This window comes from Schistocerca gregaria, unplaced genomic scaffold (genome assembly GCF_023897955.1).
Source record: "Schistocerca gregaria isolate iqSchGreg1 unplaced genomic scaffold, iqSchGreg1.2 ptg000351l, whole genome shotgun sequence".
Lineage (NCBI taxonomy): Eukaryota > Metazoa > Arthropoda > Insecta > Orthoptera > Acrididae > Schistocerca > Schistocerca gregaria.
The window spans coordinates 2,883,125-2,955,213 of NW_026061811.1; the positions used below are offsets into that span (position 1 = coordinate 2,883,125).

The 72,089-nt window shown below is 43.1% G+C and overlaps 1 non-coding gene across 1 annotated transcript; it reads left to right on the forward strand.

Annotated features, from left to right (window-relative positions):
* Window positions 1-56,107: 56,107 nt before the first annotated feature.
* On the forward strand, window positions 56,108-56,182 carry Trnat-ugu (transfer RNA threonine (anticodon UGU)). The gene has a single exon. It is a non-coding gene; the product is annotated as a tRNA-Thr (tRNA).
* Window positions 56,183-72,089: the final 15,907 nt, after the last annotated feature.

Consider the following 72,089-nt stretch of genomic DNA (forward strand, 5'->3'; position numbering starts at 1 on the left):
ATGTAGTAAAAACCTGAGAAATCCGTCCGTTTTCGTCATTTGTTATCGAATCGACTTAAAGCCAGATCGTCACATTGGCCGCTCTTCTCTCTGAAACGGTTGTACTTATCGTCTGCAAAGCTATGTCGCGTGCTGCGGTATGCGCAGACACTAAAAGCACCATAGTATAAAACAGATGAAGCTTCTATGTTGATGTAATAGCCAGTAAGAAGTAGTACAACTGAAGTTTTAGGTATCGATTATTGACTTTTTAGCTGGCTTTGGTGTCTTGGACATGAGCTAGGACCTTAAGATTCTGCATGAAAGGAGGACTATCAGCCGAGTTGCACGGGAGAATGTGAAAAGTGTTCATATGTAGTAAAAACCTGAGAAATCCATCCGTTTTCGTCATTTGTTATCGAATCGACTTATGGCCAGATCGTCACATTGGCCGCTCTTCTCTCTGAAACGGTTGTACTTATCGTCTGCAAAGCTATGTCGCGTGCTGCGGTATGTGGAGACAATAAAATCACCATAGTAGAACACAGATGAAGTTTTAAGTCGATGTAATAGCCAGTAAGAAGTAGTACAATTCAAGTTTTAGGTATCGATTATTCACTTTTTAGCTGGCTTTGGTGCCTTGGACATGAGCTATGACCTTAAGATTCTGCATGAAAGGAGGACTAGCAGCCGAGTTGCACGGGAGAATATGAAAAGTGTTCATATGTAGTAAAAACCTGAGAAATCCGTCCGTTTTCGTCATTTGTTATCGAATCGACTTAAAGCCAGATCGTCACATTGGCCGCTCTTCTCTCTGAAACGGTTGTACTTATCGTCTGCAAAGCTATGTCGCGTGCTGCGGTATGCGCAGACACTAGAAGCACCATGGTAGAACACAGATGAAGCTTCTAAGTTGATGTAATAGCCAGTAAGAAGTAGTACAACTGAAGTTTTAGGTATCGATTATTGACTTTTTAGCTGGCTTTGGTGTCTTGGACATGAGCTAGGACCTTAAGATTCTGCATGAAAGGAGGACTAGCAGCCGAGTTGCACGGGAGAATGTGAAAAGTGTTCATATGTAGTAAAAACCTGAGAAATGCGTCCGTTTTCGTCATTTCTTATCGAATCGACTTAAAGCCAGATCGTCACATTGGCCCCTCTTTTCTCTGAAACGGTTGTACTTATCGTCTGCAAAGCTATGTCGCGTGCTGCGGTGTGCGGAGACACTAAAAGCACCATAGTAGAACACAGATGAAGCTTCTAAGTTGATGTAATAGCCAGTAAGAGGTAGTACAATTCAAGTTTTAGGTATCGATTATTGACTTTTTAGCTGGCTTTGGTGCCTTGGACATGAGCTAGGACCTTAAGATTCTGCATAGAAGGAGGTCTAGCAGCCGCGTTGCACGGGAGAATGTGAAATGTGTTCATATGTAGTAGAAACCTGAGAAATCCGTTCGTTTTCGTCATTTGTTATCGAATCGACATAAAGCCCGATCGTCACATTGCCCGCTCTTCTCTCTGAAACGGTTGTACTTATCGTTTGCAAAGCTATGTCGTATGCTGCGGTATGCGGAGACACTAGAACCACCACAGTAGAACACCGATGAAGCTTCTAAGTTGATGTAATACCCAGTAAGAAGTAGTACAATTCAAGTTTTAGGTATTGATTATTGACTTTTTAGCTGGCTTTGGTGCCTTGGACATGAGCTGGGACCTTAAGAATCTGCATGAAAGGAGGACTAGCAGCCGAGTTGCACGAGAGAATGTAAAAAGTGTTCATATGTAGTAAAAACCTGAGAAATCCGTCCGTTTTCGTCATTTGTTATCGAATCGACTTAAAGCCAGATCGTAACATTAACCGCTCTTCTCTCTGAAACGGTTGTACTTCTCGTCTGCAAAGCTATTTCGCGTGCTGCGGTACGCGGAGACTCTAAAAGCACCATAGTAGAACACAGATGAAGCTTCTAAGTTGACGTAATAGCCAGTAAGAAGTAGTACAATTCAAGTTTTAGGTATCGATTATTGACTGTTTAGCTGGCTTTGGTGCCTTGTACATAATCTAGGACCTTAAGATTCTCCATGAAAGGAGGACTAGCTGCCGAGTTGCACGCGAGAATGTGAAACGTGTTCATATGTAGTAAAAACCTGAGAAATCCGTCAGTTTTCGTCATTTGTTATCGAATCGACTTAAAGCCAGATCGTCACTTGGCCGCTCTTATCCCTGAAACGGTTGTACTTATCGTCTGCAAAGCTATGTCGCGTGCTGCGGTGTGCGGAGACACTAAAAGCACCATAGTAGAACACAGATGAAGCTTCTAAGTTGATGTAATAGCCAGTAAGAAGTAGTACAATTCAAGTTTTAGGTATTGATTATTGACTTTTTAGCTGGCTTTGGTGCCTTGGACATGAGCTAGGACCTTAAGATTCTGCATAGAAGGAGGACTAGCAGCCGCGTTGCACGGGAGAATGTGAAATGTGTTCATATGTAGTAGAAACCTGAGAAATCCGTTCGTTTTCGTCATTTGTTATCGAATCGACTTAAAGCCCGATCGTCACATTGGCCGCTCTTCTCTCTGAAATGGTTGTACTTATCGTTTGCAAAGCTGTGTCGTATGCTGCGGTATGCGGAGACACTAAAACCACCACAGTAGAACACAGATGAAGCTTCTAAGTTGATGTAATAGCCAGTAAGAAGTAGTACAATTCAAGTTTTAGGTATTGATTATTGACTTTTTAGCTGGCTTTGGTGCCTTGGACATGCGCTAGGACCTTACGAATCTGCATGAAAGGAGGACTAGCAGCCGAGTTGCACGGGAGAATGTAAAAAGTGTTAATATGTAGTAAAAACCTGAGAAATCCGTCCGTTTTCGTCATTTGTTATCGAATCGACTTAAAGCCAGATCGTCACACTGGCCGCTCTTCTCTCTGAAACGGTTGTACTTATCGTCTGCAAAGCTATGTCGCGTGCTGCGGTATGCGGAGACACGAATAGCACCATAGTAGAACACAGTTGAAGCTTTTAAGTAAATGTAATAGCAAGTAAGGAGTAGTAAAATTCAAGTTTTAGGTACTGATTATTGACTTTTTAGCTGGCTTTGGTGACTTGGACATGAGCTAGGACCTTAAGATTCTGCATGAAAGGAGGACTAGCAGCCGAGTTGCACGGGACAATGTGAAAAGTGTTCATATGTAGTAAAAACCTGAGAAATCCGTCCGTTTTCGTCATTTGTTATCGAATCGACTTAAAGCCCGATCGTCACAATGGCCGCTCTTCCCTCTGAAACGGTTGCACTTATCGTCTGCAAAGCTATGTCGCGTGCTGCGGTATGCGGAGACACTAAAAGCACCATAGTAGAACACAGAAGAAGCTTCTAAGTTGAAGTAATAGCCAGTAAGAAGTAGTACAATTCAAGTTTTAGTTATCGATTATTCCCTTTTGGCCGGCTTTGGTGGCTTGGACATGACCTAGGACCTTAAGATTCTGCATGAAAGGAGAACTAGCAGCCGAGTTGCACGGGAGAATGTGAAAAGTGTTCATATGTAGTTAAAACCTGAGAAATCCGTCCGTTTTCGTCATTTGTTATCGAATCGACTTAAAGCCAGATCGTCACATTGGCCGCTCTTCTCTCTGAAACGGTTGTACTTATCGTCTGCAAAGCTATGTCGCGTGCTGCGGTATGCGGATACTGTAAAAGCACCATAGTAGAACACAGATGAAGCTTCTAAGTTGATGTAATAGCCAGTAAGAAGTAGTACAATTCAAGTTTTATGTATTGATTATTGACTTCTTAGCTGGCTTTGGTGCCTTGGACATGAGCTAGGACCTTAAGATTCTGCATGAAATGAGGACTAGCAGCCGAGTTGCACGGGAGAATGTGAAAAGTGTTCACATGTAGTAAAAACCTGAGAAATCCGTCCGTTTTCGTCATTTGTTATCGATCCGACTTAAAGCCAGATCGTCACTTGGCTGCTCTTCTCTCTGAAACGGATCTACTTATCGTCTGCAAAGCTATGTCGCATGCTGCGGTATGCGGCGACACTAAAAGCACCATAGTAGAACACAGATGAAGCATCTAAGTTGATGTAATAGCCAGTAAGGAGTAGTACAATTCAAGTTTTAGGTACTGATTATTTACTTTTTAGCTATCTTTGGTGCCTTGGACATGAGCTAGGAAGTTAAGATTTGCATGAAAGGAGGACTAGCAGCCTAGCTGCACGGGAGAGTGTGAAAAGTGTTCATATGTAGTAAAAACCTGAGAAAGCTGTCCGTTTTCTTCATTTGTTATCGAATCGACTTAAAGCCAGATCGTCACATTGGCCCCTCTTTTCTCTGAAACGGTTGTACTTATCGTCTGCAAAGCTATGTCGCGTGCTGCGGTGTGCGGAGACACTAAAAGCACCATAGTAGAACACAGATGAAGCTTCTAAGTTGATGTAATAGCCAGTAAGAAGTAGTACAATTCAAGTTTTAGGTATCAGTTATTGATTTTTTAGCTGGCTTTGGTGCCTTGGACATGAGCTAGGACCTTAAGATTCTGCATAGAAGGAGGACTAGCAGCCGCGTTGCACGGGAGAATGTGAAACGTGTTCATATGTAGTAGAAACCTGAGAAATCCGTCCGTTTTCGTCATTTGTTATCGAATCTACTTAAAGCCCGATCGTCACATTGGCCGCTCTTCTCTCTGAAACGGTTGTACTTATCGTTTGCAAAGCTATGTCGTATGCTGCGGTATGTGGAGACACTAAAAGCACCATAGTAGAACACAGATGAAGCTTCTAAGTTGATGTAATAGCCAGTAAGAAGTAGTACAATTCAAGTTTTAGGTACTGATTATTTACTTTTTAGCTTACTTTGGTGCCTTGGACATGAGCTAGGACCTTAAGTTTCTGCATGAAAGGAGGACTAGCAGCCGAGTTACACGGGAGAATGTGAAAAATGTTCATATGTAGTAAAAACCTGAGAAATCCGTCCGTTTTCTTCATTTGTTATCGAATCGACTTAAAGCCAGATCGTCACATTGGCCGCTCTTCTCTCTGAATCGGTTGTACATATCGTCTGCAAAGCTATGTCGCGTGCTGCGGTGTGCGGAGACACTAAAAGCACCATAGTAGAACACCGATGAAGCTTCTAAGTTGTTGTGATAGCCAGTAAGAAGCAGTACAATTCAAGTTTTAATTATCGATTACTGACTTTTTAGACGGCTTTGGTGCCTTGGAAATGAGCTAGGAAGTTAAGATTTTGCATGAGGGAGTTCTAGCAGCCGTCTTTGACGGGGGAACGTGAAATGTGTTCATATGTAGTGTAAACCTGAGAAATCGCCCCGTTTTCGTCATTTGCTATCGAATCGACTAAATGCCAGATCGTCATATTGCCCGCTCTTCTCTCTGAAACGGTTACATTTATCGTGTGCAACGCTATGTCGCGTGCTGCGGTATGCGGAGACACTAAACGCACCATAACAGAACACAAAAGAAGCTTCTAAATTGGTGTGATAGCCAGTCCGATGCAGTACATTTCAAGTTTCAGTTATCGATTATTGACTTTTTAAACGGCTTTGGCGCCTTGGACATGAGCTAGGACCTTAAGATTTTGCATAAAGGTAGGTCTAGTAGCCGCGTTGCACTGTGGAATGTGAAAACTGTTCATACGTTGTGAAAACCTGAGAAATCCGCCCGTTTTCGTCATTTGCTATCGAATCGACTTAATGCCAGATCGTCATATTGGCCGGTATTCTCTCTGAAGCGGTTACATTTATCTTGTGCAAAGCTATAAAAGCTATGTCGCGTGCTGCGGTATGCGGAGACACGAAAAGCTCCATAATAGAACACAGAATAAGCTTCTAGGTTGATGTGATAGCCAGTACGAAGCAGTACAATTCAAGATTTAGTTATCGATTTTTGACTTTTTAGACGATATTTGTGCCTTGGACATGCGCTGAGACCTTAAGACCTTGCATGAAAGCAGTCTAGCTGCCACGTTGGACGGGGGAATGTGAAAAGTGTTCAAATGTAGTGAAATCCTTTGGAAATCCACTCGTTTTCGTCATTTGCTATCGAATCGACTTAATGCCAGATCGTCATATTGGCCTCTCTTCTCTCTTAAACGGTTACATTTATCCTGTGCAAAGCTATGTCGCGTGCTGCGGTATGCGGAGACACTAAACGCACCATAACAGAACACAAAACAAGCTTCTAAATTGGTGTGATGGCCAGTCCGAAGCAGTACATTTCAAGTTTCAGTTATCGATTATTGACTTTTTAAACGGCTTTGGTGCCTTGGACATGAGCTAGGACCTTAAGATTTTGCATAAAGGTAGGTCTAGTAGCCGCGTTGCACTGTGGAATGTGAAAACTGTTCATACGTTGTGAAAACCTGAGAAATCCGCCCGTTTTCGTCATTTGCTATCGAATCGACTTAATGCCAGATCGTCATATTGGCCGGTATTCTCTCTGAAACGGTTACATTTATCGTGTGCAAAGCAATGCCGCTGCTGTGGTATGCGGAGACACTAAAAGCTCCATAATAGAACACAGAATAAGCTTCTAAGTTGAAGTGATAGAAAGTACTCAGCAGTACAATTCAAGTTTTAGGTATCCATTATTACCTTTTTAGACGGCTTCGGTGCCTTGGACATGATCCAGGACCTTAAGATTTTGCATGAAGGGAGGTCTAGCAGCCGCGTTGCACGGGGGAATGTGAAAAGTGTTCATATGTTGTAAAAACCTGAGAAATTCGCCCGTTTTCGTTATTTGCTATGGAATAGACTTTAGCCAGATCGTCATATTGGGCGCTTCTTTCTCTGAAACGGTTACATTTATCGTGTGCAAAGCTTTGTCGCGTGCTGCGGTATGTGGAGACACTAAAAGCACGATAATAGAAAACATAAGAAGCTTCTAAGATGGTGTGATAGCCAAAACGAAGCAGTACAATTCAATTTTTAGCTATCGATTGTTGACTTTTTAGACGGCTTTGGTGCCTTGGACATGAGCTTGCACGTTAAGATTTTGCATGAGGGAGTTCTAGCACCGGTCTTTCACGGGGGAATGTGAAATGTGTTCATATGTAGTGAAAACCTGAGAAATCCCCCCGTTTTGGTCATTTGCTATCGAATCGACTTCATGCCATATCGTCATATTGGACGCTCTTCTCTCGGAAACGATTATTTTTTTCTTGTGCAAAGCTATGTCGCGTGCTGTGGTTGCGGAGGCACTAGAAGCACCATAATATAACACAAAAGAAGCTTCTAGGTTGATGTGATAGCCAGTACGAAGCAGTACAATTCAAGATTTAGTTATCGATTATTGACTTTTTAGACGATATTTGTGCCTTGGACATGCGCTGGGACCTTAAGACCTTGCATGAAAGCAGTCTAGCTGCCGCGTTGGACGGGGGAATGTGAAAAGTGTTCAAATGTAGTGAAATCCTGAGAAATCCGTTCGTTTTCGTCATTTGCTATCGAATCGACTTAATGCCAGATCGTCATATTGGCCGCTCTTCTCTCGGAACTATTATTTTTTTCGTGTTCAAAGCTATGTCGCGTGCTGTGGTATGTGGAGACACTAGAAGCACCATAATAGAACACAGAAGAAGCTTCTAGGTTGATGTGATAGCCAGTACGAAGCAGTACAATTCAAGATTTAGTTATCGATTTTTGACTTTTTAGACGATATTGGTGCCTTGGACATGCGCTGGGACCTTACGACCTTGCATGAAAGTAGTCTAGCTGCCGCGTTGGACGGGGGAATGTGAAAAGTGTTCAAATGTAGTGAAATCCTGAGAAATCCGTTCGTTTTCGTCATTTGCTATCGAATCGACTTAATGCCAGATCGTCATATTGGCCGCTCTTCTCTCTTAAACGGTTACATTTATCGTGTGCAAAGCTATGTCGCGTGCTGCGGTATGCGGAGACACTAAAGGCATCATAATAGAACACAGAAGAAGCTTCTAAGTTGATGTCATAGCCAGTACGAAGCAGTACAATTCAAGTTTTATTTATCGATTATTGAATTTTTAGACGATTTTGTGCCTTGGACATGGGCTAGGACCTTGTGACCTTGCATGAAGGGAGGTCTAGCATCCGCGTTGCACGGGGGAATGTGAAAAGTGTTCATATGTAGTGAAAACCTGAGAAATCCCCCCGCTTTCGTCATTTGCTATCGAATCGACTAAATGCCAGATCGTCATATTGCCCGCTCTTCTCTCTGAAACGGTTACATTTATCGTGTGCAACGCTATGTCGCGTGCTGCGGTATGCGGAGACACTAAAATCACCATAACAGAACTCAAAATAAGCTTCTAAATTGGTGTGATAGCCAGTCCGCAGCAGTACATTTCAAGTTTCAGTTATCGATTATTGACTTTTTAAACGGCTTTGGTGCCTTGGACATGAGCTAGGACCTTAAGATTTTGCATAAAGGTAGGTCTAGTAGACGCGTTGCACTGGGGAATGTGAAAAGTGTTCATACGTTGTGAAAACCTGAGAAATCCGCCCGTTTTCGTCATTTGCTATCGAATCAAATTAATGACAGATCGTCATATTGGCCGGTATTCTCTCTGAAACGGTTACATTTATCGTGTGCAAAGCAATGTCGCTGCTGTGGTATGCGGAGACACTAAAAGCAACATAATAGAACACAGAAGAAGCTTCTAAGTTGATGAGATAGTCAGTCCTAAGCAGTACAATTGAAGTTTTAGTTATCGATTATTGACTTTTCAGACGATTTTGGTGACTTGGTCATGAGCTAGGACCTTACGACCTTGCATGACGGGGGGTTTAGCAACGGCGTTGGACGGGGGAATGTGAAAAGTGTTCATATGTAGTGTAAACGTGAGAAATCCGCCCTTTTTCGTCATTTGCTATCGAATCGACTTAATGCCAGATCGTCATATTGGCAGCTCTTCACTCTGAAACGGTTACATTTATCGTGTGAAAAGCTATGTCGCGTGATGTGGTATGCGGAGACACTAGAAGCACCATAATAGAACACAGAAAAAGCTTCTAGGTTGATGTGATAGCCAGTAAGAAGCAGTAGAATTCAAGTTTTAGTTATCGATTATTGACTTTTTAGATGGCTTTGGTGCCTTGGACATGAGCTGGGACCATAAGACTTTGCATGAAGGAGTTATAGCAGCCGCGTTGCACGGGGGAATGTGAAATGTGTTCATATGTAGTGAATACCTGAGAAATCCGCCCGTTTTCCTCATTTGCTATCGAATCGACTTAATGCCAGATCGTCATATTGCACGCTCTTCGCTTTGAAACGGTTACATTTATCGTCTGCAAAGCAATGTCGCGTGCTGCGGTATGCGGAGACACTAAAAGCACCATAATAGAACACAGAAGAAGCATCTAAGTTGATGTGATAGCTAGTATGAAGCAGTACAAATTAAGTTTTAGATATCGATTATTGAATTTTTAGACGGTTTTGGTGCCTTGGACATGAGCTAGGACATTACGATTTTGCATGAATGGAGGTCTAGCATCCGCGTTCCACGGGTGAATGTGAAATGTGTTCATATGTAGTGAAATTCTGAGAAATACGCCCGTTTTCGTCATTTGCTATCGAATCGACTTAATTCCAGATCGTCATATTGGCCGGAATTCTCTCTGAAACGGTTACATTTGTCGTGTGCAAAGCTATGTCGCGTGCTGCGGAATGCGGAGACACTACAAGCACCATAGTAGAAAACAGAAGAAGCTTCTAAGTTGACGTAATAGCCAGTAAGAAGCCGTAAAATAATTCTTTTAGCTATCGATTATTGACATTTTAGTCGGCTTTGGTGCACTGGACATGAGCTAGGATATTAAGATTTTGCATGAGGGAGTTCTAGCAGCCGAGTTGCACGGGGGAATGTGCAAAGTGTTCATATGTAGTAAAAACCGAGAAATCCGCCGATTACGTCATTTGCTATCGAATCGACTTTTGTCAGATCGTCATATTGGCCGCTCTTCCCTCTGAAACGGTTACATTTATCGTGTGAAAAGTATGTCGCGTGCTGCGGTATGCGTAGACAATAAAAGCACCATAATAGAACAGAGAAGATGTTTCTAAGTTGGTGTGATAGCCAAAGCGAAGCAGTACAAATCTAGTTTAAGTCATCGATTATTCACTTTTTAGACGGCTTTGGTGCTTTGGACATGAGCTAGGACCTTACGATTTTGCATGAAGGGAGGTCTTACAGCCGCGTTGCACGGGGGAATGTGAAAAGTGTCCATATGTAGTGAAAACCTGAAATATCCGCCCGTTTTCGTCATTTGTTATCGAATCGACATAATGCCAGATCGCTATATTGGCCGCTCTTCTCTCTGAAACGGTTACATTTATCGTGTGCAAAGCTCTGTCGCGTGCTGCGGAATGCCTGGACCTTAAAAGCACCATGGTAGAACACAGAAGAAGCTTCTAACTTGATGTGATAGCTAGTACGAAACAGCAATTCAACTTTTAGTTATCGATTATTGATTTTTTAGACGGCTTTGGTGCCTTGGACATGAGCTAGAACATTACGATTTTGCATGAAGGGAGGTGTAGGGACCGCGTTGCACGGGGTAATGTGAAAAGTGTTCATATGTAGTGAAACTCTGACAAATCCGCCCGTTTTCGTCATTTGCTATCGAATCGACTTAGTGCCAGATCGACATATTACCCGCAATTATCTCTGAATCCGTTACATTTATGGTGTGCAAAGCTATGTTGCGTGCTGCGGTATGCGTAGATACTAAAAGCACCATAATAGAACACAGAGGAAGCTTCTATGTTGATGTGATAGCCAGTACGAAGCGGTACAATTCAGGTTTTAGTTATCGATTATTGACTTCTTAGACGGCTTTGGTGCCTTGGACATAAGCTAGGACCTTAAGATTTTGCATGAAGGGGGGTCTAGCAGCCGCGTTGCATGGGGGAATGTGAAAAGTGTTTATATGTAGTGAAAACTTGAGAAATCCGCCCGTTTTCCTCATTTGCTATCGAATCGACTTGATGCCAGATCATCATATTGCCCGCTGTTCTCTCTGAAACCGTTATATTTATCGTGTGCAAAGCTACGTTGCGTGCTCCGGTATGCGTAGACCCTAAAAGCACCATAATAGAACACAGAATAAGCTTCTAAGTTGATGTGATAACCAGTACGAAGCAGTACAATTCAAGTTTTTGTTATCGATTATTGACTTTTTAGACGGCTTTGGTGCCTAGGACATGAGCTAGGACCTTAAGATTTTGCATGAGGGAGTTCTAGCAGCCGCGTTCCACGGGGGAAAGTGCAAAGTGTTCATATTTAGTGAAAACCTGAGAAAACCGCCAATTTCGTCATTTGCTATCGAATCGACTTTTGCCAGATCGTTATATTGGCCACTCTTCTCTCTGAAACGGTTACATGTATCGTGTTCAAAGCTATGTCGCGTACTGCGGTATGCGTAGACACTAAAAGCACCACAATAGAACACAGAAGAAGTTTCTAAGTTGGTGTGATACCCAAAACGAAGCAGTACAATTCTAGATTAAGTTATCGATTATTGATTTTTTAGACGGCTTTGGTGCCTTGCACATGAGCTAGGACCTTAAGATTTTGCATGAAGGGAGGTCTAGCAGCCGCGTTGGACGGGGGAATGTGAAAAGTGTTCATATGTAGTGAAAACCGGAGAAATCCGCTCGTTTTCGTCATTTGCTATCGATTCGACTTTTGCCAGATCGTCATATTGGCCGCTCTTCTCAATGAAACGGTTACAATTATCGTGTGCAAAGCTATGTCGCGTGCTGAGGTATGCGGAGACAATAAAAGCACCATAATAGGACACAGAAGAAGCTTCAAAGATGATGTGATAGCCTGTACTAAGCATTACAATTTTTGTTTTAGTTATCGATTATTGACCTTTTACACGGCTTTGGTGCCTTTGACATGAGCTAGGATCTTAAGATATTGCATGAAGGGAGGTCTAGGAGCTGTGTTGCACTGGGGAATGGGAAAAGTGTTCATATGTAGTGAAAAAATGAGAAATCCGCCCGTTTGCGTCATTTGCTATCGAATCAGGTTAATGCAAGATCGTCATATAGCCCGCTTTTCTCTCTGAAACCGTTACATTTATCGTGTGCAAAGATATGTCGCGTGCTGCGGTATGCGGAGACACTAAAAGCACCATAATAGAATACAGAAGAAGCTTCTAAGTTCATGTAATAGCTAGTACGAAGCAGTACAATTCATATTTAGTTATCGATTATTGATTTTATAGACGGCTTTGTTGCGTTGGGCATGAACTAGGACCTTCAGATTTTGCATGAAGGGAGCTCTAGTAGCCGCGTTGCTCGGGGGAATGTGCAAAAGTGTTCATATGTAGTGAAAACCTGAGAAACCCGCCCGTTTTCGTCATTTGCTATCGAATCGACTTATGCCAGATCGTCAGATTAGACGCTCTTCTCTCTGATACGGTTAAATTTATCGTCTGCAAAGCTATGGCGCGTGCTGCGTATGCGGAGATACTAAAAGCACCATAGTAGAACACAGATGAAGCTTCTCTGTTGGTGTAATCAGCGAGAAAGAACCAGTAATAAGTTGTACAATTCAAATTTTAGTTATCATTTATTGACTTATTAGCCTGCTTTGGTACCTTGGACATGAGCTAGGGCCTTAAGATTTTGCATGAAACGCGGTCTGGACGCCACGTTGCACGGGATGATGTGAAAAGTGTCCATTTGTAGTAAAAACCTGACAAATCCGACCGTTTTCTTCATTTGCTGTCGAATCGACTTATTGGCAGATCGTCACATCGGCCGCTTTACGCTCTGAGACGGTTAAATTTATAGTCTGCAAACTTATGTCGCCTGCTGCGGTTTGCGGAGACACTAAAAGCACCACAGTAGAAGACAGAAGAAGGTGTTAAGAAGATGTATTCGGCCAGTAAGAAGCAGTACAATTCAAGTTTTAGTTATAGATTACTGACTTATTAGCCGGCTTTGGTGCCTTGGACATGATCGAGGACCTCAAGCTTTTGCATCAAACGAGGTCTGAACGTCACGTTGCACGGGGAAATGTGAAACGTGTTAATATATATTAAAAACCTAAGAAAACCTTTCGCATTTATTTAAGTTCCTTTAGTACAATAAGAATCTGTTAAAAAACTGACTACAATAATCATAATCTTGCTGTACAAGGGAAGTAGCTACTATTATTAACAGTATTTATCAACAGCAAATAAAACAAAAGGTAAAACAGAAAGATTATCAAACGTCTAATGGCACAGTAACGAAACTGAAAACAGTTCGCGACAATTTCTTCTGAAATTATTTCACCAGGAAACAACAAGAACACCGATTGAAGACTACTAAAGTTCCAAAATAAACCACTATACACAAACAACTAATTAGTACTTAGCTTTGGATGCGCCGCTACAGCTGCAGTTGGTCAGCGCGGAATGTAAACACAGGTAAGAAGTTAAGTTGCTCGATACGAAACACTCGCAAATATCAGGTCACAACCCAAGAAAGGCGGAGGTGAATGAAGAAACCATTAATAAGTATCTTATATAGTAAATATTATCACAAAAACCGTTAAAATATGTATCTGAAACCTATAAATGTATGAAAACTTAGAGAGCGATTTCACACGCACTCACGCGCCTAATCGTAATGCCAGATCGTCGCAGTGGCAGCTTTGCTCACGGAACTGTTTACATATACATCTGGAAACTTACGTCATGTGCTGAGGTATGCGGTCGCACCACAAACAACAAAATAGGAGCTTCTCATTTGATGCAATCGGCAGGTAAGAAGTAGTACTACTCAAGTTTTAGGTATCGAAAATTCAACTGTAGGCCGGTTCTGGTGTCTTGCAGTTGATAGAGGACCTTGGAACATGCCTGTCTTTTTACCCCCCTCCCCCCTCATAAGATGACTGTCTACGTACACCCGCCACCCCCCCCCCCCCCCCTCGTAATATGTCTGCCTACCTACTCACGCCTTCTGAAAATGTGTGTCTACCCACTTCCCCCTCAGAAGATGACTCTCTACTTATCCCCCCAACCGGAAAACGTCAGTTTTCCTACCCCCTCCCCCCTCAGAAGATGACTGTCTACCTACACACCCTCGGAAGATACCTGTCTACTTAACCCCCCCCCCCCCCTCGTTTGGAACATGTCTGCCTACCTACCAGCCTCTCAAAATATGTCTTTCTATCTACATCCCCCACCCCCCTCAGAAGATCACTCTCTACCTACTCCGCACGTGGATGATGCCTGTCTCCCTAACCCACCCTTCAGAAGATGTTTGCCTACATACCCCTTCTTGGAAGATGTCTGTCTACCTACACACCTTTGGAAGAGGCCTGTCTACCTACCCCCTCCCCACCCCTTGGAAGATGTCTGCCCAGCTACCCTCCATCTAAGAAAATATTTGTCTACATACACCCCCTTCGGAAAATGTCTGTCTACCTACTACTGCTCTGATGATGTCTGTCTCCCTACCCCACCCTTCAGAAGATGTCTGCCTACCTTCTACTCCATGGAAGATGTCTCTATACATACCACCTATCGGGTGAAGATGCCTATCTATCGCCTAGCTCGGAAGCTACCCCAACTCAGAAGATTCCTACCTACCTGCACTTGGAAGATGACTATCTCTCCATCACCTTCAGAAGACTCTTATCTACCCCTCAGAAGATGGCTGTCTACATACCCCACCCTCAGAATATGACTGTCTCTGATCTCCCACCCTATCTGTCTGTCTACCATTCTCACACATCGAGAGAGGTGGTACAGTGGTTAGCACACTGGACTCGCATTCGGGAGGACGATGGTTCAATCCCGTCTCCTGCCATCCTGATTTAGGTTTTTCGTGATTACCCTAAATCGTTTCAGGCAAATGCCGGGATGGTTCCTCTGAAAGGGCACGGCCAATTTCTTTCCCAATCCTTCCCTAACCCGAGCTTGCGCTCCGTCTCTAATGACCTCGTTGTTGACGAGACATTAAACACTAACCACCACCACCACCATTCTCACAATCAGAAACTGTCTGTCTACCTACCTCCCCCCCCCCCCCCGAAGATGTCTGCCTATCTTCCTAGGTACCGCCATTTAGAAGGTGTCTGCCTACCTACACCCACTTCAAAAGATGTGTAACTGACTACCCCACCTCCGAAGATCTCTGTCAAACCCTCCTCCCATCCCTGGAGGATGTATGTGTGCAGACCCCCCTCTTGGAAGACATTTGACAACCGAAAAAACCGCTTTGGAAGATGTATGACTTCCTACCACTACCCTCGGAAGGTGTATGTCTACCTAGCACCCCCTCGAAGATGCCTGTCTATCCACCAAACCACGGTATATGCCTGCCTCACCCTGTCACAATATGTCTGTCTACATACCCCACATGGAAGATGTCTGTCTACTTACCCCCCCCCCCCCCCTTGGAACATGTTTGTCTACCTAGCCCCTCTTGGAAGATGTCTGCCCACATAAACACACACTCGGAATATGTATGACTAGCCACCACTCCCCTCGGAACATGTATGTCTACCTACCCCACCTCCGGACATGTCTCTCTACCTACGCCCCCACTCATAAGTTGTGTGTCTACCAACCCGCCATTTGAAGATGTCTGTCAACCTGGCCCTCCCTCAGAAAATGTCTGTCTACCTGCCCACCTTGGAATATTTATGTCTACCAAAACCCGGAGGATGTCTGTCTACCCAACACCCCCCCCCCTCTCAGAAGATGATTGTTTACCTACCCCCGGAAGATTTCAGTCTACCTGCCCCCCCTCACTACTGAAAGATGCCTGTCAATCAACCCCTCCAACAGAAAATGTCTGTCTACCTACCGCCCCTCGAAAGTTGTATGTCTACCACCCCTCCTCGGGAGATGTCTGTCTACCTACCCCCCTTCAGAAGATGTCTATCTACCTACCCCCCATCCCCTCGGTAAATGCCTGTCTACCCAACCCCCTCTCGGGAAAAGTATGTCTACCTATCCCCACTCGGAAGATGGCTGTCTACCTACCACCTCCCTCGGAATATGTCTGTATATCGAACCCGACCTCGGAATATGATTTTCCACCTAATGCATGGGAGATGTCAGTCCACCTGCACCCCACTTTGTAAAATGCCTGTCTACTTTCCACCCCTTTGGAAGATGTCTATCATCCCACCTCGGAAGATGTCTGTCTACCTACCCCCCTCTGAACATGATTGCCTACTGAACCACAACTCAGAAGATGATTGTCTACTGACCACCCAGAAGATGGAAGCCTACCTGCCCCCTCCCACTACAACAGAAGATGACCATCCATCTAACCCCCTTGGTGGATGTCGGTTCATCTCCCCCCCCCCTTGGAGGACTTTGTCTTCCTACCCCCTCGGAAGATGTATGTATTCCATTCGCCCCTCAGAAGAGGTCTATCTTCCAACCCCCCTAAGAAGATTTTTGTCTACCTACCCTGCCTTGGTATATGTATGTCTTCCTACACCCCCTCATACGATGTCTGCATACCTACCCCCCTCGGAAGAAGTCTATCATCCCTCTGTTAGAGAATTTCTGTCTACCTTGCCCCCCCCCCCTCGGAAGATATATGTCTTCATATCCTCTACCCTTGGTGCCTACATACTCAACCTCAGAAAATGTCTACCAACCTACCCCACCTTATAAGAAATCTTTCTACCTACCCCCCCCCCCTCATAATATGTGTGTCTACCACCTCATGGAGGATGTCTGTCTACTCCCCCCCCCTCGTAAAATGTCTATCTTTCCCAGTTGGAAAGATGTCTATCATCCCACTCTTAGAAGGTGTCTGTCTACCTGTCCTCCCACTCTGAAAATGTCTGTGTACCTACCCTCCCTCAGGAGATATCGGTCTAATTGCCCACCGGGACTATGTCTATCTACATACTCTCAGCCTTGGAAAATACGTGCCTACCTACCCCACCCCCTGTAAGATATCTGTCTACCTACAACCTGCCCTCGGATACTGTCTGTCTACATACACCCGCTAATAAGATGTCTGTCTACCTACCCCACACTGTCTGTCTTCCTACCCCAACCATCCTCGGAAGATGTTTGTCCACCTACCCCTCCTTGGAAAATGCCTGTCTACCTAAATCTCGCTTGGAAAATATCTGTCTACCTACCCCCCATCCTCGGAAGGTGTCTGTCCACCAACTCTCCTGTCGGAAGATGTATGGCTACCTAACCCCCCTCAGAAGATGTCTGTCTATCTATCTGCCTGTGGAATGTGTATGTCTACCTAACTCCCTTAGACAATGTCAGTCTACATACCCCCCTCGGAAGATACCTGTCTACCAATACTCTTCCCTCTACATGCCAAAACTAATAAGATAGCTGCCAACCTAACCCACCTCAGAAGGTCTCTGTTTATGCACACAAACTGAACATGTATGTCTATCTACCCCCCAGAAGTTGTCTGTCTACCTGCCCCCTCAGAAAATGTCAGTCGACCTACCCCCCCTTGGAAGATTTCTGTCTACCTATAACACCTCACGGAAAATATCTGTCCACCAGCCCCCTCTCAGAAGATGTCTGTCTACCTACCACCCCCCTCAGAAGTAGTATATCTATCTACCGTACCCTTGGAACATGTCTACCTACCCCCCTCCCAGTCAGCAGTTGTCTGTCCACCACCTACATAAGTTGTCTATCTACACCCCCTCGGAAGATGTCTGTCCAATACACCACCCTCAGAAGATATCTGTCCTACCCCTCTCGAAAATGTTAGTCTACCTACACCCCAGATAATGAATGTCTACCAACCCCACCTCGGAAGATGTTTGTCTACCTACCCCATGGAAGATGTGTTTACCTACCACCACTCGTAGTATGTGTGTCTACCTACCCCCATTGGAAAATATCGGTCTACCAACTGCCCTTGAAGATGTATGCCTACATACCCAACACCCTCGGAAGACGTCTGGCTACCTAGCTCCCCCCCACGAAGATATCTGCCTTCATACCCACTTCTCTTGGAAGATGTCTGTCAACGGACCCAAATTCAGAAAACGACTGCCTACCTACCCCACCTCAAAAGATGTCTGCCTACCAACCACCCCTCGGAATATGTATGTCTACCTACACTCATTCGGAATATTGCTTTCTACCACCCCTCCCTCTGAACATGTCTATCTACCTACCTCCCTCAGAACATGTCTATCTACCAACATCCCCCACCTCTTATGAAGTCTCTCTCACTATCCCCCCCCCCCTTCGAAAGTGACACCCTACCTACCATCCTCAGGAAATGTCAGTCTTCCTACTCCCCATACCTCAGAAGGTGTGTCTAACTATCCCCATGGACAATGTCTGTCTACATACCCCTAGCCTCAGAAAATACTTGTCTAATTACACCCCTCAGATTATTTCTGTCTACCTACAACCCAGCCTCGGATAATGTCTGTCTACCTACCCCCTCACTAATTGTCTCTCTACCTAAGCTACCTTAGAAGATATCTGTCTACATATCCCTCATCCTCTGAAGCTGTATGTCTACTACCCCTGCTCAGAAGATGTCTGTCTACTTAAAAACCCCTCAGAACATGTCTGTCTAACAACCCCCCCCCCCCCAGTGGTCTGTCTACCTACCCCCTTGAAGATGTCTGTCTACCTACCCCCAGTAAAATGTCTCTGTACCCATCTTCCCCTCAGAAGATGATTGTCTACCTACCCCCGTACAGAAGATGCACCCCTTTCAGAAAATGTCTGTCTACCTACCCCATCCACACACGGAAATTCCTATCCACCCACTTTGGACAATGCCTTTCTACCCCAACTCAGAAATGTCTATCTACTACCATCTCAGAAGATGTCTGTCTACCTACCCCCCATTGAATATATCTGCCTACCCAACCCATCTTTGGAAGATGATTGGCTACCTACCCCATGGAAGATGTCAGGCAACCTGCCCGCTCGCTTAGGAAGATGCCTACCTCCCCCTTGGAAGTGGTCTATTTTCCACCACTCAGAAGATGTCTGTCTAACTACCCCCTCTGAATGTATATGTCTATCAACTATGTCTGTTTACCTACTCCCATAAGATGTCTATCATCCCCCTCAGAAGGTATCTTCCTATATACTCCCTCCCCTTGGAAGATGTCTGTCTACATACCCAAACTAAGATGATGTCTGGCAATCTACTCCCCCACAGAAGATGTCTGTCTACCTACCACCCTTGGAACATCTATGTCTTTCTACTCCCCGGAAGATGTCTGTCAGTCTGCCCAACTTGGAAAATGTCTGTCTACGTGCCCTCCTTCGGAAGATGTCTATCATCCCCAGCCTCAGAAGAATTATGTCTATTTGTCCTGCACCAACAGTAGATGTCTGTATACCTACCCCCTTAAGAAGAAGTCTGTTTACCAACCCCCCTTCAGGAGATTCTCAAACCACCCACCAGGAAAGTCTCTGTCTACCTATCCCTCCCCCCCCCCCCCTTTGGGAGATATGTGTCTACCTACAACACAACTCGGTAAATGTCTGTCTACCTACCCCTCAGAAGATGTCTGTTTATCCACACCTCCACAGATGATGTCTATCTACCTACCCCTGCCCCCATCCTCCGAGGATGTCTGTCTTCCTACACCCTCAGAAGATGTCTGTCTACCAACCCCCCTTGGAAGATGTTGGTCTACTTACCCCTCTAGATGATGTCTGTCTATGTACACCCCTCAGAAGATGGCTGTCTACCAATCCACCAATGGGAGATGTCTGTCTACCAACCCCCTCGAAAGGTGCCTTTGTGCCTACCCCCTCAGAAGATTGTCTACCTACGAACACTCAGTAAATGTATGTATACCTACCCCCCCCCCCCCCCCTCGGAAGAAGTCTGTCTAATTATTCCCCACCCCTTGGTAATTTCTGTCTACATACAACTCCCTTGCAAGATGTCTGTGTACCTACTCCCTCTTGAAAGATATCTGTTTACCTACATCTTCTGTGGGGAGGTAGGAAGACACACATCTTCCGCGAGGGGTAGGTAGACAGACATATTCCAAAGCAGGGTACATGGTCAGACATCTTCTGAAGGGTGGTAGGTAGACAGACATCCTCCAAGAGGGGGGGGAGACATTTTCTGTGGTGATAATGGTAGACAAACAATTCCAAGGAGGGGTAGTTAGACAGTCATCTTCTGAGTGGTTGTTTCTTAGTCAGACGTCTTCAAGGGGGAGGATTGGTAGACCGACAGTTTCCAAGGGGGGAGACATTTTTCGATTGGGGCCAAATAGGTAAACAGATATCCTTTGAGAGGGAGGTAGACATTTTCTGGGGGGGGGGGGAGATATTTTCGAGGGGGAGAGTAGATTGACATCTTCTGGGAGGGGGGAGATAGTATTCTTCCATGGGGGGGAGGTGAGTTGTCAGACATCTTCAAAGGTTGGGGGGGGGGGGGGTGTCGGTAGACAGACATCTTCCAAGAAATGTCGGTAAGTAGACAGACATCTTCTGTGGGAAGTGATGGTATGTACACTTACATCTTCTGATGGGTTCGGGTAGATAAACAGGCATCTTTCATGATGGGGGGATAGAGCTCCTCGAAGATGGGGTGTAGATGTCTTTGGCAAGGAGGGTAGATAGACATATTCCGAGAGGGGGTTAGATAGATTTCTTCCATAGCGGGGATAGATAGACTTGTCCCGAGTTTGTGAGGTAGACAGACATACAGACATCTTCCTAGAATTTGGAGGTAGACAAACATATTCAGAATGGGCAGTAGACACATTCCAAATGAAGGGAGGCTGTAGAAATCTTCTGAGTCTAGGATAAATGTTCTCTGAGAGGAGGGGCTAGATGGAAATCTTAACAGGGGTGGGGTAGGTAGTCAGACATATTCTGAGAGGAGGGGGTTGATAGACAGGCATCTTTCATGAGGTGAGTTATAGACATCCGCCTGGGGGATAGACATCTTCTGAGGTGGGGATAGGTATCTTCCAGTGGGTGTAGATATCTGTGGGTGGGGTAGATAGACATCTTCTGAGGTGTTGGTTGATAGTCACCTTCCTAGTGGAGGGAAACAGATATTTTCCGCCTGGGCTGGGTAGATAATCTTCTGAAGGGGGGTAGACGTCTTCCAAGGGGGGGTAGAGAGACAGCTTCTGAGGGGGGTAGATAGACATTTTCCAAGGATGGGGGCAGATACACATCTTCTGAGGGGGTAGATACACCTCTTCCGAGGAAGGTATGGATAGATAATCTTATGAGGTGGGTGTTGGTAGGCATCAGCTGAAGGGGGCTAGATTGGCATCTTCCGATGTGGAAGGGTTTAGGTAGGCATTTTTAGAGGGAGGGATTTCTTCCCAGGGGTTTAGATAGGCATCTTCCAAGTGGGTGTAGAATGACATCTCAGAGAGGGGGTAGACAAAATCTTCCGAGAGGGGGTAGGTAGAAAGACATCTTTCGATGGGAGAGTAGGTAAGCAGACATCTTTTGAGTGGGGTTGGTAAACTGACATCTTCCAAAGGGGCAAGGTAGACATATAGTTTCTGAGGGTGGGGCATAGGTAGACTGACACTTTCCGATGTGTGGTAAGTAGAATTACATCTTCTGAAGTGATGGGGTAGGTAGACAGACATTTTCCGAAGGGGTGTAGGTATACAGACATATACCTAGGGGGAAGGTAGACAGACATGTCCCGAGTGGTGGTAGGTAGACAGCCATCTTCCAGTTGGGTAGGTACACAGACATCATCCAAGGAGGTTAGAAGGACAGACATTTTCCATGTGGGGGTTGGTAGACATAAATCATCTGAGGGGGGGAGAGACATCTTTTGAGGGGAGGGTACATAGACGGACATCTTCAGAGAGGAGGTAGTCATCCTCCGAGAGGGAGATAGTCATCCTCCGAGAGGGGGAGTAGATGTCTTCCGAGATGGGAGGCAGTTGTACATCTTCCACTGGTCTTAGCTAGGCAGACATCTTCTGAGGGAGGGTATGTAGACAGACATCTTCTGAGGGGGATAACGTCGACAGTCATCTTCTGATCGGGGTGGGTGGGTAGACAGACATCTTCCGAGTGGTGGTAGGTATGGAGACATCTTCTGAGGCTGGATTCGGTAGACAGGCATCTTCCAAGGGGGGGTGTTGGAAGACAGATATTTTTCAAGGGGTGGGAAACATCTTCTAAAGGATGCAGTTTTGGTAAGCAGTATCCTCCGAGAGAGGTCTAGACATTCTGTGAGGGGGATAACGTCGACAGTCATCTTCTGATTGGGGGGGGGGGGGATAGGTAGAAAGACATCTTCCGAGGAGTGTTAGGTATGGAGACATCTTCTGAGCCTGGGTGCGGTAGAAAGACATCTTCCAAGGGGTGGAGGGGGGTGTTGGAAGACAGACATTTTCCAAGGGGTGGGAAGCACCTTCTAAAGGATGCAGTTTGGTAGACAGACATCCTACGAGAGAGGATGTAGACATTCTCAGATGGGGAGTGTATATCTTCTGAGAGGAGTGGTAGATTGACATCTTCCGAGAGGGGGGAGATACTTTTCTTCCATGGCGGCAATAGATAGATATCTTCCGAGAGGAGGTACATAGATAGACATGTTTAAATGTGTGGTGAATGTACACAGACAACTTTCGAGAAGGGGGGTAGGTATACAGACATCCTCAGAGGGGGTGGGTTGGGAGACAGACATCTTCCGAGATAGGGATAAGATAGAGACAAATCATTCAAGGTGTGGTAGATAAATATACAGATTCTGAGGGGTTTAGGTAAACATTCATATTATGACGGGTTGTGGGTGTACGTAGACAGAAACCATCCGAGGAGGGGTATTTAGGCAGATAATGTCTGAGAGGGTTTATGTAGACTGGCATCTTCTGAGGGGTTGTAGGAGGACAGATATCTTCCAAGTGGAGGGTTGGTAGACAGACATCTTCAGATGTGGGGTGGGGTAGGTAGCCAGACATCTTCCAATAGGGGGTTGGTAGGCAGACATATCATGTGAGAGGATGGTTTAGACAGCCTTCTTCTGATGGGTGGGTGGGTAGACTGACAACTTCCATGATGGGGCGTAGGCAGAGAGACATTGTCCGAGGCAGGGTGACTATAGACATTTTTCGAGAGGGGGGGGTAGTTAGACAGACTTCTTCTGGGGGGTTGTAGGTAAACTGACCTCTTCAGAGGGGTGGCGTAGAATGACATTTGCCAAGAGGGGTAGGTAGAGAGACATTTTCCGATGGTGGAAAGTAGACAACATCTTCTGATGAGTGTAGGTAGACAGACATCTTCCGAGGGGGATGTGTAGGTGGACATACATCTTCCGATGGTTGGTGGGTACATAGACAGACATATTCCAATGGGTGCGGTAGGTAGACAAACATCTTCCAAGTGCGGGCGTCGTAGACAGATATCATACAAAAGTTCATGTAGGTAGACACACATCTTCTGAGGGGGTGTAGGGAGACAGACATTTTCCGAGGGGTGTACATAGACATACATTTTCCACGTGGGGTCTAGGTAGACAGACATCTTCAGATGAGGGGGTAATTAGACAATCAACTTCTGGGGTAGGCTGACAGACATATTCAGAAGTATGGGTTGGTAGACAATACTTTATGACTGGAGGGATGTAGAGAGACATCTTCCAAGGGGTGTAAGTAGGTAGACAGACCTCTTCTGTCGTGGGATTTGTAGGTAGGCAGACATCTTCCGAAGCAGAGGTGTTGGTAAACAGACAATTATCATGGACAGGGTTAGGTAGGCAGACATCTTCCCAGTGAAGTTTTGTAGACAGACATCTTCCAACGAGGGGTTAGGTAGACTGACACCTTCTGAGGCAGGGTAGGTAGATAGTCATCTTCGGAGGAGTGTTTGGTATACAGACATCTTCCGAATGGGTGTAGGTATACAGACATATACCTAAGGGGGAGGTAGACAGACATCATGGGAGTGGGGGTACGTAGACAGACAGGTGGGTAGGTATACAGACTTCTTCCGAGGGGGATTAGGAGGACAGACATTTTCCATTTGAGGGTTGATAGACTTACATCATCTGAGGGAGGAGAAATATCTTTTGAGAGGAGGGTATGTAGACAGACATTTCAGAGAGAGGGTAGACATCATCCGAGAGGGAGGTAGTCATCCTCCAACACAGGGGTAGATATCTTCCAAGAGGGGTGTAAATAAATATCTTCCAAGATGCGAGGTAGATGGACCTTTTCCGAGGGTTTTAGGTAGGCAGACATGTTCCGAGGTGTGGCATGTAGACATACACCTTCTGAGGGGAATAAGGTAGACAGTCATCTTCTTATGGGAAATGGGTAGGTAAACAGACATATTCCAAGGGAGGGGGGGTAGGTAAGGAGGAGATATATTCTGAGGGTGAGTTCAGTACTCAGACATCTTCTGAGGGGTGTTCATGGTAGACAGACATCTTTCAAAGGGGGGGAGACATCTTCCAAAGTATGCGTTTTGGTATACAGACATCCTCCAAGAGGGGTGTGGACATTCTCTGATGTGGGAGTAGATATCTTCCCAGAGGAGTGGTAGTTTAACAACTTCCGAGAGGGGGGGGGGGGTTGGGTAGGCAGACAGATATCCTCAGAGGTAGGGGTAGGGAGACAGATATCTCCCACAGGAGGGATAAAATCGAATCATTTGAAGGGGGTAGATAGGCATACATCTTCTGAGGGATTTAGGTAGACATTCATCTTATGACAGGGGAAGGGGGTAGGTAGACAGATCATGCGGGGGGGGGGGGGATATGTAGACAGATATCTTACGAGAGGGGGGTAGTTAGGCAGACATATTCTGAAGAGTTGTAGGAGGACGGACATATTCCAAGGGGGTAGGTAGACAGGCATCTACAGAGGGGGTTAGGTAGACAGTCTTATCAGAGGTGTATAGGTAGACAGACATCTTCTAAGGGGTTTGGTAGACCAACATTTCCTAAGGAGTTGCAGGTAGACAAACTTCTTCCGAGTGTGGGTGGGTATGTAGACAGACACCAGTAAGGAATTGTAGGCTGACAGACATCCTTTGTGATAGATGGTAGGTAGGCAGAAATATTCCGAAGGGAGGGTTGGAAAACATACATCTTCCAATGGAAGGGGTAGGTAGTCATACATCTTCTGAGGGCTGGGTTTAGGTATACAGAGATCTTTCCAAGGGGGGGGGGGGGGGCAGGTAAGTAGACAGACATATACTCAGGGTAGGGGGATGAGAGACAGACATTTTCCGAGGGGGAGGGGTAGGTAGACAGACATCTTCTGATGGTTGGGTAGGTAGACAGACATCTTCCGGGGTGGACAGCTAATCGGACATGGTTTGAGGGAGCTTAGGTAGACAGACATTTCCGATGGGGAGTGTAGGTAGACAGACATATTCTAAGGGTGGGGAGATGAGAGAAATTTTCTGATGTGGAGATAGGTAGACAGACGTCTTCTGAGGGGTTGTAGGTAGACAGACATCTTCCAAGCGGGAGCTGTAGGTAGACAGACATCTTCAGAAGGAGATTGTAGGTTGATGGACATATTTTGTGCAGGTAATGATAGATAAACAAATTCCAAGGGGTGGTAGTTTAACAGACATCTTCCCAGGGGGGCTGAGTAGATAGACAGACATCATCCAATGTGGGTAGACAGACATATTCCAGGTGGAGTAGACATCCTCCAAGGGGTAGACATCTTCGAATGGTGGTGAGGGTAGGTAGACATCCTATGAGAGTGGGGTTAGAGATTCTCTGAGAGGGAGGTGTAGATAGCTACCAAGAGTGGAGGTAGATAGACATATTCCGAGTGGGGGGGGGGGGGGGGGTTGGATAGAAATCTTCTGGGGGTTGAAATTTGGCAGTTGGTAGACTGGGCTTTTCTGAGACTGTGTTTGGAAGACATTTTCCGAGGTGGGAGGTAGACAGATATATTCCGAGGCAGTTGGTAGGTAGACAGACTAATTCCAGGGTGGTTGGTATGCTGACAGACATCTTCTGAGGGGGGGGGGGGGTAGACAGACATCGCCTGAGGGGCTGGAAGACACCTTCCAAAGTTTGGGGGTCTCTAGACATCTTCCGAGACAGGGGTAAACAACTTCCGAGTGGGGGGGGGCTGAGTAGGGGTTGGGATAGGTAGACAGACAAATTCCGAGAGGGCAGGTAGGTAGATAGACTTCTCCTTAGTGTGGGGGGGGGGGGGGTGTTGAGAGACATCTTTCAGGGTGATAGACATCTTACGAGGTGGGGAGAGAGTTTTTGTGGGGGTATAGATAGACATCTTCACAGGGTCAGGTAGGTGGACAAACATCTTCCTTAGGGGGGTGAGGTAGGCAGACATCTGACGAGGGGGCAGGTAGACAGACATCTCCTGTGGAGAGTTACGTAGACTGACATTTTATAAGGAGCAAGTAGGTAGAATTACATATTAGGTGGTGGGGCGATGAGAGACAGACAGCTTTCGATGGGGTAGAGGTAGTATGAAATCTTCCAATGTGGGAGGTGTAGGTAGATATCATCTGAGAGGGGTAGGTACACAGACATCTCCCGAGGGGTGGGGTAGGTAGACATTCATATTCTGTGGGGAGGGGTAGGTAGTCATACATATTCTAAGGGGGGGGGGGATTTAGGTAGACACACATATTCCAAGGGTGTGGGTAGGTACACAGACATCATCTGAGGGGGGAGGGGAGGTGCAGGTTGACAGAGATCTTCCATGGATGGGTAGCTCGGTAGATATCTTCTGAGGGGGATAGATAGGCATATTTCGAAGGTGGGGTAGATAGCCACCTTCCCAGGGGGGGAGGGGGGCAGATCATCATGGGTGTGACGTCACGTGAGCTGCACTGCTGTTGAAATAGCTTGTTAATGTTTTATAAATTTTAGACTTCATTTACGTATTTTAAAGTTTTTTTGTGTTATTATTTTTGCCGTAAAAGCAAATTATTAGTGGATATTCATTTATCTCAGTGTTTCTTCCTGTGGTATTGACTCGAGTGGTCTATTATGTGTAAGTGTGCTTCCATGGTTCGTCTAAGCCTCGCGCCTCATCAGCGTGTTTACATTTTGCGGCGTGCACTGCATCTGCAGCGGTTATAAGCTAAGTACTGACGAACTTGTATGTGCTCTGTAATACGTTATTAAACTGAATAGATTGCAGTGGTGTTGCTTGCCATTTTTGGCGAAATAATGACTTAATAAACTCTTGTAATCGTTCGCTCGCTGTGTTTTATAGAGTTTTCAGTGTGTTGAAGTCGTTTAGTAAATTTCGTGCTTTAGTTTTCAACTGGCGTTTAGTTTAAATTTTTTGGTTTTAGCCAATAATTTTGTGAAGTTTTGCTGGTATTGGTATCGGCTGTGTTGTAGTAGTATTAATACAAGTAGCTGCTTTCTTAGTAGGCAGAGAATTTCGAGACCATAGTTGTTAGTTCTTAAATAGTGCTGCTTTTGTAACTGAACTTTGGTAACGTAGACGTATAGTTTTTTTTAGTAACTGTAAAATTTTATCGTGAGTGAGAAGTGATTGCTATGTCGTAGGTTTGTGAGTAGTGGATTAAGCTGTGGGATTTGTTCAAAGTATTTTCATTGGGGGGGAATGCGGTGGGGAAGCCAGTGGTCATTTGAGGGTGATCCTGTCCTGGGAATGTAGAATCTGTAATAGAAACAAGTTAATAGAGGAGCAGGAGCGTAAGATCTGTGCCCTTCAGGTGCAGTTACAATGCGCAAAGGAGGAACTAGATAAGTTGAGGAGGGTGAAGGGTGCTGGGGAATGGGAACTGGCAGTTGACAAGAAGATAGATAGGAAAAGGAGGTAGTCAGACAGTTTTACTGTGCATACATGCAATAGATACGACAAACTGTCAAAGTTGAGCGGAGAGGATCCTCGTGTAGCTGTATATGGAGGTAACTTGCAGCCGTCCTCAGCAATTAGGAGGCCTAGGTTCTGCTGCTAGGTAGTTACCGGGTAGAGGTGTGGGCCAGCATTTGCAAGAAGTTTTGTGGAGTGAGTACCAGGTCACAAGCATTGTGAAGCCTAATGCAGGGTTGGCTCAGGTGGCTGAAAGCATAGGGGAGTTATGTAAGAATTTTACAAAGGAGGATCAGGTAGTGATAGTGGGTGGTGCTGGGAGCAGTCGCAATAGGGACAGGGGGTATGATGTCAGTGGTGACTTGGTTAAGATAGCTACTCAAACTGGTGGCACTAATGTGCTTTTCGTGCAACTGTTTCAGCATAATGATCGGCCACACCTTAATGCGGCTGTTGGGGGCGTAATTGTGGGGCTGGGGAGTGCAGTGATGGGAGAGGGCATGGATCACATCTCAGTGGTGCCAGTTGGGTCTATCAGTAGATGGGGTTTCACTAGGCATGGCCTGCACCTCAATAGGTATGCGAAGGAGAGGCTACCTAAGCTTATAGGTGACAGTGTAGTGGGTGGTGGTGGCGGTAGTGGTGTCACTCATGGAAAAATTCCTGTAGTATTTGGTGTTAGAGCTGCACCTTTTTAATACTGAAGTCAGCTGATTGGTATACCAGCTTAAAGGAAGTGCCTCTAAGGTTCAAAAATGGTTCTAATGGCTCTGAGCACTATGCAAATTAACATATGGGGTCATCAGTCGCCTAGAACTTAGAACTAATTAAACCTAACTAACCTAAGGACGTCACACACATCCATGCCCGAGGCAGGATTCGAACCTGCGACCGTAGCAGTCGCGCGGTTCCGAACTGAGCGCTTAGAACCGCAAGACCACCGCGGCCGGCGTGCCTCTAAGGGCTCTCCTCCAGAGGATGTAATGTTTCCAAGTACAGAAGGAATTGGCATATTTCATCAGAATATAAGAGTTATTAGAGATAAAGTTAGTGAACTGCTAACAGATGTTAACGCTGAAATTATTTGTATATCAGAGCACCACTTCAATAAATTGATAATTTATAGGCTTCCTTTACCAGGCTACATATTACCTGGCTGTTTCTCAAGGAGTTCCTTGCGGGGTGGGGAGGTGTCTCCGTACATAAAAAACAGTACGTTACTTGAGTCCATAGACTTATCACGACACTGCACTGAACAGATATTTGAAAGTTGTGCAGCATTTGTTGAATTTAGTGAAACTCAACTTCTAATTGCTGGTGTTTATAGGGCCTCTAACTCAAACTTCAGAGCATTTTTGCTTAAGCTAGAGAGGGCTCTTGATTCACTTTGTAGGAAGTACCAGAAAGTAGTTATATGTGGGGACTTCAATATTAATTTTGTATATGATTGTGCAAGAAAAAGGGGGGTTGGGTTGTTTGGGGAAGGAGACCAGACAGCGATGTCATTGGTCTCATCGGATTAGGGAAGGATGGGGAAGGAAGTCGGCCATGCCCTTTGAGAGGAACTAACCCAGAATTTGCCGGGAGTGATTTAGGGAAATCACGGAAAACCTGAATCAAGATGGCTGAACGCGGGACTGAACCGTCGTCCTCCCGAATGTGAGTCCAGTGCCTTAACCACTGCGCCACCTCGCTCGGTCCCAAGAAAAATGATGTTGGTAGATCTCCTAAATTCATATGATCTGATGCCAACTGTGTTTTGTTTTTTTTTTTTTTTTCAAACTAGGGTGCAGGCGAATAGTAGCACAATTATAGACAATATTTTTATTCGTTCTTCAATACTAGATGGGCATCCTGTTAGTAAAAAAGGGAATGGCCTTTCAGACCATAATGCACAAATTTTAACACTAAAAGGTTTTTGTACTCAACCCAATGTCATATTTAGTTACAAAGAACGTAGGAAAGTCAATCCAACAGCAATAGAGTGTTTTTAAAACTTGTCAAGGAACAAGAGTGGCAAGATGTTTATAGTGCCAATAATACAGATGATAAATACAATGCTTTCCATGGCACATTTCTCATGCTCTTTGAGAGTTGTTTTCCATTAGAACATTCTGAATGGGGTACTAGCAGTAATAGACAGCACAGTTGGCTGACTAGTGGGATAATGATTTCATGTAGAACATAGCGCGAATTATATCAAAACGTTAGAAGTAGTCACAATCAAGCTAAATAAAAATTTAGTTTCAACAGGAAATCATACAAATTTCTTCGCAAATACCTTTCTGAGATTGACGTCTGAAATACTCCTCTGTGATACAAACAAGAGAGAGATTGAGTCAATAACTATATCACTGAAGACTAAGGACTCTCATGGATATGATGGAGTGCCTAGAAGCATATTAAAGTACTGTGCTGCACATGTTAGCCCTGTATTTAGCCATATTTGCAATTTTTCCTTTAGAGTTGGTCAGTTTCCTGACCGATTAAAGTACTCATCAGTAAAGCCGCTTTATGAAAAGGGAGAAAGGGATAATATAGATAATTTTAGACCTACTTCTATGCCATCAGTGTTTGCAAAAGTTACCGAAAAGGCTGTGCATGTAAGGTTAATTGATCACTTGATATCACACAATTTGCTGTCAAATGAACAGTTCGGTTTTAGAAGCCGTCTGACAACTGAAAAGGCTGTATTCTGGCGTACAGACGTACTTTTATGCAAAATCGTAAGGTCCTAGCTCTTGTCCAATGCACCAAAGCCGACAAATAAGGGAATAACCGATAACTAAAACTTGAATAGTACTGCTTCTTATTGGCTACTACATCTTCTTAGAAGATATTTCTGTGTTGTAATATGATGTTTTCAGTTTTCTCAGCATACCGCAACACGCGACATAATTTTGCAGACGATAAATGTAACCGTTTCAGAGAGAAAAGCGGCCAATGTGAAGATGTGGCAATAAAGTCGATTCGATAGCAAATGACGAAAGCGGGCGGATTTCTGAAGTTTTTACTACGTATGAACAGTTTCCACATTCTCCCGTGCAACGTGGTTTCCAGACGTGGTTTCATGCTGAATCTTTAGGTCGTCGGTCATGTGCAATGTACCAAAGCCGGCAAATAAGTGAATAACCGATAACTAAAACTTGACTACTACTGCTTGTTACTGGCCGATAAAATCTTCTTAGAAGCTTCTTCTGTGTTCTACTATGGTGCTTTTAGTGTCTCCGCATACAGCGGCAAGAGACATAACTTTGCAGACGATGTATGTGACCGATTCAGAGAGAAAATCGACCAATATGACGATCTGCCGTTAAGTCGATTCTTTTGGCAAATGACGAAAACGGGCGGATTTCTCATGGTGTTACTACATATGACAGCTTTTCTCATTCTCCCGTGCAACGTGGCGTACAGACGTACTTTCATGCAAAATCTTAAGAACTTAGCTCATGTCCAATGTACCAAAGCCGGCAAATAAGTGAATAAACCGATATTTAAACTTGAATAGTACTGCTTCTTATTGGCTATTACATCTTCTTAGAAGCTTTTTCTGTGTTCTAATATGATGTTTTCAGTTTTTTCTGCATACCGCAACACGCGACATAATTTTGCAGCCGCTAAATGTAACCGTTTCAGAGAGAAAAGCGGCCAATATGACGATCTGACATTAAGTCGATTCGATGGAAAATGTCGAAAACGGGCGGATTTCTCATGTTGTTACTACATATGAACATTTTTTATATTCTCCCGTGCAACGTGGCGTACAGACGTACTCTCATGCATAATCTTAAGGTCCTAGCTCATGTCCAATGCACCAAGGCGGCAAATAAGTGAATAACCGATAACTAAAGCATGTATATTACTGCTTCCTACTTTCGATTATATCTTCTTTGAAGCTTTTTCTTTGTTCTAATATAATGTTTTCAGTTTTTTCCGCATACCCCAACACGCGACATAACTTTACAGACGATAAATGTAACCGTTTCAGAGAGAAAAGTAGCCAATATGACGATCTGACAATAAGTCGATTCAATGGCAAATGTCGAAAACGGGCGGATTTCTCATGTTGTTAGTACATATGAACACTTTTCACATTCTCCCGTGCAACGTGGCGTACATACGTACTTTCATGCAAAATCTTAAGGTCCTAGCTCATGTCCAACCGTGCGACTGCTAAGGTCGCAGGTTCGAATCCTGCCTGGGGCATGGATGTGTGTGATCTCCTTGGGTGAGATAGGTTTAAGTAGTTCTAAGTTCTAGGGGACTAACGACCTCAGCAGTTGAGTCCCATTGTGCTCAGAGCCATTTGAACTGATGTTTAATGCACCAAAGCCGGCAAATAAGTCAATAGTATAGTTCTGCTTGCTACTTTCGATTACATCTTCTTAGAAGCTTTTTTTGTGTTCTAATATGATGTTTTCAGTTTCTTCCGCATATTGCAATACGCGACATACATTTCCAGACGATAAATGTAACTGTTTCAGAGAGAAAAGCGGCCAATGTGACGATCTGGCATTAAGTCGATTCGATGGCAAATGACTAAACCGAGCGGATCTCTCAAATTTTTACTACATATGAACAGTTTTCACATTCCCCCGCGCAATGTGATTTCCAGACGTCGTTTCATGCGAAATCTATAGGTCGTCGGTCATGTCCAATATACCAAACCCGGCAAATAAGTGAATTACCGATAACTAAATCTAGAATAGTACTGCTTCTTATTGGCGATTACATCTTCTTCGAAGCTTTTTCTGTGTTCTAATATAATGTTTTCAGTTTTTTTTCCATACCGCAACACGCGACATAATTTTGCAGACGATGGATGTAACCTGTTCAGAGAGAAAAGCGGCCAATGGGACGATCTGGCAATACATTCGACTCTATAGCAAATGATGAAAGCGATCGGGTTTCTTAGGTTTTTACTACATATGAACGCTTTCCACATTCTCCCGTGCAACGTGTCGTACAGACGTACTTTCTTGCAAAATCTTAACGTCCTAGCTCATGTCCAAGGCACAAAAGCCGGAAAATAAGTGAGTAACCGATAACTAGAACTTGACTAGTACTGCTTGTTACTGGCCAATTACATCTTCTTAGAAGCTTCTTCTGTGACTACTATAGTGATTTTAGTATCTGCGCATACCGCGGCAAGCGACATAACTTAGCATACGATGAATGTAACCGTTTCAGAGAGAAAAGCCACCAGTGTGACGATCAGTCATTAAGTCGATTCGATGGCAAATGACGAAAACGGGCGGATTTCTCATAGTGTTACTACATATGAAAACTTTTCTCATTCTCCCGTGCAACGTGGCGTAGAGACGTACTTTCATGCAAAATCTTAAGAACTTAGCTCATGTCCAATGTACCAAAGCCGGCAAATAAGTGAATAAACCGATATTTGAACTTGAATAGTACTGCTTCTTATTGGCTATTACATCTTCTTAGAAGCTTTTTCTGTGTTCTAATATGATGTTTTCAGTTTTTTCTGCATACCGCAACACGCGACATAATTTTGCATACGATAAATGTAACCGTTTCAGAGAGAAAAGCGGCCAATGTTACGATCTGGCATTAAGTCGATTCGAACGCAAATGACGAAAACGGGCGGATTTCTCATGTTGTTACTATTATGTACAACTTTGTCATTCTCCCGTGCAACGTGGCGTACAGACGTAATTTCATGCAAAATCTTAAGGTTATAGCTCACGTCCAATGCACCAAAGCTTGCAAATAAGTGAATAACCGATAGCAAAAACTTGAAAGTACTGCTTCCTACTTTCGATTACATCTTCTTAGAAGCTTTTTTGTGTTCTGATATGATGTTTTCAGTTTTTTCCACATATTGCAAACACGTGGCACAAATTTCCAGACGATAAATGTAACCTTTTCAGTGAGAAAAGCGGCCAATATGACGCTCTATCATTAATTCGATTCGATGGCAAATGTCGAAAACGGGCGGATTTTTCATGTGGTTACTACATGTGAACACTTTTCACATCCTCCTGTGCATCGTGGTTTCCAGACGTCGTTTCATGCAAAATCATTAGGTCGTCGGTCATGTCCAATGTACCAAAGCCGGCAAATATGTGAATAACTGATAACTAACACTTGAATAACACTGCTTGTTACTGGCCGATTACATTTTCTCTGAAGCATCCTCTGTGTTCTACTATTTTGCCTTTAGTGTCTGCGCATACGGCGGCAATCGACGTAACTTTGCAGACTATGAATGTAACAGTTTCAAAGAGAAAAGCGGCCAATGTGACGATCTGGCATTAAGTCGATTCGAAGGATAATGTCGAAAACGGTCGGATTTCTCATGTTGTTACTACATATGAACATCTTTTACATTCACCCGTGCAACGTGGCGTACAGACGTACTCTCATGCAAAATCTTAAGGTCCTTGCTCATGTCCAATGCACCAAGGCGGAAAATAAGTGAATAACCGATAACTAAAGCTTGTATATTACTGCTTCCTACTTTCGATTACATCTTCTTAGAAGCTTTTTCTGTGTTCTAATATAATGTTTTCAGTTTTTTCCGCATATTGCAATAAGCGACATAAATTTCCAGGCGATAAATGTAACTGTTTCAGAGAGAAAAGCGGCCAATGTGAAGATCTGGTAATACTTTCGATTCGATAGCAAACGACGAAAGCGATTGAATTCCTCAGGTTATTACTACGTATGAACACTTTCCACATTCTCCCGTGCAACGTGGCGTACAGACGTACTTTCATGCAAAATCTTAAGGTCCTAGTTCATGTCCAACCGTGCGACTGCTAAGGTCGCAAGTTCGAATCCTGCCTGGGGCATGGATGTGTGTGATCTCCTTAGGTGCGTTAGGTTTAAGTAGTTCTAAGTTGTAGGGGACTAATGATCTCAGCAGTTGAGTCCCATTGTGCTCAGAGCCATTTAAACTGATGTCCAATGCACCAAAGCCGGCAAATTAGTAAATAACCGATAGCTAAAACGTGAATAGTACTGCTTCCTACATTCGATTACATCTTCTTAGAAACTTTTTTCGTGATCTAATATGATTTTTTCAGTTTTTTCCTCATATTGCAATACGCGACATACATTTCCAGACGATAAATGTAATTGTGTCAGAGAGAAAAGCTGCCAATGTGAAGATGTGGCAATATAATAGATTCGGTAGCAAATGACGAAAGCTGGCGGTTTTCTGCAGTTTTTACTACATATGAACAGTTTCCACATTCCCCCGTGCAAAGTGGTTTCCAGACGTCGTTTCATGCAAAACTTTAGGTCGTCGGTCATGTCCAATGTACCAAAGGCGGAAAATAAGTGAATAACCGATAGCTAAAACTTGAATAGTACTGCTTCTTACTTGCGATTACATCTTCTTAGAAGCTTTTACTGTGTTCTAATATGATGTTTTCAGTTTTTTCCTCATACCGGAAATCACGTCAAAATTTTGCAGATGATAAATGTAACCGTTTCAGAAACAAAAGGGGCCAATGTGAAGATGTTGCAATAAAATAGATTCAGTTGCAAATGAGGAACGCGGGCATTTTTCTCTAGTTTTTACTACATATGAACAGTTTCCACATTCCCCCGTGCAATGTGGTTTCCAGACGTCGTTTCATGCAAAATCTTTAGGTCTTCAGTCATGTCCAATGTACCAAAGGTGGCAAATATGTGAATAACCGACAACTAAATCTTGAATAGTGCTGCTTCTTATTGGCGATTACATCTTCGTAGAATGTGCTTCTGTATTATACTATGTTGCTTTTGTGTCTCCACATACTGCGGCAAGCGACATATCTTTGCAGACGATGAATGTCTTTACTACATATGAACACTTTTCACATTTTCATATGCAACGCGTCTGCTAGACCTCCCCTCATGCAAAATCTTAAGGTACTAACTCATGTACAAGGCACCAAAGTCGGCTAAATATTCAATTTTCGGTAATTAAAACTTGAATTGTATTGCTTCTTGCCGGCTACTACATCAACATAGAAGCTTCTTCTGTGTTCTACTATGGTGCTTTTAGTGTCTCCGCATACCTCAGAACGCAACATAGCTTTGCACACGATAAATGTAACCGTTTCAGAGAGAAGAGCAGCCAATGTGACGATTTGGCATAAAGTAGATTCGATAGCAAATGACGAAAACGAACGAATTTCTCTGGTTTTTACTACATATGAACACTCTTCATATTCTCCCATGCAACGTGGCTGCTAGTCCTCCCTTCATGCAACATCTTAAGGTCCTTAATCATGTCCAAGGCACCAAAACCGGCTAAAAAATCCAAAATCGATAACTAAAACTTAAATTGTACTGCTTCTTACTGTCTATTACATAAACTTAGAAGTTTCTTCTGTGTTCCACTACTGTGCTTTCAGTGTATCCGCATATCGCAGCACGCGACATAGCTCTGCACACGATACATGTAACCGTTTCAGAGAGAAGTGTGGCCAAAGTAAGGATCTGACATTAAGTCGATTCAATAGCAAATGACGAAAACGGGCGGATTTCTCAGGTTTTTACTACATATGAACACTCTTCACATTGTCCCGTGCAACGTGGCTGCTAGTCCTCCATTCATGAAAAATCTTAATGTCCAAGCTCATGTCTAAGGCACCAAAGCCGGCTAAAAAGTCAAAAATCGATAACTAAACTTGAGTTGTACTGCTTCTTACTTGCTATTACATCAACTTATAATCTTATTCTGTGTTCTACTATGGTGCTTTTAGTGTCTCCGCATATCGCAGCACGCAACATAGCTTTGCACACGATAAATGTAACCGTTTCAGAGAGAATAGCGGCCAATGTGACCATCTGACATTAACTCGATTCGATAGCAAATGACGAAACGGGCAGATTTATTAGGTTGTTTCTACATATGAACACTTTTCACATTCCCACGCGCAACGTGGCTGCTAGTCCTCCCTTCATGCAACATCTTAAGGTACTAACTCATGTCCAAGTCACCAAACCAGGCTAGTGAGTCAATAATCGGTAACTAAAACTAGAATTGTAGTACTCCTTACTACCCGATTATATCAACTTAGAAACTTTTTCTGTGTACGACCATGATTCATTTAGTGTCTCCGCATACTTCAAAACGCTACATAGTTTGGAAGACGATAAATGAAACCGTTTCAGAGATATGAGCCTCCAATGATTCGATCGTTCATTAAGTCGATTCGATAGCAAATGAAGAAATCGGGAGGATTTCTGAGGTTTTTACTACATATGAACACCTTTCACATTCTCCCTTGCAACGTGGCTTCTATTCCTCCATTCATACAAAATTTTAAGGTCCTAGCTAATGTCCAAGGCACCAAAGCCGGCTAAAAAGTCAAAAATCAATAACTAAAACTTGAATTGTAAAGCTTCTTACTGGCTATTACATCACCTTAGAAGCTTCTTCTGTGTTCTACTATGGGGCTTTTAGTGTCTCCGCATTCCGCAGCACGCGACATAGCTTTGCACACGATAAATGTAACCGTTTCAGGGAGAAGAGGAGCCAATGTGACGATCTGACATTAAGACGATTCGATAGCAAGCGAAGAAAACGGGCGGATTTCTTAAGTTTTTACTACATATGAACAATTTTCACATTCTCCCGTGCAACGTTGCTGCTGGTCCTCCCTTCATGCATAATATTAAGGCCCTAGCTCATGTCCAAGGCACCAAAGCTGCCTTAAAAGTAAAAAATCGTTAACTAAAACTTGAATTGTACTGCTTCATATTGGCTATTACATCAACGTAGAAGCTTCTTCTGCGGTCTACTATGGTGCTTTTAGTGTCTCCGCATTCCGCAGCACGCGACATAGCTTTTCACACGTTAAATGTAACCGTTTTAGAGAGAATAGCGGCCAATGTGACCATCTGCCATTAAGTCGATTCGATAGCAAATGACGAAAACGAGCGGATTTCACAAGTTTTCACTACATATTAACACTTTTCACATTCTCCAATGCAACGCGGCTGCTAGACCTCCATTCATGAAAAATCGTAAGGTCCTAGCTCATGTCCAAGGCACCAAAGCCGGCTCAAAAGTCAAAAATCGTTCACTAAAACTTGAATTGTACTGATTCTTATTGGCTATTACATCAACATAGAAGCTTCTTCTGTGGTCTAGTATGGTGCTTTTAGCGTCTCCGCATTCCGTAGCACGCGCCATAGCTTTGCACACGTTAAATGTAACCGTTTCAGAGATAAGAGCGGCCAACGTGGCCATCTGACATTAAGTCGATTCGATAGGAAATGACGAAAACAGGCAGATTTATTAGGTTGTTACTACATATGAACACTTTTCACATTTTCCCGTGCAACGTGGCAGCTCAAAAGTCAAAAATCGATAACTAAACTTGAATTGTACTGCTTCTTACTGGCATTTACATCAAATTAGAAACTTCATCTGTGTTCTTTTATGGGGATATTAGTGTCTCCGCAACCGCAGCAGGCGACATAGCTTTGCACATGATTAATAACACTGTTTCACAGGGAAGAGCGGCCAATGTGACGACCTGACTTTAAGTCAATTCAATAGCAAATGACGAAAACGGACGAATTTCTCAGGTTTTTACTACATATGAACACTTTTCAGATTCTCCCGTGCAACGTGGCTGCTAGTCCTCCCTTCATGCAAAATCGTAAGGACCTAGCTCACGTCCAAGGCACCAAAGCCGGCTTAAAAGTCAAAAATCGATAAATAAAACTTGAATTGTACCGTTTCTTACTGGTTATTACATCAACTTAGGAGCTCCTTCTGTGTTCTACTATGGTGCTTTTAGTGTCTCCGAATTCCGCATCACGCCACATAGTTTTGCACACGATAAATGTAACCGTATCAGAGAGAAGAGCGGCCAATGTGACCATCTGACATTAAGACGATTCGATAGCAAATGACGAAAACGGGCGGATTTCCTAGGTTTTTACTACATATGAACACTCTCCACATTCTCCCGTGCAACGTGGCTGCTAGTCCTCCCTTCATGCAAAATCTTAAGGTCCTAGCTAACGTCCAAGGCACCAAAGCTGCCTAAAAAGTCAAAAATCGTTAACTAAAACTTGAAATGTACTGCTTCTTATTGGCTATTACATCAACATAGAAGCTTCTTCTGTGGTCTACTATGGTGCTTTTAGTGTCTCCGCTTTCCACAGCAAGCGACATAGCTTTGCACACGTTAAATGTAACCGTTTCAGAGAAAAGAGCGGCCAATGTGACCATCTGACATTAAGTCGATTCAATAGCAAATGACGAAAACGGGTGGATTTATTAGGTTGTTATTACATATGAAAACTTTTCACATTCACCCGTGCAACGTAGCTGCTAGTCCTCCGTTCATAGAAATTCTAAAGGTCCTAGCTCATGTCCAAGTAACCTAATCGATAGCTGAAACAATTATTTTACGGTTTCTTACTGTCTATTACGTCAGCTTAGAAGCTTGTTCTGTGTTCTACTATGGTGCTTTTAGTGTCTCCGCATATCGCAGTACGCGACATAGCTTAGAACACGATAAATGTAACCGTTTCAGAGAGAAGAGCGGCCAATGTGACGATCAGACATTAACTCGATTCGAAAGCAAATGACGAAAACGGTCGGATTTCTTTGGTTTTTACTACATATGAACACTCTCCACATTCTCCCATGCAAGGTGTTAGCTAGTCCTCCCTTCATGCAAAATCTTAAGGTCCTAGCTCATGTCAAAGTCACCAAAGCCCCCTAAAAAGGCAAAAATCGATAACTAAACTTTAATTGTACTGCTTCTTACAGGCAATTACATCAACTTCGAAGCTTCTTCTGTGCTCTACTAAGGTGCTTTTAGTGTCTCCGCATATCACAGCACGCGACAAAGATTTGCACACGATAAATGTAACTGTTTCAGAGAGAAGCTGCCAATTTGACGATCTGACATTAAGTCGATTCGATAGCAAATGACGAAAACGGGCAGATTTCTCAGGTTTTTACTACATATGAACAATTTTCACATTCTGCTGTGCAACGTTTCTGCTAGTCCTCCCTTCATGCAAAATCGTAAGGTCCTAGCTCATATCCAAGGCACCGAAGCCGGCTAAAAAGTCAAAAATCGATAACTAAATTTTATTTGTACTGCTTCTTACTGGCCATTACATCAACTTAGAAGCTTCTTCTGTGTTCTACTATGGTGCTTTTAGTGTCTCCGTATATCGCAGCACGCGACATAGCTTTGCACACGATAAATGTAACCGTTTCACAGAGAAGAGCGGCCAATGTGACTATATGAAATTAAGTTGATTCGATAGCAAATGACGAAAACGGGCGGATTTCTTAGGTTTTTACTACACATGAACACTTTTCACATTCTTTCGTGCAACGTTGGTGCTAGTCCTCCCTTCATGCAAATTCTTAAGGTCCTACCTCATTTGCAAGGCGCCAAAGCCGGCTAAAAAGCCAAAAATCGAAAACTAAACTTTAATTGTACTGCTTTATACTGGCTATTACTTCAACTTAGAAGCTTCTTCTCTGTTCTACTATGGTTCTTTTAGTGTCTCCGCATTTCGCAGCTCGCGACATAGCTTTGCGCAAGATAAATGTAACCGTTTCAGAGCGAAGAGCGGCCAATGTGACGATCTGACTTTAAGTCGATTCGATAGCAAATTTATTTATTTATTTATTTATTTTTTTATTTAACCTGACAAGATTAGGGCCATCAGTCCCTCTCTTACATCTAACCAGGCATTCTACTTATTTTACAGTCATATGTTGTAGTAGGCATGTTAAACTACATCTAATACAAAAAGTGAGATAAACAATTAGAAAGGTACGCCTCGAAAAATACATTATTGAAGAGAAAGATTTCAGATAGGAGTGCTGGCAGCAGGGAGTGTGGGGGGAACTCATAGTAGGAAATGCTTCAACTTCTTCTTAAAAGCAACAGGAGATTGAATTTTCCTCAAGGTGAGGGGCAGTTTGTTCCAGAGGCGAACAGCGGCAATTGAGAAGGAGTTTGCAAAAGTTTTTGTTTTGTGAGTGGGCACAGCTAGGATACCAGATAAGAGCGACCTCGTGTTTCGATTATGATGGCATTACACGTTTTTAATCTCTGAAGCTAGGTACTGGGGTGCTTGCGCGACGAGGAGTCGGTGAAGTAGACATATAGTGTGGTAGTCACGCAGTTTGTCCGGCCGCAGCCACCCTAGCTCGGAGTATGAAGCACTAACATGATCATATCGGCGAATGTTGCAGGTGTAACGCACACAGGCATTCATGGTTAGCTCTAGCCGTCTTTTGTTTTCACTACTCATGCCTTGTTGAATCCCATCACAATAGTGGAGGTTCGGTAGAACGAGTGCTTGCACGAGCTGGCGTTTCAAGTTCTGTGGGAATATGTTCCGAAACTTTTTGAGAGCATAGAGAGAAGCAGACGTCTTTCGGCACACTGCGACTGTATTCTCCGCCCACTTGAGATGCTCGTCCAAAGTTACACCCAAGTTTTTCACTGTTTTCTGATATGGTATTGGAGTACCTTCGAGCAGAATAGGAGGTAGCCGTTCGCGGAAATCTGAACTTATTAATTTCTGATGGGCTATTAAGATTACTTGCGTCTTTTTTGCGTTTAATTTAAGCCCCTGGTTTTTCGCCCATGTCACTACTGAAGACAGATCATCATTCATCAGAGCGTTTGCAGTGTTTACGTCTTCAGGTCTGACGCTTAGGTAGAGCTGGAGGTCGTCGGCATATGTTTACAGGAGGACAAAACCGACGAAAACAACAGTGGTCCTAAGACTGATCCTTGTGGCACTCCCGAAGAAACATGTTTCGAGGAAGATTTTTCATTTGCGCAGACAACACATTGCTGTCTGTCTTTTAAGTAGCTTTCAAACCATCTCATTGCACTATCAGAGAAATTAAGCTGTTGCATTTTTCTGAGTAATATGTCAAAGTTAACAGTGTCAAAAGCTTTGCTGAAGTCCAGTAGCGTCAATATTGTTGCCTTTCGATTGTCGATGGCATATTTCAGGTCATCAGTTACTTTAATTAGAGCAGTGTTTGTGCTGTGATGTTTACGGAAACCAGATTGAAATTTGTCATATAGACTGAATTCATGCAAGTGTTCAGTGATTTGGTCATGAACAATATATTCAAGTGCTTTGGAAACAGCTGGCTGTATGCTAATTGGTCGGTAATAACTAGGCAGTTGCGGGTTTTCGATCTTAGGGATGGGTCGAATTATGCTTCTTTTCCATGCAGTGGGGTATATTCCGTTCACGAGGGAAAAATTAAATATGTCAGTTAAGACAGGTACTAAGATATCGGCAACATTCTTAATCATGGTTATACCGATAATGTCGTTGCCTATTGCATCAGAAGAGATTCTCATTATTGCTATTCTTGCCGTATTTGTTGTTACATGTTTTAGATGGAAGGTATCGTTGTTAGTTATCCTGTTTGGGGATTCTTGTTGACGGTAATTATCAGAGGTGCAGAGAAGAATTCATTTAATTCGTTAGCTGACACATGAAAAGTAGTTTCCGATTTTGCCTTTCCGACCCCCAAGCTACGGAGATTCTTCCATAGAGTCGTGGGTTTCAGATCGCTGCATACAAGGGAGCGAGCGTGCCTGATTTTGGCATTGCGAATGCATTGTTTCACTCTGTTCCGTAGCTTTCTATATTCTTCGAAACGCTCGGTTTTCGGATCTGCCTTGAAACGCCTGTGGGCAGCATCATTATTAGTCATCCTTTGACGTAATTCAGCTGTCAGCCATGGAGCAGGAGATTTTCTTACACGGACTGTGTGCGCAGGTGCATGTTTGTCATAGAGGGCAAAGAGTTTATCACCAAGTTCATTAATTTTGCCGTCGATTGAAGGTTCTCTGATTATTTGATGCCATGAGATTTCTGAGCAACCGGCTGTTAGAGCGTCAAGGTCAATACTTTTCATGTTCCTACAAGTTATGTAACGCGTAAAGTCAAAAATCGATAAATAAATTTGAATTGTACTGCTCCTTACTGGCTGTTACATCAACGTAGAATCTTCTTCTGTATTCTACTATGGTGCTTTTTGTGTCTCCGCATATCGCAGCACGCGACATAGCGCTGCACACGATAAATGTAACCGTTTCAGAGTGTAGAGCAGCCAATGCGACGATCTGACATAAACTCGATTCGATAGCAAATGACGAAAACGGGCCGATTTCTTATGTTTTTACTACATATGAATATTTTTCACATACTACCGTGCAACGTGGCTGCTAGTCCTCCCTGCATGCAAAATCTTAAGTTCCTAGCTCATGTCCAGTGCCCCAAAGCCGGCTAAAAAGTACAAAATCGATAACTTGAGTTGCACTGCTTCTTACTGGCTAGTACATCAACTTAGAAGTTTCTTCTGTGTTCTACTATGGTGCTTTTAGTGTCTCCGCATTCCGCAGTACACGACATAGCTTTGCACACGATAAATGTAACCGTTTCAGAGAGAAGAGCGGCCAATGTGACCATTTGACATTAAGTCGATTCGATAGCAAATGACGAAAAGGGGCGGATTTGTTAGGTTTGAACTACATATGAACACTTTTCTCATTGTCCCCTGCAACGTGGCTGCTAGACCCTGCATGCAAAATCTTAAGGTCCTAGCTCATGTCCAAGGCTCCAAAGAAGGCTAAAAAGTAAAAAATCGATAACTAATCTTGAATTGTCCTGCTTCTTACTGGCTATTACATCAACTAAGAATCTTCTTGTGTTCTACTATAGTGCTTTTAGTGTCTCCGAATATCGCAGCACGCGTCATAGCCTTCCACACGATAAATGTAACCGTTTCAGAGAGTAGAGCTGCCAATGTGACGTTCTGTCATTAAATCGATTCGATAGCATATGACGAAAACGGGCGGATTTCTTAGGTTTTTTCTACATATAAATAGGTTTCAAATACTCCCGTGCGACGTGGCTGCTAGTCCTCCCTGCATGGAAAATCTTAAGTTCGTAGTTCATGTCGAAGCCCCAAAGCCGACTAAAGAGTCAAAATCAATAACTTGAATTGTACTGCTTCTTACTGGATATTACATCAACTTAGAAGCTTCTTCTGTGTTCTACTATGGTGCTTTTAGTGTCTCCGCATATCGCAGTACGCGACATAGCTTTGCACTCGATAAATGTAACCGTTTCAGAGAGAAGAGCGGCCAATGTGACCATCTGACATTAAATCGATTCGATCGCAAATGACGAAAACGGTCGGATTTGTTAGGTTTTTACTACATATGAACTCTTTTCTCATTGTCCCCTGCAACGTGGCTGCTAGACCTCCCTGCATGCAAAATCTTAATGTCCTAGCTCATGGCCAAGGCTCCAGAGAAGGCTAAAGAGTAAAAAAATCGATAACTATACTTGAATTTTACTGCTGCATACAGGCTATTACATCTACTTAGTAGCTTCTTCTGTGTTCTACTATGGTGCTATTAGTGTCTCCGCATATCGCAGCACGCGACATAGCCTTCCACACGATAAATGTAACCGTTTCAAAGTGTAGAGCGGCCAATGTGACGAACTGACATAAAGTCGATTCGATAGCAAATGACGAAACCTGGCGGACTTCTTAGGTTTTTACTACATATGATCACTTTTCACATTCTCCCGTGCAACGTGGCTGCTAGTCGTCCCTGCATGCAAAATGGTAAGGACCTAGCTGATATCCAAGGCACCAAAGAAGGCTAAAAAGTCAAAAATCGATAAATAAACTTAAATTGTACTGCTTCTTACTGGCTATTACATCAACTTAGAAGCTTCTTCTGTGTTGTACTATGGTGCTTTTAGTGTCTCCGCATATCGCAGCACACGACATAGCTTTGCCCACGATAAATGTAACCGTTTCAGAGAGAGGAGCGGCCATTGTGGCGATCTGGTATTTCGTCGATTCGATAGTAGATGCCGAAAACGGGAGGATTTCTTAAGTTTTTACTACATATGATCAGTTTTCACACATTCTCGTGTAACGTGGCTCCCAGACCTCGTTTAATGCAAAATCGTAACGTCGTCAGTCATATCCCTGGCGCCATAGGCGGCTAATAATTCAATAATCGATAGCTAAAACATGAATTGTACTGCTTCTTACTGGCCGATTACATCAACTTAGAGCCGGCCGCGGTGGTCAAGAAGTTCAGGCGCTCAGTCCGGAACCGCGGGACTGCTACGCTCGGAGGTTCGAATCCTGCTCGGGCATGGATGTGTTTAATGTCCTTAGGTTAGTTAGGTTTAAGGAGTTCTACGCTCTAGGGGACTGATGAAAACAGATGTTAAGTCCCATAGTGCTCAGAGCCATTTGAACCAATAACATAGAAGCTTCTTCTGTGTTCTATGGAGTTGCTATTAGTGCCTCCGCATGCCGCAGCCAGGGACATAAGTTTCCAGACGATAAATGTAACTGTTTTATAGAGAAAAGCATCCAATGTGACGATATGTCATTACGTCGATTCGACGGCAATTGACGAAAACGGGACGATTTCTTAGGTTTTTACAACACATGAACACTTTTCCAATTCTATCGTGTAACGTGTCTTCCAGACTTCGTTTCATGCCAAATCTTAAGGTCGTCGGACATGTCTGAGGCACCAAAGCCGGATAATAAGTCAATAATCGATTACTAAAACTTGAATTTTACTGCTTCTTACTGGCTGATTACATCAACTTATAAGTTTCTTCTGTGTTTTACTGTGTTGCTATTAGTGCCTTCGCATACCGCAGCACACAAAGTAAGTTTGAAGTCGATGAAGGTAACCGCTTCACAGAGAAATTTCAAATTCTGTGTCTGTGTCTATTACCTGCTCATATTGTTTAAAGCAGGTTGCTCTAAATGCCCAGTGGATCTGATTCCATTGATACCTATTCTAAACAATCTCGGATTGGTAAAGACCAAGCTCTGCTTATACTTATAGTCTGGGAAGTTGACATATCTTAGACAGTAAAATATGATGGTTAAAGATGTCCACTGAGTATTCCCATATACACTGAAGTTAGCTTTGAACAACAAATTATTAATTGGCCACCTACTCTTGACTCAATAGCTACTAAGATCTTTCACTAGTGAAGGAGGTGACGACGTTGTTATGTCCACTAGAGGCTTCTGTAGTTTGCTGAAAATGATGTGATATAATTGTGCCTTGTGATTTTCTGTGGAGTTCCAGAGTAAGTTCTATACTGGTGCAGGACATTCATTCGTGCTGTTCTCATTCGAGGCAATCCTGGATTCTGAATCTCAAGCACCAGAGGATTATAAACAGCAATGCAACCTCTGTCTTCCTGGCTGTGCACTATTTCAAAGTGCTCTGGTTGACAGTCTCTTCTCATTGTGCAGTGCTTGTAGATTATTGTAAATGGATTATCTGCATTATTTAGAACATCTCATTCTAAACTTTCTAAAGAACGAGACTTTTCTGTCATGACCACTTTTTGTGTGAGGTGATAAATATCAGGAATTTGATTGCATTTTGAGAACCTAATGGTAACTAACATTATTGTCTATGTAAATTAATGGAACTGGATTTTTCCTGAGGTCAGCAGTTTTCCGAAGGTCGTCGTTTTTCCCGAGGTCGTCGTTTTTCCCAAGGTCGGCGTTTTTCCCCGAGGTCGGCGTTTTTCCCCGAGGTGGGCGTTTTTCCCCGAGGTCGGCGTTTTCTCCCAATAGCGGCGTTTTTCCCCGATGTCGGCGTTTTTCCACGATGTCGTCGTTTTTCCCCAAGGTCGGCGTTTTTCCACGATGTCGTCGTTTTTCCCAAGGTCGGCGTTTTTCCCCGAGGTCGGCGTTTCCCCCCGAGGTCGGCGTTTTTCCCCGAGGTCGGCGTTTTTGCCCCGAGGGCGGCGTTTTTCCCCGAGGTCGGCGTTTTTGCCCTAAGGTCGGCGTTTTTCCCCGAGGTCGACGTTTTTTCCCGAGGTCTGCGTTTTTGCCCCGAGGTCGGATCAAAGATTTTTTTTCCCGAGGTCTAGAAATCTATCGATATATTGAAAATCCAAAGTATTTTCATGTATGTAGACTATACTGTTATGTCATGTCATCTTGAAACATTTATCCGACCACTAGATAATGGTATTTATCAAGATAGCGATATATTTCGTTATATCTATTTATTTCGATAATCGTTTTCTTAGGGGTACAGATTTATTTTGAGACGTCCATACTTTTCCCATTATCGATTCAATTCGATATATCGACTTACATAGATGCGCACATTAAATCATGATATCGATTTATTTCGAGATATCTATCTATATTGAGGAGTCTATTTATTTCGAGATATCGATTGATTTAGAGTATCCTATTATATCGAGATATCGATTTATTTTGATATACCGACACAATTAAGGTTGTCTTTATATTTCCAGGTATCGATATATTTCCATGTATTGGTGTACTACAGGTATTGATTCTTATCGAGATATCGATATAATTCAAGGTACCTCCATATCTCTAGTAATCCATAAATTTCTAGATATCGCTATTTTGAGAGATATCTTTATATTACGTGGTACCAATATATTTCGAGATATCGATATATTTCTGTACCTCAATTTATCTCGATATGTCGACTAGCATCGAGATTTCAGTCTATATGGTAAGCCGAAATGCGTCTAGATGTCGATATACTTCGGGATATCGACTCATTTCGGTGTAGCGGTTGTTTGGAGGTGTCGATTTATTTCGAGGTTTCGATTTATTTCACGGTGTCGATTTATTTCGAGGTTGCGATTTTTCGAGGTTGCGATTTATTTCGAGGTGGCGATTTATTTCGAGGTGGCGATTTATTTCGAGGTGTGGATTTATTTCGAGGTGTCGATGTATTTCTAGGTGACGATATATTTCGATGTTACTTGTCGACTGCATCAGCTTAGAACCTATTTCGTACAGAGTGGTGCGACTGCATACCTCAGCAGGCGACATTGATATCCAGACGATGAATTTTACCGTTTCCGAGAGAAAAGCGTGCGATGTGATGAATTGGCACTACTTCATTATGAAAACAAATGACGAAAACGTGAGGTTTTCTTCGGTTTTTCTGCCACTGCTGCCAACTTTCAGCCCACCCCCTCCTCCCCTTCCCCAGTCGTGGCGATCAGCTTTTGTGATGGAAATGGACACAGGAAAGTAATAACGTTCCATGAAATCCCATTCTAGGGACGTTCAAGGGTAAATGTTCCAGACGGTTTATTTGCATTAAGACACGCATACTGCGCATCTACAATGTCACATCTGCCAGATCGTTTCTATTGTCAACAGTGGAAAACAAAACAGCGTACTGAAGAAGCTATAGTGAGACGCGGTTTTTGGTAGACGAAATAATAGGAATACTCTAGCCATTGATAATGATGATCTAATGAGAATTCTGTTATTGTTTTGAAAGATGCATTTAAATATGCATTGAACGTAGCTCCAAATTATTTTGAGAATTATAATTGCGGTATTATGAATCTACATTGGAGATTTTGTAATGCAAAACATTTCGATCTGAGAATACTTTACGTGATAGTACGGCATTGACCTTGTGTGTCATTAGGGTAAAGTTAATTTGCCGCCATTTACATAAAATTTATCCGCCATTAACATAAAATCTATTTTTCAGCGTACTGAAATAAGGACTCACTTCAGATGATTGGACAATTAAAGAGAACTCAAACCGTTATTTTAATAGTATTCGTAGGTCCATTGCAGCATTTACCGTGGACAGTCCCTGAGCCTAGACTGTCAGTTTTATGTAGGGAGTACTACTTTAAAAAAGCACTCCGTGTTCAGGTCACAAGTGGCCAATCTGGACCATCCGACCTCCACGTCATTCTCACTGAGGGTGGAGGAGGAGCTGGCTCTCCCACTCGTTGTGGTAGTTTCCTTTGACTGGAGCCGCTACTATTCGGACGAGTAGTTCCTCAATTGGCATCGGAAGGCTGAGTGCAACCCGAAAAATGCCAACAGCGCATAGCGGCCCCGATGGTCACCCATCCAAGTGCCGACCACGCCCGAAAGTGCTAAACTTCAGTTATCTGACGGGAACCGGTGTATCCACTGCGGCAAGGCCATTGCCCCTACCACTTTTTATGATATTTTTGATCGTAGTTCAGGTCTGATGGCTGGGAAGAATGGACGTTTACCATGTTATGCACATTTATATTTTCACTACGTCGACACAGCTGGTCCAATTACGACCACAGGTGATGGTAGCCATAATGATCGTGCCAAGCATCCCGTGTACATTAGTTACACCCAAGTGTGTGGGCATCACAGCATTCGTGACATTTAAATTTGTTACTTCTTTGCTACTATATTCGCAATAAATTTTGCAGACAGTATCCGCATATGACGCTGAATGTACCTACAAAATTATATCATTGTACGACACATGTTTCGGGAGATACATCATAAAAACTCAGGACAAGGCCAGACGCTGCATAGTACGGACGTGGACGCACAGCTCTAAATAAATGCCTGGTCAACACCAAGCTTTTCCGCTAGTCATCTATAAAGATAAAAAATCCCCAATATTGTCTACCAGCGTATTTTTGAAAAACCTTTATTTTGTCATCCATTTTTTTCCTGTAAAAATCGTAAAAGCCGTGCATCATTGTGTTTTTAAAAAGCGTTTCTTATTGTCATCTCTTTTTATGTATTTTAAACCATCTATCGCTTGTGTAACCTGTGGCTACAAGTCCATTCCCTTTATGGTGTAATCGAAATAATAAACAACGCAAAAAAGTGTGGGTCAATTTCTTCCTCATTTTTCGGAACTTCTGATAATAGTAAATCGTTGGCTCTTTGAGGGCGTGGTAGGTACATACAAGAGATTAGTGTAAGATTAGAATTTGGGTTAGATGCAGTGCCAGGAGGTTCTGTTTCTATCTGGCTAGCTTCAGAGTACTTCACCATCTACTAAGTGATGCGTTTCATTGTGAATGGTGTGTTCTGTGCTAGGTCTACCCTTTTACTGCACAATGCTGTTCCTTCGATGCTATTAAAACCAGGATGTTATCAAAATATATGCACAGTGGCAGACTGGAGTCTGCAGAAATATTTCCAGTGGTGGGGAGGGGGGAAGGCGGGTCGGGGCTGGAGTGCATGATTCTGAAACTGGCACTCTGTGTACAAATCAGCTGGTCAGTTACGAGGTGCATCAAGCTACAAGACCCTAACTCTATAAGCGCTACAACTGGCCAAAGCTAAGGTTTATCAGTATTGTGGAGAATTCTTATCTGGAAGAGTATACTGTAACGAATAAAAACTCTTTACTCCAGATTCCAGGGAGGGTTGGGGGCGATGGGTGAAAGTGCCCTTTTGCCTATCCTCCCCTCCCGACCTCCTCCCCTCCCCCTCCCCTTCACCCTCGCAGACGCCAATGGCTGGCCCGTTCATTTTGAGAACATCAGAGCTCCAGTAACCTTTCTGAGAAACTGTTCTTGTTGTCCTTGTGCGTCAATCTTACCACTCAGAACACCAGTGGGAATGTTGGTTATCGCTGAAATAACTGGTTTTCGGCTCTTATCAGTTTCCCAACCCTTCTTTAAGCTAATTGTTAAAGCCCGTCACAATACCAGTTCTTGTAATAACCGATTTTCAGTATTTTATTTACATTATTTTCTCTAGTAAACGTAGAAATCAAACAAAGATTAAACAATTTTTACTTTCTCAGTTTCTTGATAAATGGAATCAAAATGTCAAATTAAATACCCTTATGATGACCTGCAGCCGTTCAGAACGAAATTAGAGTTATATTAATACCGTCAGCTGCTCACGTGTGTCGATATATATCAACGGCGACAGGTGACAATGTGTGCACGTCTGGGACTTGAACCCGGGATCTCCTGCTTACATGGCAGGTGCTCTGCCCATCTGAGCCACCGAGGGCACAGACGATAGTGTGACTGCAGGTACTATCTCGCGCACGCCTCCCGCGAGACTCACATTCTCACCTTGCATGTCCACACACTACATTCGTAGTGTCCCACACCGACACACTCATTACTCGTGGAACACATTCTTACCAAGTCCAGTTCGGGGAATACGTGTGCATCTTCACAGAAGAAGGTCATGGCTGGTATTGCCAGAACCATATACTTATATTGATATGGACATGTCTTCCACGAGGAATGAGTGTGTTGGAGTGGGACTCTACGACTGTAGTGTATGGACATTCAAGGTGAGAATGTGAGTCTCGCAGGAGGCGTGCGCGAGATAGTCCCTGCAGTCGAACCATACACTGTGTCCTCTGTGCCTCAGATGGATAGAGCGTCTGTCATTTTAGCAAGAGATCCCGGGTTCGAGTCCCGGTCGCGGCACACATTTTCACTTGTCCACGTTGATATTTATCAACGCCCGCGAGCAACTGACGGTATTAATATAATTCTAATTTCTTTAAATTAAATAGTCAAATAAAACTTTGTCCGATCTTCGCTGCTGGCGAGTGCTTCTATACTACAGAAAACTGGCAATATTATCCTACTGATTATAGTTTTTAGAAGCTCTGCTCAAAAATTATATTGTAATCGGTTATCACAGCACTATGCAGGCATTACGTATAGTCCAGCGATAAAGAGTGAAAACTGCGGCAGGAGAACTCTCTTTTTCGTTTTAATTTCTCTGTTTTTAAGGGCTAAAAGCAGATAACGGCATACTACGTAGACACAGCAGCAGATCAGGCACTTTCTACTTTTATCCAGAACTATGAATGATTTGTTAAATTTTAACTTTTTTCCTTGTATGATGTCGCAAGTCGACCAAATCTAACTTTGTTCTTCACTCGTACCGCATATCGTAAAATACTTCCAGTCTTCCAGATGGTGCCATTCTATGTTACAACTGACGTTCGACAACAGCGAGAAACTGTGTCCAGTCTCGCGCTCTGCTTGTATAACAGGCACAGTATTGTCTCGGCAATGTTGGACCAATCCATTTGTTGCTCGTTTCTATCAGCAGTGTTATTAAAGTGGCATACATAACTTTTCCCATTTTTTTCTGTAATAACGCCGTATTTCAGTGCTATGGAAATCTTACGAATAAAAATTACTCGTCTTTTTTTAAAAAGGTTTATTTGAAAACTAAAAATTTTACTACGACATCTGTGGCTAATTGATATATCTGTTTTTACGTGGTTATCAGGAAAAAATGAAAAGATACTTGTTATAACCGAGAGCAAACTAATACTGAAAGACATCGGTTATTCAGAACTAAAATACCCATGTCGTTTTAACTGATCGGTTTTTCTATCTATAAACTGCAGTGTCGCCATAGAAAAGTGTGTCGCTCCATCAATGTCCATAGCAACTTTGAGATATGTGTTTATGCGCAATATCGGCAAATGGAAACACGAAGAGGTAATAAGCACCTGAGCGATAGAATTTATTTCACAGTCAGAAAAGTCGAGTGACAGGCAAGACTGAATCACTGTAATAGAAATTATATGGAAAGCTGTGTAAAGGAAAATTTCCAGTTCTTTCGTGGATTCCAAAATTGAAGCAAATTCCGGGACACCAAGGTGACATAGTCTTATACGGATAGTATTCCATGACTAACGTAATTGGCCCATATACTGTACTGGTATACGGATAATATTACACGACTAACGTAATTTACCTGAAATAATTTACAAACATGTTACTATAACATTCGCTACTACTCATTACGCTAATTCACCTTCAGCCATTAAGCGCAAATCTCAGTTATGATACGTGCGCCATCCAAAAATTTATCAAGGTGGTAACTCAACACAACTACAAACGATCATTGTGTGCAAAATAAATAGAACACTTCATAAGAAGAACATGACGGGTTTGAATCATTCCCACCGCAAAGGATGAAAAATTCAGGCTCGCACACAAGACCACTTGATAACTAACCAGAAATTCAGATTAGTTGTACCTTCGGTGACAATCGCCTTTTTTACATTTTCCCCGTAAACTAGATAATTATGAAACGTAAGCAACTACTGTAAAATATCTGCGGCAACGGCCTTGCCGCGGAGGTTGCATCGGTTCACGTGGGATCACCGAAGTTAAGTGCGTTGTCGGGCGTTGAAGGCACTTGGATGGGTGATCATCCAGGCCGCCATGCGCTCTTGCCATTTCTCGGGGTGCACTCAGCCTCATGATGTCAATCGAGGAGCTACTCGACCCAATAGTAGCGGCTCCGGTCAAAAAATACCAACATAACGACCGGGAGAGCAGTGTGCTGACCCCCGCCCCTCCTGTTCGCATCCTCCACGGATGATGACACGGCGGTCGGATGGTGCTGTCCCAGTAGGTCACTCGTGGCCTGAAGACGGAGTGCTTACAAAGCAAACTACTCTCCAGTGGATGGTCGTACTACTGAGACCTTGATACCTGGCATCAATAACAGATGGCAGCACAAGAGGTTGGCTTACGCCTACTGCCGAATTTTGCGATCTGTCGTAAGCCTGCGTAAGCACGTAGGGCCTTCCGTCTTAAGTGCAAGCATATCCATTGCGTTTTCTGTCACGCGACTTGAGTGGAATATTTCATTATTTCTGAAATTTTATAGAAATGTTTTTCGTTGTATATCCTCACCATCGGTACTGAATTTACTGTAAAATTACTTGCTCACTTTTCGGAACTTCCGTTCATAGTAAATCGATACTATTTGAAGCCGTGGTAGACACGAGTCTAGTGTGCTTCACCTTCAGCACCTTCTGTGTCAGTCTCGGTTAATATGTCGCTGATTTCACAACGAACAGTTCGTTGTCTACTGAGTATACTGTCTGTTGCACGACACTATCCCTCCCACGCTGCTAAATGTAGGTCGTCGGCAAAATATGACTGCAGTGGAACAAGGGCGTCTGCAGAAATTTCCCCAGGAGGTGGTGGTGGCATTGGTAGTGGTGTGTGTGTGTGTGTGTGTGTGTGTGTGTGTGTGTGTGTGTGTGTGTGTGTGTGTGTGGAGGACTATTACTATGAAACTCACACAGTCCAGACCGCCAAGGAAAATAAACCTTGAGATTTGGAAAGAGTGTTGATCTTATACCGCTTATACTGCATATTTCAAAATTCCACCTCTAAGGGGGAGACACAGGACATGAAAGGATTTCTGAATCATGTAGCTATTAAGGTAATTTTGAAGCTAGGCATACGAACATTTGTATCTGGTTTCTAGGTCAGAAATAAAGAAATATGTGTTCCAGTATCTTTGGGAATTTAACCTCTATGAGGTGAAATAGTGGATGAACATTTTATTTTGAGATAAATAATTATGGAAGAACTATGAAAGTATTTTTAAGGCTACATCTACGAAAATTGGTATTTGACTTCAAGGCTACAAATAAGAAAATACGTGTTTCGGTGTTTTTGGAAGTTCAACCCCTAAGGGGATGAAATAGAGTCAGCTGGTGCGTTTCTGGCACCAGTTTCCGTCGATCGTTGTTTCGATCTTTGAGTCGCGGTCCAGAGGACACTGCTCCCTAAGCGACTGTAGTAGTTCTCTGTGCAGCCCAACATCGGGCTTACCACGCTTACACTGGACACAGTTGCCAACAAATCGCCTGCCATCGCGATATAGGTTGGGCCAAAACATGTATTCCTGAACTCGGTTCAAGGTCTTGAAGAACCCCAAATGACCCCCGTCCGCCGACTCGTGGAAATATCTGAGTGCCATGCTAACTCGTTCCTGTGGAATACAGACCTTCACTTGGCCACGGTTGGCTCCCCCTTTACACAAGAGGCCCGCACGAAGGCAACAGCTAGTGACGACGTCGCCATCCACAAACTGCTGCATATTCGGTCCCCACCCGGCGTCCTCGGCCTGTTTGCCGGCTAAGTCGAAGAAGAAGCCGGGTGTCTCGGAGAGAAGGAAATTCACCCCCAGATCCGGCTCCACGTTTCTGAAATTGGTTCATTATGAAAGCATTATGAAAGCATATCTGACAATTCGTATTCGGCTAATCTGTTACAATTTTTTAAAAACTACGTGTTTCACTGGTTTTTAACTTCGAGCATAAGGGGATGAAAATTTTAATGAAATATTTATTGCGTTATATTAAAATATTTTAAATCTGCATCTACGAAAACCGGTATTTCACTTCTCAATTAGATATAAAGAAATATGCGTTATACAAACAAGAATACAAACGGCTTGATTAACAAAAACCTTGGACCCCAGCTGTCAGCATTGCTTTTTGGTCATTCAGCAAAAGACCATGCTTCAACGGCGTTAAGTTTAGAAAAGTTTAGAAAGTGTTGCAGTTTATAAAAGACATAAAAAAAACGATTAAAGAAAAAATGCTTTGCAGACCATGAACGGTCTAAGTAAGTAAAGAAGCGGATGATAAGCTAGCTCTTTATGCAAATAAGTTGGTCAGTTAAAGTTCCGAGACATGTCATGCAGCAGGAACGGAATCCTATAGTTGCTACGATTGGCTAAAGGAAAAGTTTTGCAGAATCACGCGAAATCACTTCTGCAAGTGGCTGAGAATCTCGTAATGAATAAAAATTCTGTACTGAGAATTCCAAGGTGGGAGAGGCGAGATTCCTCCCCCCCACACTTCCCCCTTCTCAGAATCCTATCCTTGTTTACCTACAGCAAAAAATAAATAAATAAATAAAACTAGAGAAATTTCTACTGTGAAACTATTTGCATACAAGAGAACGGCCATTAAAATTTAACTCTTCAAAGTTTTAAGCCCTGCCCCGTTCGAAAACTCAATTTCTTTGTAGTCGCATTTTTTAAAGGTGTACTTGTCTAGACTCCTGGAACGGAAAGGTTTTTTTTTTTTTTTAATCCGTGCTTTACAAAAGTTTCTACAGTCCATTGTTTGAAGCAGTGTCACGGCTGCCATGAGCCGCGCGGGGTACCCGCCATGTGTCCAACGCCTTGTCACGGTTCGCGCGGCTCCCCCTGTTGGAGGTTCGAGTCCTCCCTCGGGCATGGTTGTGTGTGTGTTGTCCTTAGCATAAGTTACTGTAAGTAGTGTGTAAACATAGGGACTGATGGTTCAAATGGCTCTGAGCACTTTGGGACTTAACATCTGAGGTCATCAGTTTCCTAGAACTTAGAACGACTTAAACGTAACTAAATTAAGGACATCACACACATCCATGCTCGAGGCAGGATTTGAACCTGCGACCGTAGCGGTCGCGTGGCTCCCGACTGAAGTGCCTACAACCGCTCGGCCACATCGGCCGGTCTATCATGTATTCTAGAAGAGCTGCACGGTCGTCAGTGGCGCCTGTTCTTTCTAGAACAGTTACTATCTTCATATCTATGGTTAAACGTTACCCAGACATTGACCTTCGTCTGTGCGAATGCGCATAGGTTGCTCGAACTCTTACGGGAATCGTCACCTTAGTGTGAGCCAGTAATGAGTGGATGGACAAATACCTATTAAGTACATTACGTAATCGGATTGTGGGCGGTTCGGGGTGTGAGTCTCACGGGAAGCGTGCGAGGGATAAATTCCTGCAGTCGTGCTGTTCATTTGTGCCCTCGATAGCTCAGATGGATTGAGCGTCTGCCTTGTAAGCAGGAGATCCTGGGTTCGAGTCCCAGTAGCGGCACACTTTTCAGCTGTCCCCATCGAAGTATATCAACAACACCTGTCGGCAGCTGAGGGTTTCAATTAATTATCATTTGTGTAGGTGATTCGATGAACCCTTTGCCAGGCACTTAAATGTGTTTTGCAGGGTATCCATTTAGATGTAGATGATAACTCGTCCCGTGTGGCACGTGCTCAAAAGGATTCATACTGCAGAATGCATGCAAACATACTCACCGAAAATACGGACGAATATCAGGTGCAGGCTGCCGAGTGCTGCATATCCAGCTTAGACAGATCGGCTTTTCCTGCCAAGAAGAACAGGAAGTTGCTGTCTAGGAACAATCAGAGGTAGAGGAAGGGCTGATAAATACTCCTTGAATTGCAGACTAAACGTAAATAACGAAAATACATTTTTGGTAAAAATTGGTCAAAACATAATCGTTTGCCCTCCGTATTGGATTAGCTGTTTTGAATATTGAAAATCTGACTTCAGATTCGTTTTCAGCGACATTAAGAATATATGTGTAACACTCAGTTCATGCAAATCGAAGTAATAATATAACTAAATGTTTTCCCTAAACTTTGAACACTTTTTTTTTCGAGTAACGATTTTCTCAGAACGGCATGCAGCATAAATTAAAAGTGGTTTGATCTCTTAACTTCTACCTCTGACCCCTAAAAGTAAACACTTTTCTTAGGAACTTATAGCTATAATATGACATTTGTTAATATTAACTAATTTTTGTGTAGGCATAAGGAGTGAAACAAACCCCTCAAAATCGAACTCAAAGTTCGAATTAGCACTGTATCGTTAAATTTAAGGTTGTTTCATTGCGGTTAGGTATGCGCTCCCATTAATTTTATGTATTATCGACTGATGTTATCCATTTTCAAGTTCAGAGAAATAATGTAGTATCAACTGATGTTACCCATTTTTGAATTCAGGTAACATCTGAGGTGCCACACTGCACGCACTCTGCGTACTCCAGTCTCGCAAGCCCTTGATCAAATCATAATTACGGGCGCCATTTTTTATTGAAAATCTAAAATTAAGCTCATAGTATTGTCACTCGTAATTCCCAAACAGATCGTTCGAATGTATTTTCATTGTCTCAAAAAAAATTTCAAATTTACCCTTTTTTGCTGATTTGTATGAGAACCTGGCTGTAACGCCGGAATATAGTCACTAGATTTTTTTTTCAGAGACGCTGTACGTTCGCGAGAAGACTTTCGTTCTGCGCGTGTCGAAGGACATTCCTCAGATATTACTGTGTGTGTGCGCTACTCAGTCGTGCCATTTAAGTGTACATCTTTGCATAGTTTTCCTTTCACGATGTAAACAGTGTTCCGCTCAGTTGCTAACTGGCCAGTGAGTGGTTCCGAAGGTGTCGGATGTGCGGTGCGTTCGGTCTGCTAGGACAACAGCAGACTGGCGTGGTGCGATGGCAGAAGCAGACACTGAGGGAGCTAGCTGCTGGGACGCCAGCGAACAATTTATGCCAAGTAAGACGAAGAGGACTATTCTAAAATTACGAGCCGTCTAAAAAGTGTTTACCATTGGTAAATCTTGCTGTTGAGTCTGACAAAACTGACAGTTTTTCCTAGAGATACAGGAAATCCCCCCACCCCCACTCAATGAATATTTGGTTGTGATGACAGGCCGATTGGTAGTGTAGCCCGAGATCTAAGTTAGGTTGGAAGGTGGTAATTTGATTGAGAGTTGTTTACGCCAACGATTATGAATGCCGACTAAACGTTGTGCGAGCAGATTGCCCTGTAGCGTAGCCTAGTGTTTCCGTCCACGCCACATTTAACACACTTTCTCTAACTGTGTACAAAAGTCTCACAACAGCCACGATAACTACGTTTCTGGTGGGGGGAGGGTAGAGTCCACTATGTAACTTTCACGGCAAATTTTAGTAACCGCATAAACTAACCGAAATAGATGCGTCATTTTAACTATATTTCCTTTTGTGGGAAAATAATGGTTCTCCTCTTTTGGCAGCAACTGTAATATGTAGGCGACTTATTAGTTTTTTTTAACTCTGAATCATGAGCTCAATAGACGCAGTGCTTTTTTTACGTTACTTTATTTGTGGTCTATAGTAAACAATGCAACGAATTGGTAAATTCTTTGAAGTTTGACGTGTGTTACATAGACGACGTCTGCAATGTTCGTAAGGCCAAGTTTGCATATATTCGGTGTCTGTTTTTTTGGCCATGTGCTGTATAATTAAGGGGAGGAGGATTATGTTCAAGGAGCAGTGCATTAGCAGTCTATGGAGAAATTGAGAATTTGGATCTAACGAACGGCATGCTCGGGCAGTTCGTGATATTCTGTTGACCACTGTGTAATTCGGACACAGTGATCATTGCCTCTCCCTAGTAACCAGGGGACTCGGGTGCTAATCCTGGTCTGGCACAAATTTTCAACAGTGCCCATTGACTAAAGTCTGTGCCCATTGTCAGCTAATATCATTGTTTCGGTGTTAAATAGTATTTTGTTCGCGATACGTGGTTTAGCTTTTTCATGGATAACAGCTTTGAAAAGCGTACAGGTTATATTGATATTCGCTCGTCGTTAGTCCAAGGCAACTATAGCGATTTATAAACACAGTTGTAGTTCGTATTAAGCCCACATACGTAATTGTGTCCTGTGTTTCTTTACCAAGAACTACTCCGTAAGTAATTCCCCTGTAGTGGTATTTTGTTATAGTATTTTGTTTAAATATTTATAGACTGCAGGCTTGGATGAAATATGAAACACATGTCCGAAGTTCCTGTTGATATTGCAGATACTGTTTCATCCGTACTAGGGGCAAAAACATTTCATCAAATACAGAAGGACACAATTTGTCTCGAGATTTAGCAATTTTTCGTAATAGAGGCCTTGCGTCGATATGTTTTTCTCTAATTCTTGTTTGGATTTAATCTTAAAACACACTAACTCGTCCACCACTTATTCGATATGTGTTTTCATCCCTTTCGTAGCCTAGAGTTCCTAAACGGTCGATAATATTAATAATTTCCTTTCTCAATTTTATTTTCTGTAAAATCTCCTGTTTATGGTTATTGCTAACATGTTTCACGTTCTCACTTTTATTATTTTTATTTTTCTAGTTTTGTGCCTTGTAGCCAAATTTTCTTTGAGTCTGGTTTTCAATTCTGAAATAGTAACAGTTGAAGGTCAAGAGAAGATTGCGGTCTATTTGAGGAGAGTGGCTTGGAGATTTTTTATAACAGACGTATACAGGTCATGGGGATCCTTACCTATATACATTTACTTCGAGTGTGATGTAGCCCATTCTCTTGTCATGATCTCGGCTGTATCGTAGCACATTGTCTCGGTTAGGTTGGAGATTTCTGTTGAGAGTTGCCGAAGTCAACGAAAGTGATTACAAAGTAAAGACTGTGCTAACAGAACGATCTGTAGCGTAGTCCAACGCGTTCTTTCTGTCCTTTTAAAGCCTCTTTTAATTAAAAATAACTAAAGCTGCAAGATACAATCACAAAAACTGTATTACGTAATAGAGTAATCCCAGACTATTGTTGTGTAAGTTGTGTGCGTACACTATTTTTTTGTTAGTGAATATACACTTTTTTACTCATTTGCTGGGTTTCAGTTTTCCCCGTTTTCTGGCAAAAAACCTTTTCCTGTGAAGGGCCCATTAGCTTGTCGGTTATATTTGTGACATTCTCGACGGTCAGTAATTTCGTGATAGTCCATCCACCGGCGTCATTGTTAACATCTGATATAGATTTAAGTATTAGGAAGGCTAATATGAAGCTAATGCATGAGTAGGTCTAATAATTAATAAAAATAAGAATGCGGGTAAGCTACTACATACAGCATAGTGAACGCATTGTTGTGGCCAAGATAGCCACGAATCCCACGCCTACCAAAGTCGTAAAAGTAGTCCTCAGATGATGAAGAAATTGATGGAATGTGTGATGAGATAAAAGAAATCATTCAGATAGTGATGGGAGATGAAAATTTAATATTAATGGGTGACTGGAATTCGACAGTAGGAAATGGAAGAAAAGGAAACGTAGTAGGTGAATATGGAATGGGGGTAAAAATTGAAAGAGGAAGCCGCCTGGTAGGTTTTTGCCCAGAGCATAATTTAATCATAGCTAACACTTGGTTCAAATATCATGAAAGAAGGTTGTATACGTGGAAGAGACCTGGAGATACTGCAATATTTCATGTAGATTATATAATGGTAAGACAGAGATTTAGGAACCATATTTTAAATTGTATGACATTTCCAGGGGCAAATGTGAACTCTGATCACAATATATTGATTATGATCTGTAGATTAAAACTGAAGAAACTGGAAAAAGGTGGGAATTTAAGGAGATGGGACCTGAAAGAACTGACAGAATCAGAAGTTGTAGAGTGTTTCAGGAAGAGCATTAGGGAACGATCTACGGGAATGGGGGAACGTAATACAGTGTAATGGGGGATCTGAGTGGTGTACTGTCAAGGGGGAGGGGGTTCCTCAGGGATCAGTGTTGGGGCCGCTATAGTTCCTTATTTATATAAATGATATGCCCTCAAGTATTACGGGTAACTCTAAAATATTTTTATTTGCTGATGACACTAGCTTGGTAGTAAAGGATGTTGTGTGCAACATTGACTCCGTTTCAAGTAGTGCAGTACATGACCTCAGTCCATGGCTTGTAGAAAATAAACTAACGTTAAATCACAGTAAGATTCAGTTTTTACAGTTTCTAACACACAATTCAACAAAACCTGACGTTTTAATATCACAGCATAGGCATATGATTAGTGAAACTGAACGGTTCAAATTCCTAGGTGTTCAAATAAATAGTAAGGTGTTGTGGAAAGCCCACGTTCAGGATCTAGTTCAAAGACTTAATACTGCCATTTTCACTATTCGAACGGTACCGAAAGTGAGTGATACTTCGACAAGTAAATTAGTCTACTTTGCTTATTTCCATTCACTTATGTCGTATGGTATTATGTTTTTGGGTAACTCTTCCCCTTCTAGAAGGATATTTTTGGCTCAGAAACGAGAGGTTCGGGCAAAAAGTGGTGTGAGTTCACGAACCTCTTGTCGACCTCTGTTCAGGGAGTCTGGGTATTTTGACATTGGCCTCTCAATATGTATATTCCTTATTGTCGTTTCTTGTTACCAATATTAGTTTATTTCCAACAATAAGCAGCTTTCACTCGGTTAATACTCGGGAGAAATCAAACCTCCATTTGGATCGGACTTCCTTAACTCTTGTGCAAAAATGTGTGCAGTATACTGCTGCATCCATTTTCAATAAGCTGCCACTCGAATTCAAAAATCTTAGCAGTAATCCACGCGCTTTCAAATCGAAACTGGAGTGTCTCCTCATGGGTCACTCCTTCTATTCTGTCGAGGAGTTAATTGAAAAATTAAGTTGATTCTCATTGTACTGCTGATAGCGTTTGCTTAAACTTATGGACTGATTTTCTCTCAGGTTCATGAACATGTATTTTTATCTGTTATTACTTTTATGTTGTAAGTTCATGTGTCGCCCTAACCGCCGTCTGCTTCACGTCTGCTGTGCAGCGAGCTACCTTAATTTAAGTATTAACTGTATTTTTCTTACTTGTCACTTCTTCTTCCGTGTGTTTTTGCTTTTGCTGCCTCGGAGTGTAGCGGCAGTGGGGACTCTAGTGCGTCGCATGGTGCACCCCAGGTGTTAGATGCTTCACCCACTGTCCCTGCTGTCGAGACATCTTCGCGGGTACCGGGCGCGGCTGGCCACCCTCTCCCCAAGGGGAGTGGCGGGTTCAGCGGCGTTCGCGGCGCACGAGGCGGAGGGTCAATGTGGAGGCTGGCCGTGTGGCATCGCCCGCTCTGCCTGTGAATGGACATGTGGCTGCTCCTTCAGCAAGGTCCGAGCAGGCACATGGGGGGAGGGGTTTATTAGTTATTGGGAGCTCCAACGTTAGGCTGGTGATGGAGCCCCTTAGGGAAATAGCGGAAAGGTCGGGGAAGAAGGCCAGTGTTCACTCTGTCTGCTTGCCGGGGGGTCTCATCCGAGATGTGGAGGGGGCCCTACCGGCGGCGATAGAGAGCACTGGGTGCACCCGACTGCAAATTGTTGCTGATGTCGGCACCAATGACTCCTGCCGTCTGGGTTCAGAGGTCATCCTCAGTTCGTACAGGCGGTTGGCGGAGTTGGTGAAGGCGGAAAGCCTCGCTCGCGGGGTGGAATCAGAGCTAACTATTTGTAGTATCGTTCCCAGAACCGATCGCGGTCCTCTGGTTTGGATCCGAGTGGAAGGCTTAAACCAGAGGCTCAGACGATTCTTCGGAGAGCTGGGGTGCAAATTTCTCGACCTCCGCAATGGGGTGGAGAAATGTATGGTCCCCCTGAATAGGTCAGCCGTGCACTACACGCCGGAAGCGGCTACGAGGGTAGCGGAGTACGTGTGGAGTGCACATGGGCTTTTTATTAGGTTAGAGAATTCCCTCCCTAGGCCCGACAAGACGCCTCCTGAGACGCGGCAAGGCAGGAGTAGGCAAAATGCGACAGGGAATAACAATATTAATGTGCTAATAGTAAACTGCAGGAGCGTCTATAGAAAGGTCCCAGAACTGCTCTCATTAATAAACGGTCACAACGCCCATATAGTACTAGGGACAGAAAGTTGGCTGAAACCACATGTAAACAGTAATGAAATCCTAAACTCCGATTAGAATGTATATCGCAGAGAAAGGCTGGACAGTAAAGGGGGAGGCGTGTTTATAGCGATAAGAAGTGCAATAGTATCGAAGGAAATTGACGGAGATTCTAATTGTGAAATGATTTGGGTGAAGGTCACGGTTAAAGCAGGCTCAGACATGGTAATTGGATGTCTCTATAGGCCCCCAGGCTCAGCAGCTGTTGTGGCTCAGCACCAGAAGAATAATTTGGAAAATATTTCGAGTAGATTTCCCCACCATGTTATAGTTCTGGGTGGAGATTTTAATTTGCTGGATATAGACTGGGAGACTCAAACGTTCATAACGGGTGGCAGGGACAAAGAATCTAGTGAAATATTTTTAAGTGCTTTATCTGAAAACTACCTTGAGCAGTTAAACAGAGAACCGACTCGTGGCGATAATATATTAGACGTTCTGGTGACAAACAGACCCGAACTATTTGAATCAGTTAATGCAGAACAGGGAATCAGCGATCATAAAGCGGTTACTGCAACGACGATTTCAGCCGTAAATAGAAATATTAAAAAAGGTAATAAGATTTTTCTGTTTAGCAAAAGTGACAAAAAGCAGATTACAGAGTACCTGACGGCTCAACACAAAAGTTTTGTCTCAAGTACAGATAGTGTTGAGGATCAGTGGACAAAGTTCAAAACCATCGTACAATATGCGTTAGATGAGTATGTGCCAAGCAAGATCGTAAGAAATGGAAAAGAGCCACCGTGGTACAACAACCGAGTTAGAAAACTGCTGCGGAAGCAAAGGGAACTTCACAGCAAACATAAACATAGCCAAAGCCTTGCAGACAAACAAAAATTACGCGAAGCGAAATGTAGTGTGAGGAGGGCTATGCGAGAGGCTTTCAGTGAATTCGAAAGTAAAGTTCTATGTACTGAATTGGCAGAAAATCGTAAGAAATTTTGGTCCTATGTCAAAGCGGTAGGTGGATCAAAACAAAATGTCCAGACACTCTGTGGCCAAAATGGTACTGAAACAGAGGATGACAGACTAAAGGCCGAAATACTAAATGTCTTCTTCCAAAGCTGTTTCACAGAGGAAGACTGCACTGTGCTTCCTTCTCTTGAAGTCGCATAGTTGACAAAATGGTAGATATCGAAATAGACGACAGAGGAATAGAGAAACAATTAAAACCGCTCAAAAGAGGAAAGGCCGCTGGTCCTGATGGGATACCAGTTCGGTTTTACAAAGTGTACGCGAAGGAACTTGCCCCCCTTCTTGCAGCGGTGTACCGTAGGTCTCTAGAATAGCGAAGCGTTCCAAAGGATTGGAAAAGGGCACAGGTCATCCCCGTTTTCAATAAGGGACGTCGAACAGATGTGCAGAACTATAGACCTATATCTCTAACGTCGATTAGTTGTAGAATTTTGGAACACGTATTATGTTCGAGTATAATGACTTTTCTGGAGACTAGAAATCTACTCTGTAGGAATCAGCATGGGTTTCGAAAAAGACGGCCGTGTGAAACCCAGCTCGCGCTATTCGTCCACGAGACTCAGAGGGTCTTAGACACGGGTTCACAGGTAGATGCCGTGTTTCTTGACTTCCGCAAGGCTTTTGACACAGTACCCCACAGTCGTTTAATTAACAAAGTAGGAGCATACGGACTATCAGATCAGTTGTGTGCTTGGATCGAGGAGTTCCTAGATAACAGAACGCAGCATGTCATTCTCAATGGAGAGAAGTCTTCCGAAGTAAGAGTGATTTCAGGTGTGCCGCACGGGAGTGTCATAGGGCCGTTGCTATTCACAATATTCATAAATGACCTGGTGAGTGACATCGGAAAGTCTCTGAGGCTTTTTGCAGATGATGCTGTGGTGTATCGAGAGGTTGCAATAATGGAAAATTGTACTGATATGCAGGAGGATCTGCAGCGAATTTACGCATGGTGCACGGAATGGCAATTGAATCTCAATGTAGACAAGTGTAATGTGATGCGAATACATAGAACGATAGGTCCCTTATCATTTAGCTACAAAATAGCAGGTCAGCAACTGGAAGCAGTTAATTCCATAAATTATCTGGGAGTACGCATTAGGAGTGATTTAAAATGTCGACTGTCAATGGTAAGAAAAGTGTTTCTAAAGAAGAAAAATTTGTTAACATCGAGTATAGCTTTAGGTATCAGGAAGTCTTTTCTCCGAGTATTTGTATGGAGTGTAGCCACGTATGGAAGTGAATAATGGACAATAAATAGTTTGAACAAGAAGAGAATAGAAGCTTTCGAAATGTGGTGCTACAGAAGAATGCTGAAGATTAGATGGGTAGATCACATAACTAATGTGGAGGTATTGAATAGGATACTGGAGAAGAGAACTTTGTGGCACAACTTGACTAGAAGATGGGGTCGGATGGTAGGACACGTTCTGAGACATTAAGGAATCACCAATTTAATATTGGAGGGCAACGTGAAGGGTAAAAATCGAGGAGGGAGACCAGGAGATGAATACACTAAGCAGATTCACAAGGATGTAGGTTGCAGTTGGTACTGGGAGATGAAGCTTCCACACGATACAGTAGCATGGAGAGCTACATCAAACCAGTTTGTGGACTGAAGACAACAACAACAACAACAACAAGGTATTTGTCTCATGTGTAACCTTCAACAGAAGTGGGGCAGACAAGAGGGTTAGATTATATGTACTTTCCATTGAAATTGATCCATAATGGGGAGATACTCAATGGGAAAATAATATGCTAATTTATTATCCACAGACCGCAAATGGACTGATCATGAACGAGGAATGAAAATTTGGTCACACTTCTGATAGTACACGTATTATTTGACCCCCCCCCCTCTCTCTCTCTCTCTCTCTCTCTCTCTCTCTCTCTCTCTCTCTCTCTCTCTCTCTCTCTCTCTCTCTCTCACACACACACACACACACACACACACACACACACACACTCAAACGCGCGCGCGCGCTTGTTCTACTAAGTAATTCAATTCATTAATGGTGTCGGAAGAGATGGTTAGCAAGAAATCCTTTAGGCTCCTCGTAAACTGAAATCTGTCAGTAGTAAAGCTTTTTATGGCTGCCGGCAAGTTATTGAAAACATCGTTCTCCTTAATGATGGAGACTTTCTTGCACCAAAGTAATTAACTTACCAATTTTTGTGGAGATTATTCACTTCTAGTTATGACTTCATGAAATGAGCTGTTGATTTGAAAATATTCATTTGTTTTTAAACACAATATTCACGGGGAGAACGTATCTTCCATCTCCACCATGTTAACTGATCTATTTATATGACCCTTATCCTAAGTTGTGTTATATTAACGGTAAAACACAAAACATTTCTTACATGCATTTCCACTATTTTCCAACAAGCTGACAATTTTTCATGAATAATATATTAATAGTGAAATTTTTAGAAAAATTTTGAAAGACAGGTTTTGCGGGCAAATTTCAAAAATTAAAAGACCATAGTGTTCATTATAATACAATTTCTCCATGGTTTTTAATTCCTACTCCGAAGTTTTCTTTTGTTTCCTTTACTGCTTGCTCAGCAAACAGATTGAATAACATCGGGGATAGGCTACAACCCTGTCTCACTCTCTTCCCAACCACTGCTTCCCTTTCATATCCCTCGACTCTTCATGCCCTCGAGTAAGAAAACTGGTCGTTAGAATTCCATGGTTCTGGGATAAATGGTTTGAGAGGAAAGGTACATTTAGTTAGAAAAGTTACGGAAAATTTAAAGTTGTATTGCACTTACCGTCGTACATGCACTCATTTAAATTCATAGTTTCTTTCACTTTCCAATAGTACGCATGCTGTACATAAACATAACATTTGTTTCATGATATTTACTTTTTTATTTCTTGCAAGTCTTCTAGAACTTCTTTCGAAAACTCTGTGGGTAGATCTTGGCATTTGTTTTGTTCAGAAACGTTATTACTCTAGCAAACAACTGACTACGAGACAAAAAAAAATGTATTCAATAGGTGAAAGCTCAAAGCTACGGGTAAAATGTCCCTAGGCTTATCATCTCAAAGAAGAGATGGCACAGAGAAACAAGTGGGCATGTCTTACATAGCAAGCTGCCATTTAAACCGACATTTAGAACCTTCAAATACGGATTTGGACTAAAATACTTTCATATTCACACTAAGTGTAAATAAAACTGGTACAATCACCAATAAACAAAATTATTTTCATTGTTTTCGGGGTTCCTTTTGCCTTTCGGAATAAATATATTGCGAATCAGTAGTTAACATGCCTGGTTCCCCAAACAGGAGACGACTAGAAACTTCCGAAATGTGGTGGTGTAGAAGAATGCTAAAAAAGTTTTGATCGAATAGCTGATGGGGAGATACGAAATCAGATTAGGGAGCAGAGAAATTAATGGCACAAATTGACAAAAAGAAGCGATCGTGGGTAAATGTCATATTTCGATTCCACCCATCCGCTGTGACCCACGAAGTTCTGCATGACGTTGATTAGTTGCATTTCGAAGGATACCAGTGGCCTTATTAAATGTTAACTGCGATTGCCTTCGTTTCTAGAGCAATTTATAATGTTCGTTAACTATGATTTTTTTCGGAATATATCGTGATGAACTCTGGGAGGAACCACAGAACACAGCTTAAATTGTCGTTGAAGAAACGAGTAGTGATTGTATTTTTATCTTTCTTATCCGACACGTTGGGGAATTCAAGGTATAATGGGGTACACAGTTGAAAACTTTGATTAAATGTACAAAATTGATAAATAAGAGAGTTACAAATTTTTATATGAACACATTATGATGTATTAATCACAAAAATACAAGAACATTGCCATAAAATAAAACAACAATATTTTCTCACTCAAAAACAGAAATTTATAACATTTGCACGCGTCACAATGGGGTGGTAAATACAAGTGATTACAAAAACGTATAAAATTATCGGAAATGCAGAAAATATTGGCTTGCTCGTTATTTTTTTTAGTTTAAAGTGAGTATTAATGTCAAACTACAGTTTTCATGAATCGTATCCTTTTCTTGAGGCTGTTTACAAAATTCACACACGGGGAGACACTCATCATCTTCGCTATCTATTCCTGCACAAGAATCGTGTGTCAGTTTTTTGCAGGTGGAACAAGCGACCCAACTTCCAACTGATTTTGAATATAACCCACCACAATATACACACTGACAGTCAGAACTTACCTCATAATCACTCTCGTTAGTATTGTATTCTCTCTCCTTTTTTCCATTTACCTTCAGAATCTTTCTCTCTTTTTTGAGTTCTTAATTTTATTCTCTTTCGCAGAAAGTTTTCTGTTTGCTCTTTCTTCTTTGTCAATGTTCTTTTTTCTATTTCTCCCATTAATGACTTTTAACTCTTTTTTTGTACGGCGAATCAGTTAAAACAACGTTGTTCCCCCTTTTCAGTCTCGCTCTTTTCTTGCTTTCGTTAACTTTTGACAAGAAAATCAGAATCTCAGGTGAAATATGAAATGAGGAGGTTGTGTTGTCAGTTGTCATCCAAGAGCACCCAAGATTAGAACAATTAGCCCCAATAACTTTGTTATTCTTAGGCGGCAGTTCATTGTAACAATTCGCTGAAACCTCGTCCCCTTGATTATCCAGCCCGTTTGAGTCGTCTTTTTCAGCTGGTGTGCTAGGTGAAGGCAATTCCAATTGTTCAGATATAATAACCTCTTTATCTGACGGCCTATCACGTCCGCTGTCAGTTGTGTGTGCCGGGAGGAAGTGTGCGTCGTGAATATGGATGGGTCCGTGGGCCATATTGCAGTAGCTTCGAAACCTTTAATAGCGGTTTTCATTGTTGCGCTTTAGACGAAAGCTGAACCAAAAAGCGTTGAAATTTGAAAGATAGTTACGACTTTCGCTGCATGGTTCCGTAGCCATTTTCGAAGCTGATCACTATAACGAGGATTTATAAAACAAACATCAAGCGGCTGAAGTCTGTGAGAGCAATGTGGTGGTAAAGAAACGCCACTCTCCCTCGCGTAGTCCATAACGTCAATGTTCGTGGTATGTGCTGAGTGGCCATCTGATATAAGGAGAACTGGGACCTGCTTTGATGCCTTAGAAAATACCACTAATTGTGGAAACCATACAAAGAAGGACTCTGTGGCCATACATGCTGTGCTGTGGACCTCAGCGCAACCTCCTGCTGCCTGTCCTAACTCAAATTCTTTCTGCTTCTTCTTTCGTGGAAAAATAATCGTAGGAGGAATGTCAGCTCCGCTTGCTGACGTACTAATGAGGCTGGTTGCAGTTTCGCCCCTTTCTGCAGATGTTAACGATCGCACTGGACGGTTCCCTTTGCAAGCTGCGATGTTCGATTAGTTTTTAGCATTAACCGAGACGCCTGTTCCATCACAATTAGTTATTTGAGAAGTCATTAGTTTGTGATTGTCAGTTACATTTGTTAGCAACGAAAAAAACCTATCGACAGCTACTTTATTAAAATCCATGATTCTTGTACCAGATGTTGCTTCGGGCTTGCTAACAAACCCGCATTTGCTTCTTCATTGTTTCATGATGTAATAAAGATTTCGATTTGTTTTGCTCGAAATTTTCGAAAAGGTATCTGTGAAACGTGCAAAAATTGAAATGGCAAAACTGTGCACCTGCCGAAATACGAGTGCGTATACTCATTTGAAAAAATGTTCCTAAACTGCTTCTGATACGCTAGAGGTTACCTCACAGTAAACAGCAATTGTAGTTGACCATTTGCCTGCACCGTATAAAGTACGGCCAATAAAATATTTTTGTAGGGAGGACACATCATCTCATCCTAAATGGAGAGTTCATCTATACGTGTAAAAGTAACCACTTGTGCCAGAGGGAAGCGTGTTGGGAGCCTTACTGTTCATGTTGTATATTAACATTACAGATAATATAAGAAAGCTCACATATTTCGAAAATGATGACGATATCGACATTGAGGTAACAAAGGTCGTGTGAAGCGATATGCACATACAGGGGATAGTAAAAATGTGACCACCTATACTTGCATCTACATGGATACTCTGCAAATCACATTTAAGTGCCTGGCAGGTTGTTCATCGAACCACCTTCACAAGTCTCTATTATTCCAATCTCGCATAGCACCCGGAAAGAATGATCACCTGTGTCTTTCCATACGAGCTCTGACTTCCCTTATTTTATCGTTGTGGTCGTTTCTCCCTACGTAGGTCGGTGTCAACAAAATATTTTCGCATTCGGAGGAAAAAGTTGGTGATTGGAATTTCGTGAGAAGATTCCGTCGCAAAGAAAAACGCTTTTCTTTTAATGATGTCCAGCCAAAATCCTGTATCATTTGTGTGACACACTCTCTCATATTTCGCGATAATAGGAGGACGTGCTGCCTTTCTTTGGACTTTTTCGATCTACTCCGTCAGTCCGATCTTTTAAGGATCCCACATTTCCCAGCAGTATTCTAAAAGAGGACGGACAAGCGTAGTGTAGGCAGTGTCCTTTGTAGGTCTGTTACGTTTTCTAAGTGTTGTGCCAATAAAACGCAGTCTTCGGTTAGCCTTAACCGCAACATTTTCTATGTGTTCTTTCCAATTTAAGTTGTTCGTTATTGTATAATAATAATGGCGTGTGACGAGGGCCTCCCATCGGGTAGATCGTTCGCCTGGTGCAAGTCTTTCGATTTGACGCCACTTCGGCGACTTGCGCGTCGATGGGGATGAAATGATGATTAGTACAACACAACACCCAGTCCCTGAGCGGAGAAAATCTCCGACCCAGCCGGGAATCTAACCCGGTCTTTTAGGATTGACAGTCTGTCGTGCTGACCACTCAGCTACCGCGGGCGGACGTTAGTTATTGTAACACCTAGTTAGTTAGTTGACTTTACGGCTTTTAGATTAGACTACAACTTCTCTGATAGTGATTCGTCCATTCTGCTTCACCAGCAATATTGCGGGATCAGTAACGACCTGATTTGCGGATATTGCGGGCGTACCTTAACTGGCTTCTGTCTTCATTGATTAGCGGCTACCTTTGAAATGGTTGTACCACTCCTTTAGCCCTGCAGTACCCATTACTTTGTCCACAAACACACGATGGTTTCAACTTGAGAATCGCCAAGCTTGGAGCCAAATGTGATGTAAAGACGTCATTTTGCTCAGAATACTAAATCCAACGTGTACGACTTGCAAGTGTTCCGAAGTAGTGGAGAAAATCAGGTATGTGTGCTAAATATGCCTGAAAACATGAGCCCATGCGCGCCCTGATACCATTGTTGATTTCAACAATTAAAAAAGGTCGGATATTTTTTGAACAGCTCATGTATATAAGCCATCGCCAGTGATGTCGAAAGTGCAAGATACCCCTAACTACGCCAGTTGTATAGGTAGTTCGAATGGAGCGGTCTATTGTCTGACGTATCTCCATAACAGCTCCGAACCGAATACCCCAAAGTTCGACAAATGGTTCAAATGGCTCTGAGCACTATGGGTCTTAACATCTATGGTCATCAGTCCCCTAGAACTTACAACTACTTAAACCTAACTAACCTAAGGACATCACAAAACACCCAGCCATCACGAGGCAGACAAAATCCCTGACCCCGCCGTGAATCGAACCCGGGAACCCAGACGCGGAAAGCGAGAACGCTACCTTCACGTCAGGAATCAAGCTGAGCTCAGAAGGGCGCAATTCCGGGGCTGTCTCAGGCCGATACTGATCTTCGGCCTGACGTGGCTGCTTGTCCTGTTCCAGGGGTTGCCCCTCAGTCTGCAAGATACGAGCAGTCGCAGAGGGTGGTCTTACTGGTAGTTGGGAGCTCCAACGTCAGGCGCGTAATGGGGCCCCTTAGGGATATGGCAGCAAGAGAGGGGAAGAAAACCAATGTGCAATCCGTGTGCATACCGGGGTGGGTCATTCCAGATGTGGAAAGGGTCCTTCCGGATGCCATGAAGGGTACAGGTTGCACCCATTTGCAGGTGGTCGCTCATGTCGACACCAATGATGTGTGCGCTATGGATCGGAGGAAACCCTTCCTGGCTATCTGATTTGGTGAAGACTGCCAGTCTCGCTAGCCGGATGAAAGCAGAGCTCACCGCTCACCATCTGCAGCATCGTCGACAGGACTGACTGCGGGCCTTTGGTAAAGAGCTGAGTAAAGGGTCTGAATCAGAGGCTGAGATTGTTCTGTGACCGTGTGGGCTGCAGATTCCTCGACTTAAGCCATAGGGTGGTGGGGTTTCGGGTTCCGCTGGATAGGTCAGG